Source organism: Cynocephalus volans, chromosome 4 (assembly GCF_027409185.1).
Source record: "Cynocephalus volans isolate mCynVol1 chromosome 4, mCynVol1.pri, whole genome shotgun sequence".
In the NCBI taxonomy this organism is placed as follows: domain Eukaryota; kingdom Metazoa; phylum Chordata; class Mammalia; order Dermoptera; family Cynocephalidae; genus Cynocephalus; species Cynocephalus volans.
The window spans coordinates 104,137,772-104,209,860 of NC_084463.1; the positions used below are offsets into that span (position 1 = coordinate 104,137,772).

At 35.0% G+C, this 72,089-nt stretch overlaps 4 protein-coding genes and 1 pseudogene across 4 annotated transcripts; 2 read left to right on the forward strand and 3 right to left on the reverse strand.

The window, feature by feature from the left end:
- Positions 1 to 2,688: 2,688 nt before the first annotated feature.
- LOC134376311 (olfactory receptor 52K2-like) lies at positions 2,689 to 3,633 on the reverse strand. The gene has a single exon (XM_063094903.1). It carries the CDS (start codon positions 3,631 to 3,633, stop codon positions 2,689 to 2,691), a length of 945 nt encoding a protein of 314 aa, XP_062950973.1.
- Positions 3,634 to 16,446: 12,813 nt separating this feature from the next.
- LOC134377305 (olfactory receptor 52M1-like) lies at positions 16,447 to 17,391 on the reverse strand. The gene has a single exon (XM_063095956.1). The coding sequence runs from the start codon at positions 17,389 to 17,391 to the stop codon at positions 16,447 to 16,449; it is 945 nt and encodes a 314-aa protein (XP_062952026.1).
- A 13,137-nt stretch (positions 17,392 to 30,528) lies between these two features.
- LOC134376312 (olfactory receptor 52A1-like) lies at positions 30,529 to 31,429 on the forward strand (annotated as a pseudogene).
- Positions 31,430 to 43,210: 11,781 nt separating this feature from the next.
- On the reverse strand, positions 43,211 to 44,155 carry LOC134374778 (olfactory receptor 52K1-like). The gene has a single exon (XM_063092747.1). It carries the CDS (start codon positions 44,153 to 44,155, stop codon positions 43,211 to 43,213), a length of 945 nt encoding a protein of 314 aa, XP_062948817.1.
- A 17,662-nt stretch (positions 44,156 to 61,817) lies between these two features.
- LOC134376313 (olfactory receptor 52A1-like) lies at positions 61,818 to 62,768 on the forward strand. Its single transcript, XM_063094904.1, has one exon. The coding sequence runs from the start codon at positions 61,818 to 61,820 to the stop codon at positions 62,766 to 62,768; it is 951 nt and encodes a 316-aa protein (XP_062950974.1).
- Positions 62,769 to 72,089: the final 9,321 nt, after the last annotated feature.

Here is a 72,089-nt window from a genome sequence, read left to right on the forward strand (position 1 = left end):
AAGACAGCACCCAGGAAAATAGGGCCAAGGTACCACAAGAAACCCAATTAATTACCAGATTATGATTAATTGACTTTTTATATAAAGTCTGCTACTAAACACAAAATACACTTTAGCTTTTGCATGGAGTAAAGAATGAGAGCTTCACAGGACCTGACCAGGTCTGATACTGATGCTGATGTACTTGTATTTTTCTGTGAGGAGGTATCTAAACTATGATTATAGTATAGAAGTCAGTGTAACTGTTATAATAAAAAATAAAAATATGCTATTTGTTATATTTTAGTAGATTATAAATGTGTGAATTTTAAAGAATAAAGAAAAATTGAATATGTACAAATGCTGAAAGGCATAATAGAAATGGCAAATGATGGAGCAATCAGCTCTCATTTTTGCTTATATTGGCTTTATAAAGTAATTTGACATAACTTCCCTCATAACAGCATTCAAATTTTGAAACAAGTGTGAGATTAGCAACCCAGAGCTTACTACACTGTGTGTCCTGACAGATTTAGTCTGACCACACAGAAGAAGCAGAGACTTCCCACCATTGATGCAGGTGTTATTTTAGCCTACTACCTTCTCTTTCTCCCCTTGTGGATTAAAATTGAGATTTGCATTTGACAAAGTAAAGTGGAAAATAGAAAAATTTTGGAATTTTACTTGTGAGTTAAAGTTCTTAACTGCATCATTCCTGAGTCTAATCAAAAATCTTCGAAGAGGGCACAAAGGTCAGTACTATTGCCAGAATGACTTTTCTCAAGCCCAGAAGCTATCCCTTACAGCCTTAAAACAAACATATGTCTATAGAGAAGTCAAGTATCTACTGGTCCTGAGAACGTGGCAATTCAGCTATTTCAGTTAATTCCACAGGCTGTTTTTGGTTTGGTGTTGAATTATTCAGATTCACATTTGGGATGTAATCAGTTGAGTTTTCCATGCTGTCATAGCCAATAGTCCAAAGTCTCAGAAAGAAAAACTCTCCACATGAGCAAACGTACTATCTGGATTTTCTCTCTCTTTTTTTTAAAGCTTGATTTCAAGCCTGAAAATAAGCAAGATAGCAAAGATGTATGTCATTTTGGCCTTCTCTTACTGTATTTCACCAATTTGATTTTTTCAAACATGATAAAAATGAGAGTAGCCAGCATTTGTGGTGTGCTTATCGTAAGTTAGATAAAATGGTTAAAACTGTAATTATATAAGTGATTCATAGTAGGAGCAATGCTGATCTTCAGGAGGCACATTGGAAATTTCTTGGTGCATTTTTCTTATTGTCATTGTCTCAATATTTGGGAGGCACTACTGGATTCTGTGAACAGAAACCAGAGATAAACCTCTTACAATACATGGAATAATTCCTCCCAGTATCCCACCACCCCACCCACCCAAATGTTCAATGCCTTAGAGGACTTTCAAATTTCCAACTGGACATTGTATAGATAAAACAAACAAACAAACAAACAAACAAACAAACAAACAAACAAACAAACAAACAACTATGGTGTTCTGCATGTAGAATGTTACTTTGCTTTGCATTTACTATTCTGAATGAAGATTTTTGCTTTGCTTTAGATATAATCAAAAATTGCCTTTGCATGTTTTTAACATGAAAATGAGTGGCAGATACTCTAGAAATGTAGCTATCATGTATGTCATGGAAATACTGTGTATTGCACAAAGACCATTACCAAAAGTTAATTAGCATTATGGAAAAATTTATTACCAACAGCAATAATAACATTTCTCATGGCATTTGAATTTTTGAATTTCTTTTTTTTTTTTTGGCAGCTGGCTGGTAAGGGGATTTGGACCCTTGTCCTTGGTGTTATAAGGCTGCATCTCATGGCATTTGAGTAACCAATAAAATAAAGCAGGATTAATTGACATTTGTAACTTTCACATTGACAGTTATTCTGTGTTAATATTCAGAATACACACTATTTAAAAAAGTTATTCTGTAATAACTATACAATGGCCTGATTGTTATGTCTTCTAGTTTGTCTGTCAAGTACTGTATATATGTCACTATTTTTGCTCTCCATTCCCTCTTGGGTATTATGTTGCTTTTAAAAAACATATTTGATTCAGGAAATTAAGCTAGACAGAAAATTTTGTTACAAAAGGGGGAAAATAGATCCAATTATGTTCAGAATTGTTAACATACATCATACTTAAGACTCAAATTTACAACCATTAATTATGGATTATCACTTTAATATCATAGATGAATCACAACCAAAAGCTTACACCTTACCCAACATAAAAGTTTTAGAATAATTTACTGGAGAATATCTTCATTACCCAAATTTATTTAATAAATTTTTTAGATATGACACAAGAAACGATCTATTAAAAATGAGATAATTTGGTCTTTATCAAAATTAAAAGTATTTCAATATAAACTTAGGTATGGCCTAATAAGTTCCAAACTCTACACTAAAAACTAGGTTTAGAAAGATGAATAATCATTTAAAGTTTTGCTCTAAATATTTTGTGCTTCTTATGTATTTTCTACTCTTGTTACTGCTCACTGAAGTTAATATATTTAGTAGCTTTAATGGCCTATAGGTATCAGAACTTTAACTGAAAAGCATTTCACTTTAAGATAATGCCGATACATTTTAACTGTTCCTTATGAACACTTATCTTTGTTGAGGACCTGATGAGTTACAAATCCTTACAAAGTCAAACACATTTGATTGTTAAGAATTTAAAGAATCTCTCCCTGATCCTTTTGGTTTTAACACCATAAATAATAGGATTCATCATGGGTGGGATAAGAAGATATACATTGGCTATAAAAATGTGGATATGTGGAGCAATATGGTGGCCAAACCTATGGGTGAGAAAAGAGAAAAAGGCTGGTGTGTAGAACACCAAGATGACCCATACATGGGAGACACAGGTGCTTAAGGTCTTGCGTTGGGCAGCTTTGGATGGGAGACCGAAGACAGTTAAAAGAATAAGAATGTAGGAAGTGATGATTAATGTAAAGTCCAGCCCTCCTGTTAGGAACGCCACAATTAGGCTGTAGGCTCTACGAATCTTGGTCTTATTGCAAACCAGCTTTACCAGGGCCATAAATTCACAGTAGGTATGGGAGATGACATTAGTTCTGCAGTAGGAAAGCCACCTCAGGAGGAAGGGATGTGGACTGAGGAGTATAGCTCCTCTAAAGACAATGACCAAACCCATGCCTGCAATCACTATAGGTGTTAGGATAGCGGAATGTCTCAGTGGGTGACAGATGGCCACATAGCGGTCAAAAGCCATGGCCAGGATGAAACCAGATTCCATTGTAGACAGAGAATGGATAAAATACATTTGAGTGAGGCAGGCTTCAAAGTAGATCTCTCTGTTCTTGAACCAGAAGAGGCTGAGTATCTTAGGAAGTGTAGAAGAAGTAAGCATCAAATCAGCCACAGAGAGCATACATAGAAAGAGGTACATGGGTTCATGCAGTTTTGGGTCTGTCTTGACAATTAACAAAAGAGAAACATTTCCCATCAGTGATAATAGATAGACTAGGCAGAAAGGAATGGAGATCCATATGTGGTCAGCCTCCAGCCCTGGGATTCCAAGTAGTAGAAAGGTGGTAGGTTGAAGATTGGTCCTGTTGAAAGCTAACATTATGTGAGCAATGGATATTCCATGATCCTGTTGAAATTAAAAATCACAAAGATTATGAAAATAGTAATATCAGCATTTTTTTTCATTATGATCTGGGAAAGTTGTTGACCAATAATATACAACTGTGTATTGAATGATTTCCTCACTAGCACCATCTTTCAATGCATCAAATACATGCGACTACGCTTTTGGGGGTAAAAAAAAAAAGTTAGAAAAGTATTCCGTGTGTGTATGTTAGATAAATATTTGCTTTTTTTCCCCAGGAAGTGTTGTTGAGCTGGCTAGATCTATTTTAATAGTAGTATACGAGAGGCAGTATAGATCCTAAAACTCATAGAGGTAGTAGAGATGTAATTTTCTACGTTTTGAGACCATCAAAAAAGTAATGGCCCAGCCATCATGGATGAGATCAGCTGTTCGCATTAACTCCTCTCACTCATTCTTAATAATAGTGCTTATAGACATGACAAAAAGAAGATGGGAAATGCTAAAGATCACTTGGGGCAAGTAGCTGAGAAATCAGAATGAAGAAGTGTCTATATTGAAAGGCGAGTCATTGAGTTAATAAAGAAAATACCCTTATCTTCAGAAAATCAGGCAGACTGAATGGTCAGAAATTGCCATTTTAAAAAGGACAATCCAATAGAGAAAGTAACTAAGTCTGAAAAACAAGGACATTCAGGTTACTAGATGTTCGTGTACTTTTTAAAAATGATCAATTAGATTCTTACAGAAGGTGCGTATTATAGTCCTCAAAGTCGCACAATACACGAGTCTGATTTTTCTTTCCCAAGCATACTTTTATTTAAAAACTCTTGGCTCTCAGATACTAGATTATCAGAAAGAATGCCTTGGAATGTCTGAACAATCAAATCAATACTAAATTTTAAACAAGTAAATCTTTATTTTTAGTTAATAATATTGTATTGCATACTGGTACAATAGATTTTAGGTATTCTTCAAAACAAAAACAAAAAAATGTTAACCATATGAGATAACTCGTAAGTTAATTTTCCTGACCATGTTAATCACTTCACTGTGTGTGTTTGTGCATATATATATATATATATACACACACACACACATCTCAAGTTAAGTGTATCAAAACATCATGTTGCACATCATAAATATATACAATAAAAATAAATCATTATTTTGGTTCAAATATCAATACATGATAAGCCTATATAGTATGACGCATCCTTTTAGTCTGCATAAAATTATGTATAATAACAAAAATAAGGTTTGACCAATTTTTTAACCAATGCAGTTCAGGACTAAATTCTAGGGCTAGGTTAACAAGAGTTATGAACAGCAAGTAAATCTCACCTTGAATATTGAGTTAATCTCCTTCTTTTAAACTACTTTTTGGAAAGTCAAGAGTTTGGACCACCTTTCAGAAAACTACCAGGACTGAGTATTACTAAGGAGTGAACCTACAGTCTCCATTCTAGGCTCCAACATTCCCTTCCCATCGAGGTGCTCAATTCACCCTCTCTAACTTAACCATCTCTATACTGCATATAACCTGGTTGACTTACCTCTGTAACTAGATGGTCTGACTTCCCAGACAGACTCAGCTCAATACTGGCTATAACTATAATATGTGGCCTAATACTTCTTATCCTTGGGGACCAGCAGCCTTCAAGGAACAGTCATAACTTCTAATGAGGGTGCTCTCAGGTGGGAAGCAGTTTCACTAGCCCCTCCCAGTCCCTCCAGCACATTTGGTCTCTTGAAGAGATTCAGTCTTTGGTGTCTTTACCACCTGTGCTCTGAGCTTAGAAATCAATAGGAGATGATCACTGGACTCCAGGCCTCTTGAGACACTTGATTTGTTTTACTTCTTGGGCTTAAGCACATGAAGCTGTTGTAAACTAAATGCTCTTTTAAAACATAAAGAGGTAAGAGATAGAAGGAGTAGAGAACACTGTGGGGCAACGAGTCTATTAATTAATCAGGGTGATCACATTGACATCCTCAAATACCTCCAGGTATTCTTGAGTAACTTACTTGCTCTAGACTTAATTCTGAAAAACAGTTTAAGTCCAAGGAAGTTTCTTAGTCAGTTTCCTATTGCTAAATACCCCTGGACTTTACTTATTTTATCAAATACAGGCTACACATTATTCACATGTATAGGAATATCACTATCTGTTATTTGGTTGGGAATTTAAGCAATGATTAGATTTGTTTTCCTACAGACATGTTCCTTCTCATCCTCCTTTTCTGCACTGCATTTCAGGAGGGATAGCTTTGCAGGCTGTGTTTACCAGGACAAGAGATCATCTGCTTTTCTGCTGGGTTTATTGCATGGAGACACTGGCAGGAAAATATCTGGAAAGAGGAATAGAAAACAAGAGTATTTCTCCCTATTTCTCACTTTCTTCAGCTGCATCTATTTCACGGCTCCAGATCCCTTGGAAGGGGACAGCCTTGTTCTCAGTTTCCACTGCGAGACTCATGCCTCTGAAATGTGATTGTGTTACTAGTGTTTCTATTTCACTGGCTTAGAGGTGGTGTGGCTTACTATAGTTTCTAATTTCTGGTAGTCTTCACTGTCAAATGTTTAGCTTCTCAGTAGTTCTATAATTTGTATAAGTAATTACCTGTATTAAGAATGCTCTGTACCAAATATTCAAGTGCTTTCTGTTACTTGCTTATACTCTGACTAATATGGATGCTTTTCATAATAACAAAGGTCTAGAGATTATAGTAATTGATTGATTAGAAAGAACAGCACAGTATTGTCCTCATAGTTATCTAATTTTATTTTACTTTATTTAAAAATTATTATTATTGATTATACATATTGAGGGGGCAAGAGCTGACCATCAGAACTTGTGCCCAAGATGTGGTGAGCAAATCAATGTCATTAGCATGCCCACTACTTCAAACTGCAGTTATTCCCAGTGTTCCCACTTAATCTCTTCCTTATAGCCCTCTCCTTCCTCCACCTCACCCCAGCAACCCTAGGTCTGTAGTCTCCTTCTGCAACTTCAACTCACCACTGTGGTCTTTCCTTCCTTCTTTCTCTCTTAGCTCCCACTTATGAGTGAGGGCATGCAGTAATTTTCCCTCTGTGCTAGGCTTATCTCACTTAATATAATTTTCTCCTAATTCATCCATATTGCTGCAAATGGCAGAATTTCCTTCTTTTTAATGGCTTAGTAGTATTCCATTGTGTATATATACCACATTTTTCTTATCTGGTCATCAATGGATGTTTAGGTTGGTTCCATATGCCAATATCATACTGTTGTATCATATGGAACAACAAAGGTCCCTGAAGGGCCAGAGCAATCCTGAGAAAAAAAAAAAGTAAACCTGGAGGCATAACACAACCTGACTGCAAATTATATGACAAAGCTTTAGTAACTAGAACGGCATGATACTGGCATAAAAATAGACACTGTGATCAATGGAAGAGAAAAGAAAACCAAGAAATCAACCCATAGTCTTATAGCCAACTGATCTTTGACAAAGGCAACAAGAACATTTGTTGGGGAAAAGACTTCCTCTTCAACGAATGGTGCTAGGAAAATTGAACATACATATGCAGAAGAATGAAACTAGACCTGAACTTCTCACCATATACAAAAATCAACTCAAAATGGATTAAAGACTTAAACATAAGACCTGAGACTCTAAAACTATAAAAGGAAAACAGAGAAGAAACACTTCATGAAATAGGACTGGGCAAACTTTATGAATAAGACTCTAAAAGTGCAAACAACAACAATAGCAAAATATAAGTAGGATTATATCAAACTAAAAAGCTTCTGCACAGCAAAGGAAACAATCAACAGAGTAAAAAGAAAACCCACAGAATGGGAGAAAATATTTGCAAACAATAAATTTGATAAGGGATTAATTTCCAGAATATACAAGGAACTCAAACAGCTACGTGGTAAAAAAAAAAAAAAATAAGCCAATTAAAAAATGAGCAAAGGAGTTGAACAGACATTTTTCGAAGGAAGTTTTATGAATGGCTGGCAGGTACTTGAAAAAATGCTCAACATGACTAATCATCAGGGCAATGTAAAGAAAAATCACTTTGAGATATGATCTGACCCCAGTCAGACTGGCTATTTCCAAGGTAATGGAGAATAACAAATGCTTGTGAGGATGTGGGGAAAGAGGAACTCTTCTACACTGTTGGTGGGAATGTAAATTCAGCCACTATGGAAAACAGTATGGAGGTTTCTCAAACAAGCACAGATAGAGCTACCATATGATCCAGTAGTCTTATTTCTGGGTATGTACCCAAAGTAATGGAAATTATCATTTCAAAGGGATACCTGCACTCCCATGTTCATTGCAGCTCTATTTACAATAGCCAAGCTATGGAACCAAACTAAACTTCCATTGACAGATGACTGTATATGAAAAATGTGGTATACACTGTGGTATACAGTGGAAAACTACTCAGCCATAAAAGAGAATGAAATTCTGCTGTTCACAAGATTTGTGGATGAGTTTGGAGAAAATTATATTAAGTGAAATAAGCCAGGCATAGTAAGAAAAATACCACAAGTCCTCACTCATAAGTGGGTGCTAAGAAAGAAGGAAAGGAAGGAAGGAAGGAAAGAAGGAAGAAAGGAAGGAAGGAAGGAAGGAAGGAAGGAGAAAGAAAGAAAACATAACAATAATACGTTGAACTTTCAGAAGGAGATAACAAATATTTGTTTACTAGAGATGGGAGGGAGAAAGGGAGAGAAGGGTTGGGAAGATGTTGGGTAAAAGGCACAAAGAATAATTAGGATTTGTAATAATGAATATGCTAATAATATTGATTTGATCATCACATGTTGTACACAGATGGTGGTAGTCAATACTGTACTCCAAAAATATGTATACTCAATTATGCCTCAATAAGAAACAATAAAACTCTGAAAGACCTCCCCCCTTTAAAAAAATCTAATTTTAAAGATTACAAAAGGAACAGTCCAAAACAGCACTCTCAGGAGTATAAAGGCCATATATAAAAGATGTTATCAACAGCTAACATCATATTCAATGGTGAAATATTGAAAGCTTTCTCTCTAAGGTCAGGAACAACACAAATATGCCTGCTTTTGCCATTTCTATTAAACACAGTACTGGAAGACCTAGCCAGAGCAATTAGGCAAGAAAATACATGAAAGGCATACAAATTGGAAAGAAAGAAATAAAATTATCTGTGTCACAAACACACACAAAAACAAACAAAAAACCCAACCAAACAAAAATGACCGGACAGAATTAATAAACAAAATTAAAATGCAAAAATCAATTGCATTTCTGTATAATAACCATAAACAATCTGAAAGGAAATGTAAGAAAATAATTCAATTTACAATATTATGAATAAAGAATAGATAGGAATAAACTTAAGCAAGGAGGCAAAATGCTTGTACATTGAAAATGACAAAATTTTGCCCAAAGAAATTAAAGAAGGCACAAATAAATGAAAAGATTCCTATGTTCATGGATTGAAAGGCTAAAGATGTCAATACTATCCAAAGTGGTCTACAGATTCAATGCAATCCCTATCAAAGTCCCAGCAACATTTTTTGCTGAAATGATAAAAAAATTCAATCTAAAATTCCTATAAAAGGAATCTCGAGGGACCCCAAATAGCCAAAATAATTTTAAAAAGAAGAACAAAGTTGGAGCTTTCATACTTCCTGATTTCAAAACTAACTTCAAAACTATAGTTATTAAACCTGTGTGGTACTGGCATCAAAACAGACATATAGTGTTGGAGTTGTGCATGAAAACCTCAGAACTCAAATAATTTAACATTTAAAAAATTAGTAATCTGATTAAAAAATGGTCAAAGGAACTGAATAGGCATCTCTCAAAGGAAGGTATACAAATGGCCAACAGATACATAAAAACATGCTCAACATCACTAATCATCAGGGAAATCCAAATCAAAAACACTTGGAGATATTATCTCACCCCAGTTATACTGGATATTATCAAAAAGACAGAGAATAACAAATGCTGGCAAGGATGTGGAGAGAGGGAAACCCTCCTACATTGTTGGTGGGACTGTAAATTAGTGCAGCCATTATGGAGAACAGTATGGAGGTTTCTCAAACTACAGATAGGACTGTCATATGATCCAGCAATCCCACTGTTGGGTATGTACCCAAAGGAATGGAAATCACTATGTTGAAGTGATACCTGTACTTCCATGTTTATTAAAGCTCTATTTACAATAGCTGAGATATGAAATCAACATAGATGTCCACTATGGATGACTGTATAAGGAAATGTGGTATATACACACAATGGAATACTACTCACCCATAAAAAAGAATGAAATTCTGCCATTTGCAGCAACATGGATGAGTTTGGGTAAAATTATGTCAGTGAAATAAGTCAGGCAAGAAAGAGAAGTACCACATGTCTACACTCATAAGTGGGAGCTAAAAAAAACCCCAAATAAATAAAAAAAAAAAAAAAAAAGAAAGAAGAAAGATACAACAATCACAATAATTCACTGGATTTTCAACAGGAGAGAACAGAACTGAGTCCACTAGTGGTAGGAAAGGGGAAAGGGAAGGAGGGTTAGTGAGAAATTGGTAAATGGCCAGAAAAAATGATTACATTGTATAATGTTGAATATACTAATTATCTTGATTTGAGCATCACATATTGCACACAGGTGTTGATATTTAACATTGTACCCCACAGATTTATATAATCAATTATGTTTCAATCAATAATAATAAAAAAGACAGACATATAAGTCAATGGAATAGAATCGAGAGGCTAGAAATAAACCCTCTCATATATATACTTAAAGGATTTCTATAATAGTGCCAAGACCATTAAACAAAGAAAGAACAGTCTTTTCAACTTAATATAGTATGGGGACAACTTAATATCCACATGCAAAAGAATGAATTTGGACTTATATTTTACAGCATATAAAAATTACTCAAAATGAATCAAAGATCTAAATATAAAATGTAAAGCTATAAAATTCTTAGGAAAAAATTTAACAGAAGACAAAAGCTTTGTTACATTGGGTTTGGTAATAATATCTTGGATAAGATACTAAAAGCATAGACAACAAAAGTAGAAACAGATAAATTAAACTTGATAAAAATTAAAAACTTTTGAGTATCTGTCAAAGCTAACATGACTGACTCCATCTTTGTCTCAGTTTTAAAAACAGCTAAATGCATTTCTGCACTCTAGCTCCGTGGTCACAAGCCTGTTCCTGTGTTAGCAAAAAAACCACAGACTGCCAGCTCTTTCCTATGTAAATAACAAACAGAGTTGCTCTCTAAAGCAGACCTCTACTCAAGTAACCACACTTCCTGCCCTTGCATCCAGGTGTGATAAAGACCCTTACCCAAAATGCTGTTTTACCTAGATTTAATTCAGAACCACAGTCACCTATTTAACCATCTGTTAAAAAAAAACCAATTTATGAAACTGCCTGAAGACAGGCTGAGGAGCCAATAAAAATAGCTTAAGTGGCTTATTTTGGCTTCTGTAAACCAGCTTGCTTGCTCTTGCAGAACATCCTGTATGCCAAACAGGATGTGGTTTTTGCTTTTATAAACTTTTCCCTAATGAGGCTCGGGGCTGTTCTCTGACCAGGCTTTCTGAGGAGACAGCCAGCTGGCCGAGAAGTAAAATCCCTAATTCCTGACTTTAACAGTGAGTGTCTATCGTTATTTACTCAGGGCTTGTGCCATAAAACAGATCAAGGTACACTGTCAACAGAGTGAAGAAGCAATCCACAGACTGGCAGAAACTATTTGCAAATTATATACATGATAATAATTTAATTTCAATAATATATAAAGAACTCCTAAAAATCAACAATAACAAAACCAAAACTGGATTAAAAAATGCACAAAGGGCTTGAATAGACATTTCCAAAGAATATATGCAGATGGCCAATAAGCACATGGAAAGATGTTCAACACCGCTACCTGTTAGGGAAATGCAAATCAAAACCACAATGAGATACCTCATTATATCCACTAGGATGACTGTTATATATATATGTAAAACAAAGTTTATAGATGTGGAAAAATTGGAATCCTAGTGCATTGCTGTTGAAAATGTAAACTGATGCAGCTTCTGTGGAAGAAGATATGGCAGTTCTTAGAAAAATTAACCACAGAATTACCATTTGATCCAATAATTCCACTTCTAGGTATGTATCCAAATTAAGTGAAAACAGGCACTCAAACAATATCTGTATATCCATGTTCACATCAGCATTATTCACAATAGCCAAAAGGTGGAAATATCCCATGTCCATTGACAGATGAATAAGCAAAATGTGGTATAGACATACAATGGAAATATTATCCAACCCCCAAAATAAGGAAATTCTGATACATGCTACAATATGAATAACCCTTGAGGAAATTATGCTAAGTGATATAAGCCAGTCAAAACCCCCCAGATATTACGTAATTCCACTTGAATGAGGTACCTAGAGCAGTCAAATACATAGAGACAGAAAGTAGAGTGGTGGTTTCCTGGCAATAAGGGGAGCATGGGGAGTTAGTGTTGAATAGATACAGAGTTTTAGTTGGGGAAGATGAAAAACTTCTGGAGATGGATGGTGGTGTTGGTTGAACAACCATGTGAATCTTTTTAATGCCACTGAACTGTATGCATAAACTGGTTAAAATGATAAATTTTATGTTATGTATTATTTTGCCACAATTAAAAAAAAGTTAGTGAAATGTCCTTTGATTACGTTTGATATTAAGGCTAAAAACATGAGTGGTGATTTTATATAATTTCTTTGTTATTAATATATCAATGTTCAGAAATTAACAAAGTGAAACACCAGGGGAGACTTCCTTAGGTTGACACTGAGCTGTGTCATAAAAGATAAACAGGAGCTGAAAGGGTATGATGTTGATATATACATAGCACTAAAAGGGATTTTAGGAAGAGAGAAAAGCATATGTGCCAGTATCAAAATGGCATCAAACATAGTATAACCTGTTGTTACAGTTTAGTCCATACCATTCTAATATTACTTCATCTGTGTAGTTTGCATGATGAAGCAAGGGAGCTGGAGGCCCTGAACTATCAGAGAAACCTGCAGGATCCTTGCACTCTCAGGTGAGTGATTTTGTTTCAATATTTACTAGATATATCAGGTATCAAAGGATTCTAAACAACTTCATTAGGGTCTCTTCAAACAAATTTCTTTTAAGGAACAAAGAAGAGAAAAAAATTACTTAATAATGCTGAGAGAATAAATTTGAGAGTCATGAAAACTAGTTCAAATCAATCTAATCCAATTTGAAAGACATTTATTGGAAACATATTACAAATGAATAAATAAGTGAATTTATTCACTTATTGTGTAAACAGAGTCAACAGAAGATTTATTGTTTGATTGTGTTGTGTCAACAGAAGAGATAAAAAGTGATTACCTCTTATCATTATTCTATTGCTCTTTTAGAATGTTATCTCATTCTCCAGAATGTTTTAATAATGTCATTGTTATATGGCATACTATTAAACAAAATACTCAACAGAAAAATAAAAAGTAAAATTGAGACGTTGCTAGATTTAGCAAATACATGGCTAACAGAGAATGGAATCAAATATTTTCATTATATAAACATAAAAAAATTCAAATATTACAGAGTTGCAAAGATGTTAAATAGGACATAACAGTCATTTCCTAAAATACTTTAAATAAGTGAAGAGTGGAGAAAATATGGTCATTGGGGAAGAATAAAAGAATTAATATTTATTGAGTGTTTTCTTTGAGCCACTGCACTGATTTTTACCTATCTCATTTAATCCTCACTCAACCATATCAGTTCTGTAATCAGTCATTTCTCTATAGCAAGAAACTGAGGCACAGAAGAATTAAACAGCAAGAAAGCTAGCCAGGGAAAGAGTACTGGACTTGAACCCAGACAGTCTAACACAAAGCCTGGATCTTTAACCAATAAGCTATTAAACCACCTACGAGAATATCACGGAGTCTAAATTCTACAAAATGTAAGAATATGTGTTCAGTCTGGGTATCTATCAGGAAAAGACATGTTTAATTAAAGGAAGTAAAATGCAATCCTTCCAATTAAATAATGCTGTTTATCAGCTGCACTAGAAAGGTGAGGGTGGGAATGAGAATATGAAAACAAGGAGGGTAAGAAGTAAAAGGAGATGAAAAGTGCAGTAGAGGGAGAGGATGAAGAAAGATTAATTAATTCAGGGTTAGTTTAACAGGCATCTAACATTTTTCAGAGAGTACTACATCAAGGAGATCAAATAGGTATAAATAAAATAATATATTATTTTTAATTAAAACTGTGTGTAAATGCGTAGGCAAAAATTGTGAATGAGTTGATGAATCAAAACAACAACTCCCATTTCATAAAATACACATCGACCCATCAGTGAACTTTCAATAGAGAAAACAGAGTGAACTTTCTGGGGGCTGTAGAAAATGTCCTGTATGATTCGGTTGTGTAAATAGCCTACACATTTGTCTAAATTTACCAACTGTACATTTAAGATCTGTTTATTTTACTGTATTTAATTACATTTCAAAAATATATACATACATACAAAATTACAAACATGTCTACATAAATAAAATCTTCAAAAACTTAAAAATGTAGCTTTAGTCATCCATGTCCTACTGACAGAGGTAACACACTTCAATTTTGTGGAAAAAGAAATTGAAAGGGGTACTATTAGTAGGAATAACAGAACAGGAGAAAACAGAGACTATCTCAGACTCATGCAGATACATAGGGAATTTTAACAGAGGCAGAGCTTTCTGTGGTTTCAGAGAAGCTGCAAAATAAATCTATGTAACTGTGCTTTGGAATTGCAGCTGATTAACTATTACTATAAACACTTATTTAGGTTTCAATCAACTTTTAAATAAAATAGGCATTAAAAAGTGAAATGCCATCTTCATTGTGGCCCAGTTTTTTTGATAAAACAAACCCAAACCAAAAAACAAACAAACAAAACAAAACAAAATTATCTTTTCAAACTGCTGGAGCATTCTGCCCACATTCTTTGTTCAGAAGGAAAGAGAGGTTTTGTTTGTTTGTTTGTTTGTTTGTTTTTGTTTTTTTTGGTAATGAAAATTCCTATATTTATAAGACCACAATCCATATCCACAATCAAATAGGCAAACACAATAGGAAAGGAAACCTAAGTCAAAACTTAGAAGGCTGTTTAGGCAACAAGATTGACCAGGGACACGATATTCTGAACTTCCAAACAATGCCTTAGAGTCACCATAAAAAATGATTACATTGTATAATGTATACTGATTTGAGCATCACATATTGACTCCAGGTATTGATATTCAACTTTGCACCCCACAGATATGTACAATCAATTATGTTTCAATAAAAAAATGAAAACTGAGACACTTAAATAAGATGGATGGAGCACGGTAGTCCAAATTTCATCATTTTTCAGATTATCTGTACTTTTTATTATACAATTCCTCTCTGAGCGATTTCACTCATAATAGATACCATCCTTACTTATACGTGGAAGATATTTGAATATTTTCCCTTAGTTGAGACTTTTCTACTACAGGATGTGCACTATTTAATATTCTACATGAATTTTAAATCGACTACTTCCAAATAAAACTCATTAATATACACTCAAATTGCTTCTGATCCTGATTTCTTAGTTAAGGAAAGTATAACAAATATGTCAAGTTCTCCAAAATAGAAAACTTTACATTGTCACCAAATTTGAATTATGAACTGAGTATTGGTGAACTTAGAGATGTTAGTTTTTGGTTAGTTATGCATGTGAGTTTCTAAAGCTAATAAGCAAGGAGTGGTGGTGAAAATTTTAACAGCACAAGTATCCAAACAACAATTTTTACAAATCAAAAACATGAAACAAAACCCACAGGAATTAGAAAAATGAGACATGGATAACCGGCCTGGGAAAATAGTGACAATGAGCTAAAGAAGGAACTAAATCTTTGGTACAGGGGTATTAAACAGAAGTATTTCAACATTGTTGTTAATACCATGTTTCAGGTCATGTGTATTCATAGTGGATTGCGGATCACCTAATCAAATGAAACCCAATGCATATGATAGCCTGATAATATGTCAGTTTTGACCACTAAATATGAAACTTGGAATTCATGACCTCAATTTTTAGCAGTCAATAGACTCCAGAATATTGACTTATTTTATAAAATATACTTCTATCAGCTTTTCTCTAGAAAACACAGCAACCATAACACCAAAACGGGAGACTTCGTGTTTGTTTCATTATTTTTTAGGATGCACTTCTTCTACCAATTTTTAATATTTATGTATTATTACTCCTATTCCTTATCTGGATCAATAAAAAACCTTCAGTTTGATTCCATTAGAGAACAGGCACAATATTCATAACCTGTCCTATAAAATCACAGCCACACACATAAATGAAATTGTTTCAAACTGCCAGGTGTATAATATCCAACACTTAGTGCTCTAGATAATTTTTTAATTAATTTTTTTTTCTTCTATAGTGTTTACATATTATTTTTTGCCTTCCTGCACTGTTCACTCTCTATTCATAATTATCCTTCAAAAGATGTATAGTCAGAGGAAGATTAACAATCTCTTTTCCAATATTTACTGAATGAAAAAGCTGAAACAACTTGTTGAGTTAAACTTTTTTTTTTGAAATTTACAAACATCCAGTAAATAACAGAACTTCAAGATTATGAATGCATTCAGGTTATGGGAATGCGAGCTGTTTGTCATCTTCCCTACTTCATCTCTTGTATTTATGATTAGTCTTAAGTCATCTCTTTTATTGATCCAACTAATATCAAGCAACATTGATCCTTAGCGTTCTGAAAACATTATCACGTATTTTCTTGGTCCTTACTCCATACACGATGGGGTTGAGAAAAGGGGGCACCAAAAGGTACATATTTGCAATAAAAATATGAACATGTGCAGGCACATTTTTCCCAAAACGGTGAGTGAAAATAGAAAATCCTGCTGTGGAATAGAAAACAAGAATGACACAGACATGGGAGCCACACGTGCCCAGAGCCTTAAAGCTAGCTTCTCGGGATGGCAGGTGGAACACAGAGCGGAGGATGAAGGCATAGGATACAGCAATGAGGACAGCATCACAGGAACCGATGATGGAAGCCATACTGAGGCTGTAACGCTTGGTGGACCCTGTGTCTACACATGCCAGCTTCACCACAGCCATGAACTCACAGTAGGTGTGGGCAATGATTCGTGTTCTGCAGTAGGGCAGCTGCTTGAGCAGGATGGGGTGTGGAGAAAAGAAGGCTATGCCCCGAACCACCACGATGATACCTATTATGGTGATTCGAGTGTGAGTGAGAAAGGTGGCATGGTGCAGTGGGTCACAGATGGCCACATAGCGGTCAATGGCCATCGCCAGGAAGAAGCCTGACTCCATGGTAGTAAAGCTGTGGATGAAGAACATTTGGGCCAGGCATGCATCAATAGCAATGTCATGGGCTCCGAGCCAGAAGAGGCAGAGCATGCGGGGCATTGTGGATGTGGAGAGGACCAGGTCAGTGAGTGAGAGCATGCACAGAAAGAGGAACATGGGCTCGTGGAGGCTGCGTTCTGCCCTCACCACGGCCAGGATGGTGACATTCCCCACGACAGCCACCATATACATAGAGCAGAATGGAATCCCAATCCAGATGTGCAGATGTTCCAGTCCTGGGATGCCCATCAGCAAAAAGGTGACAGGAGATGGACGAGAAGTGTTGAGAGGAGGCATGATGTCTTTTCTCCCCCTTGCTTTCTCTTTGTTCTTGTGAAGATAAAGCTGCTATGCCAAGATGATCACAACAAGATGCTGAAAAATATGGAGATTTGTTCAGCAGGAACTTTATCTGCTGTTAAAAACAATTCAAATTTATCATCTGAGGTATTTAAATTCACTAGCAGCAGAATAATAAAATTAGTAACCACAGGCCAAATTACTGTATTTAGTAGTAGGAAAGACTATACTGTTATCATTTCATATGATCACAGGTACCTATAAATCACTTTGTCCATTCATTTCAGTAAAAGATTCTACCTAAAGTCATACTACTGCTTAATTCAACAATTATTTACTGAGTATAGTTACTGTATAAAAAACATGTTCTAGGCACTGGAAATAAAGAAATGGACATATCTTGGAGGTAACAAGAAAAACTCAAGCACCATAAAATGAGGAATAGTGACTAGTGTGCGTGGGTGTTAAATTGGATAGTGAGAATGTCACATTTAAGTTAGTGCTTGAATGATGGAGTTTAAACTGTTCAGAGTCTGGGATATTACGCATTCTGGTAGTGAAAATATCAAGAAAAATTGCTACTAAGTAGGAACCAACAGGAAGAGACAAAAAAGCTGGTGCTTATGGAACTTAATGAAAGGAAGAATGTTGTAGGAGGTAAGGCCTATTTATACCCATTATAAACTTCCTGTCTTCCCTTTTTCCTCTGCCCCTTGTACAGAAATATCAAGCACATCAACAATTATCTGCAGAATGTTGTAAACTTCTCTGCTTCATTTTCTTTTATGAGGACTTTCTGAAATATACCTATTTTTGCATCAATTTAATCAGAGCCAAATCTGTTACAGATAACAATCCAGTGACTTGCCATGTTTTTCGTCTATATCTTATTGTAATTTCTCCATAACATCATTTCTACATAGTATTTTCTTTGTTTTTCCTTTCTGCTCCACTAATTGTAGCCACCAGAGAGCTGTATGCCTAACATATTCACTGCTTTACTGAAAGTGCTGAATCTGGTGTCAGTTATTAGTTGCCAGTAAGTATATTTTGGCTATATAAATGCAATACAGAGTATTGGAAAGTGCACACACTGGTTTATGAAACACCTTTTTCCCCCCTGCAAATATTTATGATATAATCTTTGTGATGTCATCTCCCCGAAAATACCAACCTGTAGTTGAGTCCAGAGGTCACAAGGTATTCCTATTCTTGTTACTTCAATAGATTCATACAGTATGAAATACAGTTAGAATGAAAGATGACTCTCACTCCTATGATATCCTTTAAAAAAGATCTGTGTTTCCTAGAATCTACTTGTTTCTTTATTTCATCCATGGGTGATGCGAAATGTGTATTCCCTTTTTTCAAAGATTTTTATCTCTTCCCTTGAATGTAGATCACTAGAAAAAGAAAACAAAATATTTTGGGGGAGGGAACCTCATGTCTTTTAAAGTTTTTCTTAGGTCATTCAGGCTAGTTTCTTTCCAACCCTCTCTCATTTCATAAAAACTTTAATTAGCTCTTAAAAAACTGATTCAGAGGCATGAAACAACCTAAACACATAGCTCTATATGTAGTGATTTTAACAAGGTAGTCTCAGAGGATAAGTGAGAATATCGTTTCACACAAACAGGTCCCTATGGAATCAATGGGAGAAAGAAGATTTTTCTTTTACCTGAACATGGTTATTGAAAATAAACAAAATTTCGGGGAAAATAACTTACGTGTGCATTTCCTTGGGTTTATTCCTGAACATTTAGGTATTCCTCAGTAGTTTTATAAAATATAATTTGTCAACCACTTAACAGGACTGGCCCTGAAGGATACTGAAAATACACGAAACACTTTATTACTTTAATTAACCCTACATAATTCCAACATCGACTTAGGCCAGAAATCGAAAACACCAGAAGATACATAGAGGGATGATGAATTTAAAGTGTTAAAATAAAAACCTATATGACAAAAATGTCTTTCAAAATAAGGGATAAATTAAGATATTCATGGATAAACAAAAGCTGAAGGAGTTTTTTACTGCTATGCCTGTCCTACGAGAAATATTAAAGGGACTACTTCATGTTGAAGTAAAGAAAAGCTAGAGAGTAACCCAAAGCTATACAAAGATATAGAATTTCCCAGTAAAGATAAACACATGGATGAATATATAAAAACAATATTATCATGACTATGCTACTATCAAGGGGATCAAAATCAACTAAACACAAAGGAAGGCAGTGTGTAAGAAAATGAGCGGCAAAAAAAGCTATAAGACATAAAACAAACAAACAAACAAACAAATAACAAAATGGCAACAGTATGTCTTCCCCAAAGTGTATGTACCTTGAATGTAAATGTTTTAATCTTTCCAGTGAAAACAAATGAATTTGAAAAAATGATACAAACAACAGAATCCAATTATGCTATTTAAGAGACATATCCTTAAAATCTACTAACATATTTAGGTTGAAAATGAAAGGATAGTACTAGATATGACATGCATGTAGTAACCAAAAGAGAAGAGTAATAGCTAAGCTAATATCCAAAATATCAGAAAAAACAGAGTTAAAGTCAAAAAATTTTCCAAGAGACAAGGACATTATATAATGATAAAAGCCCAATTAACCAAGAAGAACAACAATTATAAACATATATTCACCAAAGCTCAGAGCTTCTAAATATATGATGTTGACAGAATTGAGGAGAAAAATAGCAAGTTCTACAATAATCATAGGAGGTTTCATTACCCCACTTTTAATAATGAATAGAACAAACAGAAGATTAATAAGAAAACAGAGGACTTGTACAACATTGTATACTAATCACCTAGTAGTCACATGCAGAACATTTCACCCAACAATAGCAGGATGCGTATTTTTCTTAATGCACATGGAATCTTGTCCAGGATAGACCAAATGTTTGGGCACAAAATAAATCTTAATATATTTAAAAAGGTCAAAGTCATTCAAAGTATATTTTCCTTTTTTAAAATTTTTTTTCTTTTGTCTTTGTTTGTGACCGGTAAGGGGATCGCAACCCTTGGCTTGGTGTCATCCACACCACGCTCAGCCAGCAAGCACACCGGCCATCCCTATATGGGATCTGAACCTGCAGCAGGAGCGCCACTGCACTCCCAGCACCGCACTCTCCCAAGTGCACCACAGGGTTGGCCCTCAAAGTATATTTTCTAATCACAATGAAATGAAATTAGAAATCAATAGAAAAGAGAAGCTAAAAAATCCACAAATGCATGAAAACTAAATGACATATTCTTAAACAACCAATGAATCAAAGAATAAATCACAAGGGAAATTAGTAAATACCTTGAGGAAAATTAAAAAGAAAACACAGCATAAAAGTATGGGATGCAGTGAAATAGTATTAAGAGGAAAATATATAGCTGTGAAATGCTTATGCTAAAAGAAAAGAAAGAACTCAAATCTACAACCTAAATTTACACCTGAAGGAATCAGAAAAAGGAGGACAGATTAAAAATAAAGCTAACAGAAGGAAGGAAATAATAAATATTACAGCACAGATGTACAAAATAGAGAACAGAAAAAAAAAAAAAAAAACCACTAGAGAAAATCAATGAAACCAAGCACTGGTTCTTTGAAAATATAAAAAAGATTGATAAATATTTAGCTGAACTGATGAAGAGAAAAAGAAAGAAGACTCAGATAACTAAAATGAGAAATAAAAAGCAAGCACCACAACCTATTATACAGAAATAAAAATGATTTTAAAAATTGAATAATTTAAATGAATTAGAGTCATTTCTAGAAACCCCAAATACCAAGACTGAATCATAAAAAAAGACAATATAGATAAAACTATGACTAGTAAGGAGATTGAATCAATAATTTAAAAAAAACAAAATACAAAATGAACATCTCAACAAGGAAAAGCATAGGACAAGATTATTTCACTGGTAAATTCCACCAATTTTAAAGGATAATTAACACCTCCTCAAACTTTTCCAAAAATTTGAACAGGAGGGAGCACTTCCAAATTCACACTGTGAAGTCAGGATTATTCTGATATGAAAACCAGGCAGAGACACTACAGGAAAATAAAACTACAGACCAATAGGCCTGATGAGCATTGATGCAAAAATCCTCAGCAAAACACTAGCAAATCAAAATCAATGCCATAGTAAAATGATTATATCTTGTAATGCAAGGGTGTATCAACATATAAAAATTAGTCAGTGGGATTGTCCTGGGTTGAATGTCCCCCCTAAACTTAATTCTCACTGTAACTGTTGAGGGTGGGAAATCCTATTGTGGTGGTTGAAGGGTGAGGCCTTGAAGAGGTGATTGGATTGTAGGACTGTGCAGTAAAGAATGGATTAATAATGGTGGTCAGGGGTGTGGTACTGAGGGCTTTAATAAAAGGAAAGTGAATGAGGAAGTTGCTATTTGCTATCTCTCTCTGCTCTGCCATTTAACAATGTGATACCTGCATCATTGTTTCCACCACTGAGATCCTCATCAGATATGTTCACTGGACTTTGGACTTCCAACCCTCCAGGACTGTAAGAAATAAATTTAGTTTTCTAATAAATCAATCAGGTCTGAGTATTTTGTTATAATCAACAGAAATGGACAATTATAGAAAATAGACCACATGAACATAATAATGGATTACAAACTCATAATTATTTCAATTAATTATTAATTCAGAAAAAGCACTTGAAAATTTTGACATTTTGACATCATTTCATGAAAAAGAAAAGAAAAAAAAAAAACCTCAGCAAAATAGAAGTTGAAGGAAACCACCTCAATATAATAAAAGCGATGTCTGGGGAAAACCCACAGCAAATGTCGAACTTAATGATGAGAGAATGAAAGCTTTTTCTGTAAGATCAGGAAGAATCCAAAGATGTCCATTTTTACTTCTTCTATTTAACTAAATAATGCTAGAAGACCTAGACAGAGCAGTTAGGCAAGAAAAGTAAATAAAAGGCATACAAATGGAAGGGGAAGAAGTAAAATTATCTCTGTTCTCAGATGACACAATCTTATATATGGAAAACTTGGAAATTATACACATACATTCACACACACACAATAGTTAGAACAAATAAATGAGTTCATTGAAGTTGCAGAGTACAAAATCAACAGGTAAAAATCAGTTGCATTTCTATACACTAACAATAAACATTCCAAAAGGGAAACTACAACAAACAAACAAACAAACAAAAAAACCATTTCATTTATAGTAGCATCAAGAAGAATAAAATACTTAGAAGTAAACTAACCAAGGATGTAAAACACTTGCATACTGAGAAATACAAAAATTTGCTGAAAAAAATAACTAAAGAAGATGCCAATAAATAAAAAGACATCCCATGTTGAGAGACTAAAAGACCTAATATTACTAAGATGATGATACTACCCAAAGCAATATACAGACTCAATTCAATCTCTGTTAATTTGCATTGATGATTTTTGCAGGAATGAAAAAAAATCCTAAAATTTATATGGAATCCAGAGGGACACCAAATAGAAAAACAATGTTGAAAATAAAAGTTGGAGGACTCACACTTCCTTACTTCCAAAAGTTACTACAAGCTACACTAATCAAAATAGTGTAGGACTGGTTTAAAGATAGACATACAGACAGTAAAATAGAACAGAGAGCCCAGAACTAAACCCTAAACCCTCACAACTACGGGTATACGGTCAAATAATTTTGACAAGGTAGCCAATACAATTCAGTGGGAAATGGGAGGACAGTCCTTTCAAAAAATGGTTTTGGGAAAACTGTATATCCATATGAAATAAAATCAAAAAGCAAAACTGAAGTTGAATTTTTATCTTACATCACATACAACAGTAAAGTCAAGATTGATTAAAAAATCTACATGAACAACTAAAACTATAAAAGTTTTAGAAGAAAACCTTGGTGGAAAGCTTCATTACACTGGATTTGGCCAAGAATTTTTGGCTGTAACACCAAAGGAATAAGAAACAAAAGTAAAATTACATAAATTGGACCCCATTAAAATCACAAAATTTTGTGCATCAAAGAACACAGTAAACAGAGCAAAAAGGCAACCCCTTGCCTGAAATAAAATTTTTGAAGTCTTGGATCTAATGAGGGATTAATATTCTAATACATAATGAACTCAGAAGACAATGACAAAAACAATCACAAAATAACCTGATTAAAAAAAAAAAAAACCTGATTACAAAATGGGCAAAGGACTTAGACATTTCCCTGAGAAAGCTATACAAATGCCCAACAAACACATATAAAGGTACTCAACATACTTAATCACTTGGGAAACAAATCAAAACTACAATGAGGCAACATTTGGGATGGCTATTATTTAAAAAATAAGAAAAAAAACAAGTTTTGATGAGGATATGGAAAAATTGGAATGTTTGTGAACTGCTGGTGAAATGTAAAATAGTGCAATTGTTATTTAAACAGTATATACACACACAAACATGCTCTGATGCCAACCTGCTTCCCTGAATGTATCTCCCACAATATTCCATATTACATTCAACTGTCATCACATTTTAATTGGTATAGATCTCTACAATTTGTTTTGTGATCCCCTTCATCTGCTAATGGAATCCTTCTGCTTGAAATTCCTCATTGAATTTTTCACTCAATTTTCTCCAGGTTAAAGTTTAAGACACTACTCTAATGAAATCTAAGAATAAGTAAAACTAATATTTGATAAAAATCAATAAAAAATCTACTTGCCTGTAGCAAAGAGAAAAGTTGGAATAGGGCATAAAGGAACATTCTGGGGTATTGGAAGTATTCATATCTTATTTTTGGTGATGGTTACTCAGTAGTATACACTTGTCAGATCTTATCAGACTGAATGTTTAAAACCGATTATTCTTTTGATGGATATTTGAATTTTCATTTTAGCATTAGTATGCAAATACAGCTACAAAAAATCACAAAATAAATCTTACCATGGACTTAGTGCTTGTTTATCTTGAGTAAATACCAAATAGTAGAATTGTTGGTGCATAAAGTAGATTTGTATATCTTACAAAGGAAACTTTCAGTAGAGAAAAAAGATGAAACCATATTAACATGGCATGTGACAAAGAAAAAAATGAATATAAACTATTATCTCAAGAACATAGCTATAAAGCAGAACAGGCAAAGTCTCTGAAATATTTCTGGGAAATAGATTATATGATTTTAATTATAATTTAACATTGTATATGAATATAGAAAGAATAAGAGGAGATGAGTTAAATGTACCAGAGAGTATAAACGATTGATGAGGCTTGGCCCTGAGGAACTGAGTGAGATACAACAACAACAACAACGAAAAAGCATGCATTGGGGAAAGGAGGACAGCCTCTTTGGTAAGTGGTGCTGGGATAACTGGACATCCCTATGTAGAAGAATGAAACTTGACCCGTGCCTCTCGCCGTATACCAAAATCAATTCAAAACAGATTAAAACAAATCAAAATGGATTAAAGACTTATATATAAGACCTGAAATGATAAAACTACTAAAAGAAAACATAGGAACAACACTTCTAGAAGTAAGACTGGGCAAAACTTTATGAATAAGAACTCGAAAGCACATGCAACAAAAGAAAAAAATAAACAAATGGAATTATATCACACTAAAAAGTTTATGCACAGCAAAAGAAACAGTTAATAGAGCATAGAGAATGGTAGAAAATATTCACAAATTATGCATCTAACAAGGGATTAATATCCAGAATATGCAAGTAACTCAAACAACTTAACAGTAACAAAAATGAATGAATGAATGAATGAATGAATGAATAAATAAATAAATAAAGTAACCTAATTTAAAAAATGGGCAAAGGGACTGAATAGACATTTCACGAAGGACAATATACCAATGGCCAATAGACACATGAAAAAATGCTACATCATTCAGCATAAGGTAAATGTAAATCAAAATCACATTGAGATATCATCTCAAATCAGTTACACTGCCATTATAAAAATGACAGAGAAAAACAAAAGCTGGTGAGGAAGTGGAGACAGGGGAACACTTCTACACTGTTGGTGGGACTGTAAATTAGTTCAGCCATTAGGGAAAACAGTATGGAGGTTCCTCAATAACTACAGACAGAACTGCCATTAGATCCAGCAATCCCCTGCTGGGAGTATAACCAACGGAAAAGAAATCGTAATGTCGAAGAAAATACCTGTACTCCCATGTTTATTGCAGCTCTATTTACAACAGCTGAATTATAACCAAACTAAATGTCCATTGAAGGACAACTGGATAAGGAAAATATGGTATAAAAATACTCAGTGGAATAGTACTCTGCCATAAAAAAGAATGAAGTTCTGCCATTCACAATAATATGGTTGAACTTAGAGAAAATTACATTAAATGAAATAAGAGGCATAAAAAGAGAAATACCACATGTCCACACTCATACGTGGGAGCTAAAACAAAATAAACAAATAAACAAAAAAAGAAAGAAAAGTTCAACAATTACAATAATAAAACAGGGAAAAAAATCCCGAGAAAACTGAGAAAAAATAATAGAAGAAAAATGAATATGACAACCGATAGTACCTGAAAATATTTTGTTCTCTTCTTTCAAATCAAATTAATGTTTTACATATAATGAGGCTTGACAAACAATTCTAAAACTGGACAGCTATTGACAACATAAGAATAGCAAAAAACTAAACATAAACCAATCAGTGTATTTTCACATGAGGCTTGAGAGTGTCAGATATTTGAGCCACATTCTTAGAAAAAAAACTCTATGTGCAAACCATGCCTACATTTTGGTCGTTATCACCTAAAACGCTGCTACCTGGGAGCCTGCCTGAGGAAGGCAGTTTTTCAGCTTCTTATTGCAGTCAGTGAATTTCTAGCCTTCAATGGCAAATGAGTGAACTACTACAGCTCTGAAGGTAGAAGAACGGCCTACATTTAAAATCCGCAGGGTGGTGGCAGAGAAAACACATTATGGATACTGTTCTATAAAACTTGTTATCTGGGGATTTTGAGCAAACTACTAATAATACTGGACATGCATTATTAAGGAAGTTAGTCTCAACCTCTATCAATTGATAGAGGAGATAATTATGGGTTATCTGAAGTCTCAATCAACAGAGGAAACTTGGAAAATCTTATCTCTGAAAAAAAAATGTGTTTAAATTTCATTCAAACCTGAAAGATATTATAAAATCACGGGCAACAGGGGTAACATTCATTAAACTAGTGATAGTAATAATAGCAGCACAATTGTGTTTCTATACAGAATAGCTCCTGATGACAGAGGATAGAAAAGATAGTCTTCAGTTCCACATCTTAAGAAATCTCCATCTCTCATATTCATTTGATCTCACTCCTAACGAGCTCTGAATCAACTTGCCCTGAATGTGACCCCAGACCAGATATTTCCTAGCTCTCATTCCTGGGAGACCCCTCTCTTCTAAAAGTCAGAAAACTTTCTAACTCTGTTTTCCAGGTCTGAGACCAACTTGCTCCTGGTAAGAAGTCTGGGGTAATGATACTCTAGAGACATCTGAAGGATAGAGATGCTGTCAGATCAGGCTAGGCTTTAATGAAAGCACAGTGACTCTTCCATTAATGTCAACATTTGCTGAAAATTTTGGTGAAAACGCATTAATGCAATTAGCCTATTCACGTGCCAGACCAGTCCTAGGCTCAAACTAGGCAAGTTTCTTCCTCTACAAATTAGGCATTGCGAGAGAATAAGGGGCTGTGATAGCAGTTTATTTTAGAAAAAAATTGATGGAATAGGGGTTTTAATCCCTTGTGTTTTCTCTGTTTTTATAATTCTTCATTACGGAAAAGGTTAAGGAGCTAGATTAATGTAACTTAGATTTAAAATAATTTCATAGGTAATTAGTAATATCTTCTTGCATTTCCGGCCTCCAAATACATAATTACATAAGCAAGTTTGTACCCAAACTTTCTGGAATCTAATCAAATGGATCCCGATTAACTCTAGTGTTCTCTGATTTACTGAAAATGAAAAAGGATAATTTAGAGGCAACCTGCTGTGGAACGGTGGCAAGTGGTCGAGTAATGTAGAAAGTGGGAGAAAGGCAGGAAAAATCACATGTCTTGAAAATATTTCGTGTCAGATCTTTTGCCCAGCAGTTCAGTCTTCTTCCTGTCAAGGCAAAGAATACCCCAACCTCCATTTTGCCCTCTTACCTCTGTTGAAGATCACATGCTATTACATCTATTCTTTGTCTTCCACTTAGTAAGAATGAGACAACCCTTTATGTGAAACAGACTATTTTAAAAAGATGAGGGTCATAAAGTCCATACCCTGTTACCTCCTAGAAACTGGGTTTAAGGAAATTTAAATGCATGCATTTCCACATTAAATGTTTATGTACTCACAGAGCCTGCAAAGGAGGGGTAACTATTACAAAGTTTTTTCCCTTAAATAATCTTTTTAAGTTCAGAAACATTTGAAAAGTAGTTAGGATGTTAACTTTTTATTTTGACTCTGATTAGATGATTACTTGGACGAATCACCAATCTTATATATGACATGCTGTAGAAAAGATTTTTGGCTGTAGAATTTTCCTCTTCTCATAGAGCTTACTTCATCTCTCATAAAAAAGTTTTCACTACTCAATGTTTTTCTTTCTTCTCTCCCCAATATTCCACCACGCGTTTCTAACTTGACAAAATAACAGGCTTTACATAAACTACCATATATTGAGTATTTGAATTGTTTCAGACATTGATATGTTGTATTAATCCCACATTTAACACTGGAGTAAGTGAGGTTAGTAGTGTCCTTAATTTACAGATGAACAAACTGTGGGTAAGGTACTTAGGCAAGATTCCATATATGATAAGTGGGGGATCTAATATTCACAGCTGGGTAATCTTTCTGATTTCCAAGCCCTTAATTTTAAGCACTTGCTGAATACTAGGCAAGTAATCTGATAAGTGCAGTATCATCTACTGGTGGGGGTAAATATAAAATTTATTTTAGCCTTCAGACTGTTAAGAAATTATTGAGTGTTTAAGGAAATACTGACAGCTTTAGCTTATGAAACTCTTTCTGTTTCAGCTTCTATAATTTCTGACAACTCACATTTATGAGTATTAGAAACATTGTCCATATATTTCACCATTTCTCCCACCACATAGCTTCAAATGCCAGAAGTAGACATCTAAGAAAATTCTTTTTCTCAACCATGTTTATTGCTTTAACCCATTTTTATGGCTATTCTGACCACAGTTAACTCATTAATGTTCTTGCAGGATCACAAGCAAAGATATCGCCGTGTCCCTCCATCATTTTTTCTTTTCATATTAGAATTACTGTACAAAAAAATTCTTTTATATTCCTACACACCACATGTACTTCATGTGAAAATGAAATAGCTGACTTGCTGACATCATTCAAGAAATTAGGGTAATGGTACTTTAGGGGCAGAGATTTTCACTGCTACTCAGAAAGGGTTTCCTTTTCTAAGGCGTGTGGGTATAACCAGATCAGAGGAAATCTCTTTACTGGAGGTGATGGCATCAGTGTTTAGGTATGAACAGATTGAAGCAAAATTTGGATTGGTTCAAAAATTAGAGTGATTAATGAAAATCAGACTAACGGGATAAGAAGGCTTTGTTAATTTGAATCAGCTCCAAAAAGAAAATGAGTAAAAATCTGTAACGATCGTAGAACTAGGGAGGTACTATGGGGTGTGCATTGTATTTAAAGAATCTTCAAAACTCAAATCACAGCTAATTATTCTTAGTATATTGTAAAGCTATTAAAAAGAGAAATAAGAGTCCTTAATGCAAAGCAGAATATGCAACCTACCCAGAGTTCAAGCAGTCTAGTGATCTGCTGACCCATACACACACACACACACACACACACACACACACACACACACACACACACACACACACACACACACACACACACACACACACACACACACTCTCTTATGCTAATCCAGTTTCAGGGTCTGTCTATAATACTAAGGTTCTGCTTTCAACCGCACATGACTCGATTTTAAGATGTCCATTTTTCTTGAATTTGGTACCTCTACAATCTTTTTTTTTCTTTTGTTTTAAATCTTCTAAACTCAGTATGTGATGATCAAATCGATATTATTAGCATGTTCATCGTGACAAATTTCAATTACTCTTTGTGTCCCTTACTCAATTACCATACTCAGTACCCCATAAATATGTATAAGCAATTGTTTCAACTGATAAAATAAATTAAAAATAAATTAAAATAAAATTTTCAAAAGAAAATCTCCTAAGCCCCGATTAAAAACAAAAAACAATACAAGTCTTTCTATTTCACATTTATTGTTGCACTCAATGAATCTGCCCTAAACATAAACAGACATTAACTCATTAACAGAACCAACTTCTGCTTGCTGTCTCTAAATGAATATTATTGTCTTAAAATCTCCTCTAGGGGCCACACACAGTGCCAAGAAAAATAGTGGATTATTCAATATTTTGATGAAGGAATAAGCTAATATAAGACAACTAAAACTTTCCTCTAACAAACCTCTTAAGAGAAAGATTGCCAGTGACTCAAGAACAAATAGCTCAGGTCCCACGGCCAGGAGCACCATGGCTAATGGTGAAGGCTCTCATAGGATTATGTACTAATGCACACAAGGCAACACAAACGGGATTTCTTCTGGACACCAAGGCTTCCAGGAAAATTCCTAACTGCAGTAAAATTGGGCTGGTTTCTAGAAGAAGACACAGAAGGAACAGCTAATGGTGGATTTTCAGCCAAATAAGTCTAGAGATTGTGCGACATGCTAAAGATCAGTGTTCTCCATGTCAAGTTTCCATTTCCACAAGAGTTAAGTAAGAAATCCTGAAACACTCATATGTTTTGCCTCCTATGTGGCTGGAGTGAAGGTTTTACATGATTGTTTGCTTCCACTGTCTTAACATGTATTGTAGAACCTCAGAATAATCTGGCCAAACTGCCATCCAAAGCAGTGAACTTATTTGCTCAATGCCCCATATGGTTTAATGATAGTGGTTGCCTGATAGTGGCTGAATGATGAGAACTGAGAACTTTTCACTTTCTGTCGAAATTCTCTTCTGCATGTATCGGAATCAGTGGTGAGAAGACCGAATACCAACTTCTTATGCAGTTGTCAACATGTCACATTTGAACCCCAGAACTGTGACCTTAATTAGCATTCCTGGACTAGAGCACATGCAGTTTTGGATTGGGTTTCCTTTTTTTGCCATATGCCTACTGACTCTTTTGGGAAATATCACCCTACTTATCATCGTTCCTACAGAATGTAGCTTGCACCGGCCCATATACATCTTCCTGGCTGTGCTGGCAGCCACTGACACAGGATTCTGTGCAGCCATTGCTCCCCAGATGTTGCCCATCTTTTGGTTCAGCTCTTGCTCCATGGCCTTTGATGCCTGGCTAGCCCAGATGTTCTTCATCCATGCCTTGCAGTGCATGGAGTCTGGTATTCTGTTGGCATGGCCTTTGACCACTACATTGCCATCTGTGATCCTTTGAGGCACACATCCACCCTCATGCTTTCCATCTGGGGTTGCATGATGGTTGTGGTGGCAATCCGAGCTACAGCGCTTGTTGGTCTGTTACTCATTTTAATTCAAAGTCTGCATGTTTTCCATTCCATTCTTATTGCTCACTTTTACTGTGAGCACATGGCCGTGGTCATGCTGGCTGCAGAAGACATCCAAGTCAATAAAACGTGTGGTCTTTTTGTGGGTTTTAATATTCTGGGATTTGACCTGATTTTTATATTCACATTCTATGTTCTGATTTTCCAGGCTGTTTTTTGTCTACACTATCAGGAGGCACGACTCAAAGCATTTAATACATGCACAGCTCATATTATTATTTTTCCTGAGTTTTATATCCTTGCCTTTTTCTCCTCTTCAGCCACTGTGTTGGACTTGTTGCCCCCTCTAACCACATTCTTCTGTCTACCATCTACCTCCTTGTGCCACCTGCACTTAACCCTATTATCTGTGCTGTAAAAAAAAAAAAAAAAAAAAAAGGTAATTCATAAGCATGCGGGTAAAGATTTTTCTGCTGAATCAAGGATCTCAGCAGTGATCTTTCAAATGTTTCTGGGCATGTAGAGAGTGGTGTTATTTCCTATGGATGGAGACAATTTGGACTCTGTGTGCTCATTGTTGAGGTTTCACATCATCACACTAAATCTTTATTAAAAATTGTGTTTAAATGTATATATAACATAAGATATTTCATTTTAACCATTTTTATACATACAATTCTGTGGAATTAATTACATTCACAATGATGTGTGACCATCACCTCTATTTCCAAAACTGTTCTGTCATTCTAAACGTGTACTCTATACTCATTATGCACTGAGTTCTCATTATTCCTTCCATGCAGTTTCATGCTGTATCTTAAATATGTTTGTTTTGCAAACTACAGCTACACTGATATAAAACATATTAAGGTAAAGACTGATATTAGCATCTATCTCTAATGTATTTGGCTTCTAATATAATCTTTATTATTTCTTTCCTTTTACTTTTCTGCATTTAATTCTCAGTTCTCTTTTTTTCTTGATAAGAAAGCTTTGGTTATTAATATTCAAAGCTCTCTTTTGGAATATGTGCATTTTCATGTATAAATTTATTCTAACCATTGATTTTGCTGCATGCTGTAGATTTTGACATTCTGCATTTTCATTCTTATTCAGTTAACAGTAAGAAAAATAGTCACTGTGATTTCTGTGTTAACTCATGATATTTTGAGGTATGTGCTGCTTGATTTGCAAATATTTAAAGACTTTTTTTATAACCTTTTGTTATTAAATTCTAAATTAATTTCATTGTGATCAGGGAATCCTTTTTACAATTTTAAATACTTTAAATACATTAAGATTTTCCTTTTGGACCAGTGTAAGGTCTATTTTGTATGCCCTAAAAATGAATGTATATTTTTTAGGAGTTTGTTCTGTTACTTTATATATATATATATATATATATATAAACAAGTCAATGTTCTGTTTATACCTCAAGAAATAAAGTAGAAAGAACAAATTATACTTAAATAAATTGGAAAATAGAAATAATAATGATAGAACAAAAAACAATTAAGTATAAAACAAAAGACAAGAACAAATCACTGACATAAGGAAAGAAGAAGAAGGTACATCAGTACATGCTATACACATTAATATATCAATAATAGGATATTGTAAATAAATCTGCGCCTATTAATTCAACAATGTAAATTAATAGCACAACTCTTGAAAGATTGGAAAATCTGAATACCCAATGAAAATACAAATGAAACTTTTATATTAAAACTTTCACATTAATCTGAAATACTTTCACTTGACAATTATATCAAACAAGTAAAAAATTATATAAACCTTGAAATAAACTTTTTTTAGAAAATGCAGGAGGAATAATAGCTCCAAGTTTATTTTATGAGGCCAGCATAGCTCTGATTTCAAAGATATTCATATTACAAAACCCATATTCATCATGAAAATAGACACAAAAATGTCTAACAAAATGTTGACAAATGAAATCCAGAAAAAACAATAAGAAAATAAATCACCATCAAGTGCACTCTATGTAGGAATAAAAGATTGCATTAGCAATCTGCAATTAACAATGTGAACTATATTCAAAAAAATCTTAGAAAAACCATATAACTATCCCACTTATATTTTAAAATATTTACAAAGTCAAGGGGAGTCAGACAGAATTCAGGAAAGATTACACACACACTCACACACACAAATCTATTGCTGACTTCAACATTAATGGTGAAATATTGAACACCTTTCTCTAAGTTCCAAAACAATTTAAGGGTGTCTGCTTCTAATACTTCCATCACATATTATGTGCGAGATCTTACCTAATATAATAAGGCAAAACAATATGGCAAATATTTAAATACATAAAATGAAAAACTGTACCTGTTTGCAGATGCTACTGTTCCCAAATTAGTAATTGCTAAGTAATTTACAAAAATTTATTAGCATTGAAAATGAATTAGGGATATACAAGATTATAGAAGTATACTTACATACATTTATATATATATATATTTAGACATACATATTGTGTGTAGTTTTATTATATACTTATTAATTTATTAATAAGAAATTAAAAATGCTCTGGATGAAATTATACTTCTCTTAAGATGGTTAAATTTTCTTTGGTAGGAAGATAGAAAATCAGTAGACTGACAGCTGCAGCAGGTGCCGACATGAGCTAAGACCCGTGAATCACCAGGGCTCAGTCTTAGGCCCTGGAAGGAAGTGCCCACATGCTGAGTAGGTGCCAAGGTGAGCTGAGACCCGAGTGGCAATGGGGGCTCAGTCTACAGCCATGGATTCTGGAACAGGAGCCAAGGTGGTGTAATATAGCCAGTGCCACACCTACTGTCACTGACAGCACAGTTCACCACCCCAGTAGCAGCCAGGGCCACTCTACAGGCAACCTTCCACTCACTCAACTACATCCATATAAGCAGAGTCAACAGTACAGCCTGCAAATAGAGAAGGAAATCTTTATCCTCACAGCCAACCCCAGAGTAATAGAAGAAGCAAGTCCTCTACCAGATGACCAAACACCAATGAAAAAATACTAGAACTACAAGCAAGAAGATATGACAACATCAAAGGAATACAGTAATGCTCAAATTCCAGAACCTATAGAACAGGGAATCCTTGAAATGTCTGAAATGGAATTCCAAGCAATAATCTTAAGAAAACTCAGACACAAAACAGTAGTCATTTAGAGAATACAACAAAACAAGAAAAAATATCCAGAATATGAAGGAGGAAATCTACAAAGAGACTAATGTCATAAAAAAGAGCATACCAGAACTCCTAGAAATGAAAGATTCACTCAATGAAATTAAAAAAAAAAAAAACACAACAGAGAGCTTGAGTAGCAGGGTAGCAGGGTAGAGCAAGCAGAAGAAAGAATTTCAGATCTCAAAGATGGTCTCTTTGAAATAACCCAGGCAGGAAAAAAAAAAAAAAAAAAAAGGAAAAAAGAATTAAAAGTAATGATGAAAATCTAAGAGAGAGAGCAGACAACCTCAAGTGCTCTAACATCTAAATTGTGGGTATTCCAGAAGGGGAGGTGAAAGGAAAAAGTATTGAAAACCTATTAAAGGGAATAATAACAGGAAACTTCCCAGGTGCAGGGAGAGATGCAGGACTTCAGATCCAGGAAGCTCAAAGGTCCCCAAACAGATTCATTCCAAAAAGATCCTCTTCGAGTCAGAATAGAGTCAAATTTGTAAAACTTAGAGACAAAGCGAGAATTCTAAAACAGCAAGAGAAAAGTGCAAGTCACCTATAAGGGAATCTCCATCAGACTAACAGCAGACTTCTCAACTGAAACCCTGCAGTCCAGAAGAAAGTGGGATGATACTTTCAAAATATGAAAAGAAAATAATTGCCAGCCAACAATTCTTTACCTAGCAAAGTTCTCCTTCAGAAATGAGGGAGCAATAACATATTTCCCAGACAAACAAAAACTCTGGGAGTTCACCATCACATCAACAGCCCTGCAAGAAATTCTCAAGGGAGTCCTTCATCTGGAATCTGAATAATGATGATCACTATCACAGATACACAAGAAAGAACAAATCCCACAGTCAAAACAAAAATGCCAGTGAGAAAGAGAAAGAAGCTAAATCATGCCACCTCAAATTTCCAACTAACATTGGAGAAGAAAAATAAAAGGTGAAGTAATGATCAAAAGATATTTAAAGCATCTGAACAAAAAGTAACTAAATGACAGGAATTAAACAATACCTGTCAATAGCTATCCTAAATGCGAATGAATTAAACTCCCCATTCAAAAGACACAGATTGATTGGATTGGATTGAAAACTAGACCCAAGTGTATGCTGTCTTCAAGAGACCTGTCTCACCTATAGAGATGCACATAGGCTAAGAGTGAAGAGATGGAAAAAGATATACCATGCAAATGAAAACCAGAAATGAGCAGGAATAGCTATTCTTACATCAGATAAAATAGAATTTAAACAAAAAAAACATAAAAAGAGACAAAGAAGGCCACAATATAATGATAAAAGGATCTATCCAACTAGACTACATAACAGTCTTAAATATGTATGCACCCAATACTGGAGCACCCAGATATATAAAGCAAACACTCTTAGACCTAAAGAAAGAAGCAGGTCCTAATACATTAATAGTGGGTGACCTGAACACCCCTTTCTCAGTATGGGACAGATTTTCCAGGCAACAAATCAATAAAGAGAAACAGAATTTAAACTACACCTTAGACCAACTGGACCTGGCAGATATATACAGAACATTTCACACAACAACTAAAGAATATATTTTCTTTTCATCAGCACATGGAACATTCTCCAGTATAGACCACATATTAGGTCACAAATCTAGTCTCAACAAATTTAGAAAAATTGAAATCATTCCAAGTATCTTTTCAGACCACAATGGACTAAAACTGGAAATTAATAATAAGCAAAAACCCTAGAAACCTTACTAATACATGGAAACTAAACAATAGGATAAAGGACCTACAGGCCCAAGAAGAAATTAAACAGGAAATCAAAAAAAAAAAATTCCTGAAACTAGTGAAAATAATGATACATCTTACGAAAACATGTGGGATACTGCAAAAGCAGTACTAAGAGGCAAATTCATTGCAATAAACACATACATCAAAAGAATGGAAAGATTTCAAATAAATGACCTAGTACTACACCTCAGAGGACTTGAAAAACAGGAATAATCCAATCCTAAAGATAGTAGATGAAAAGAAATAATTAAGATCAGAGCAGAACTAAATAAAATAGAGACCCCCAAAACAACAGAAGAGATAAAAAACCCCAAAAAGTTGTTTTTTTGAGAAGATAAATAAAATAGACAAACCATCAGCTAAGTTAACAAAACAAAAGGGAAGACCAAAATAACAAAAATCAGAAATGAGAAGGGAGATATTACCACTGATACCACAGAAATATGAAGAATCATTAGAGACTATTATAAAAATTGTATGACAACAAATATGAAAACCTGGAAGATATTGATAAGTTTCTGGACACATACAAACTACCCAGTCTGAACCAAGAAGAGATAGAAAACCTGAACAGACCAATCACAAGCAATGTGATTGAAGCGGAAATAAGCAATCTTCCAACTAAGAAAAGCCCATGTCCAGATGGCTTTACAACTGAATTCTATCAGACATTTAAATAGGAATTAATGCCAATTCTCCTCAAACTATTCCAAACCATTGCAACAGAAGCCATTCTCCCAAACGCATTCTATGAGACCAATATAACTCCAATACCAAAACTAGATAAAAGCATAACAAAGAAAGAAAATTACAGGCCAATATCCTTGATGAAAATACATGCAAAAATCATAAACAAAATATTAGCAATCAGAATACAGCAACACATTGAAAAAATTATACACCATGATCAAGTGGAATTTATCCAAGGGATGGAAGGATGGTTCAACATATGAAAGTCAATAAATATAATACATTACATCAACAAAATCAAGGACAAAAACCATATGATTATCTCAATAGATGTTGAAAAAGCATTTGACAAAATTCAATATCCCTTCATGATAAAGACTCTCAACAAATTAGGTATAGAAGGAAAGTATCTGAACACAATAAAAGCCATCTATGACAAGCCCACTTCCAGTATCATTCTGAATGTGTATGCACTCCAGTATTGGGTGCATACATATTTAAGAACAGAAACAAGACAAGGATGCCCTCTCTGATCACTTCTATTTAACGTAGTACTAGAGGTCCTAGGCAGAGCAATGAGGCAAGAGAAAGAAATAAGGAGCATTCAGATTGGAAAAGATGAAGTTAAATTGTCCCTATTTGCAGAAGACATGTTACCATATAGAGACAAACCTAAAGAATATATCAAAAAACTCCTAGAGTTAGTTAATAATTTCAGAAACATTGCAGGATACAAAATAAATGCCCCCAAATCTGTTGACCTTATATTCTTCAGTAATCAGCTAACAGGAAGAGAAATGCAGAAAGTAAGCCCATTTACTTACTATTAAGTCATGGAAAAAAAAAATACCTAGGACTAAATTTAATCAAGGAGGTAAACGATCTCTACTATGAGAACTACAAACTGCTACTGAAAGAAATTAAAGAAGACACAAAAAGATGGAAAGATATTCCATGCTGTTGGATTGGAAGAATTAACATTGTGAAAATGGGTATGCTACCCAAAGCCATCTACAGATTCAGTGAAATCCCCATCAAAATACCAATGACATTCTTTGCAGAAATGGAAAAATCAATCTTAACATTCATATGGAACAACAAAAGACCCAGAATAGCCAAAGCAGCACCTAGCAAAAAAATAAGAGTGGAGACATAGCATTACCTGATGTCAAATTATACTACAAAGTTATAGCAACCAACACAGCATGATACTGCCATAAAAATTGACACTTGGACCAATGGAGCAAATAGAGAACCCATAAGTCATCCCTCAGGCTTACAGCTATCTGAAATTTTGCAAAGGCAACAAAAACAAACATTCGGGAAATGACTGCCTCTTCAATAAGTGGTGCTGGGAAAATTGGATATCCATATGCAGAAGAATGAAATTAGACATGTATCTTTCACCATATACTAAAATCAACTCAAAATGAATTAAAGACTTAAGTATAAGACCTGCAAGTGTAAAATTACTAAGGGAAAATATAGGATAAACACTTCAGGAACTAGGTCTGGGCACAGACTTGTATGAACATGAGCCTGAAAGCACAAGCAACAAAAGAAAAAATAAACAAATGGGACTATATCAAACTAAAAAGCTTCTGCACAGCAAAAGAAACAATGAACAGAGTGAAATGTCACCCTACAGAGTGGGAGAAAGTTTTTGCTAACTATGCATCCCACAGGGGATTAATATCCATAATATACAAGGAACTCAAGCAATTACACAGTAAAAAAACCCAAATACCCCAATTAAAAAAATGGGCAAAGGAGCTGAACAGACATTTTCAAAAGAAGACATACAAATGGCCAATAGGCATATGAAAAAATTCTCACTAAAAAATGATCACTAATCATCAGGGAAATGCAAATTAAAACCACATTGATATACCACCTCACCCCAGTTAGACTGGCTATAATCAAAAAGATGGAAAATAACAAACACTGGCAAGGATGTGGATAGACGGGAATGCTCCTACACTGTTGGTGGGACTGTAAATTAGTACAACCACTACTGAAAACAGTATAGAGGTTTCTCAAACAACTACAGGTCGATCTTCCATATGATCCAGCAGTCTCACTTCTGGGTATATATCCAAAGGAATGGAAATCATCATGTCAAAGGGATACCTGCACTCCCATTTTCATTGCCGCTCTGTTCACAATAGCCAGGATATGGAACCAACCTAAATGTCCATTGACAGATGAGCGGATAAGGAAAATGTGGTATATATTCACCATGGAATACTACTCTGCCATAAAAAAGAATGAAATTCTCCCATTTGCAACAACATGGATGACCTTCGAGCAACTTATGTTGAGTGAAATAAGCAAAGCATAGAGGGATTAAAAACCTCACATACTCACTCATAAGTGAGAGATAAGAGAGAAAAAAGGAAGTAAAGAAAGACCACAGTGGTGTGTTGGACTTGCAGAGGGAGGGAACATATCTATGGGTACAAAGTGGAGTCGGGGAAAAGGGGTTGGGGAGGGAGATCGGGGATAATCGGGTGGGGGACATGGGGTATAATCACAGTTTGTAGTAATGGGCATGCTGCCAGTATGGATCTGGCCATCACTTATTGGGCACAACTGGTGACAATCAGTTTTGTACTCCATGAAAATTCATAACCAATAAAAAAATATAACCTTGAATGATAAAAAAAAATAAGTAAACAAATGAAAATAAAAAGGGGGAAAGAGAAATACTTGGGGTACCCAATCTATAGGCTTAGAAATATAAATTGAAAACTTGGACGATTTCTTTTAGAAAATGAAAGATGTCTCAGAATGCAGAACCACATCCCAGAGGGTAAAGCCAAGAAACACTAAAAAACTGAAAATTATCCTCATGTAGCAGGATAGAGCCCTAATTCAAAAGCTAGCAACATATGCCTTCCTATATTTCAGCATGCTATGGACCAGTAATTGCCATATTCCATCTTTCTTCCTATTTTGAAATGGAAGTGTTTTCACATTTATCCCATCACTGTATTAACATTGTATGTTGGCACTGTTGGAGGCAGATCACTTATCTCTTTAGTTAACAGATGTTAAGAGAAAAAGAAAGCATACTGGTGGAACTATACCCAAGGGACCACACCCATGAAACCTCACCTACATTTGGATAGGATTTAGATGATGGAATTCTGGAGAAATGCTACCATGAGCTGAGACTTAGAAGTTTGGGAGAGGTGTAAATGTATGTTGCATATGAAAGTAATATGAACAGGTGTAGCCAGAGAGAGGACCATGGCAGATTGGATGTTTCAAAGATGGCCATAACAGTATCTTCCAAACTACATGAGCTTGTACAACCATCGCGACTAAATCTTTTTCCAAAACCCTGAAATTTGAGCAGATCCTCTAACTGCCTTGAGCAATAGAATACTGTGGAAGTGATGCTGTGTAAGTTTTGGGTATAGAACATATCTGGCCTAGTAGCTTCTGATTTTCCCTCTTGAAGCTCTGAAACACCATATAAGAAAACCAGGTTAATTTAATGGAGAGACAGCCCAGGGGAAGAAGCAGGAGGCATCAGGCGTGTCAGCAAAGGCATGATACTGGATGTCTATCCTTCAGAGCCTCAGAGGATTCCAGCCCCAGTCCCTTTTTGTTATGCAATCATGTGAAGGATCTCAAGTGAGAACATTAAGCTGAGCCCAGTCAACTCCAACCTCTACATTCCAGGGTTACTTGTAATTCAGCAATCATAATCATAATAATTGAGAAGTGGAATTATTCTTTAGAGAACACATTGATACACTGAAGGTGAAAGAACATACCCTAAATAATATTCAAAAATGGAGGTGAAGAGGTTTCACCATGAAAGGATCCTAAATGGAGAGAAACAACACGTGAGAAAACAAAGTGCTTCCTTCCTCTCTCTGTCTCTCCCCTCTCTTTCTTCCTTCCTATTTCAGTCCCTCCATTTCCTTCTTCCTTTTCTTTCTCCTATTCTTTTATTTTAATGTATAAACTAAATGTGCAAGTCTATGCATTGTTTTATGATCTTGTTGTTTAATCAGAGAAGCTATTTGAAATAGAACTTACCTGTTCAACAAATATGTATTGAACTTACATTCCACAGAAATTCTAGATTCTGTGAAAACAATAGGCAAAACACTCATTCTGGTGTAGACAATGATTATGCAAAGAGACAATTATCATATTGAGTGATATGTGTCGTGATTGTGAAAGGAATGGATGACTCTGGAGACCATTAAAAAGGAAACTGATACCGAATGGAGGAAAAGAAGAGGTCAAGGAAGGCTGGCAGAGGGAAGTATTGCACGAGTCCTAGAAATTGCATAAGAGCGTGTGGTAGCAGCATTCTGAGATGGGTTGTTAATTTACTTAAGCAAATTTAGGTCTCTGAAAACTGGTACAGGCCAATTGTAAGGAAGTTAATAGTGGTTTTGCATAATTATTGATGTAATTTAATATGTACATTTAATATTTGTATATATGCACATTCCTGTGAATGCATGCATATCTCAGGTGAAGTGAATGAATGTGTATAAATGTAAATATGATAGCATGAGGGAGAGACCAAGAGAGACAGAGAAATAGAGAGACCAAGCATATAAGCTGTTTAAAAATAAATAAAATGATAGAAGTAAGTATATGAAAGGAAAAGTGTGTATATTTGTATATGTTTGTGCAGATAAATAACATCTGTGTGTATGCTTTTCCCAGGTATACTTGAAGATATCTAAAGTTTGAACATTAGAGATGAGAGAATGGGAGATTTACATATCTAGGTCCTTCAGTTTAGAAGTTGGTGTTTAGTAACTTTTCTTTATTTTAACTGTGACATGGGTTTAAAGCCTGTGCAAAATCCAACTTTTGCTTCTGGGCATAGCCCCTGCCCTTAAAAAAATGTCAGTATAAGAGCAATAACAAGGCTTGTATGCAAATAACTGAGGTATAGGACAGATCATAGACAAACAAATCTTGAAAACACCTGAAGTAGGGAAAAGGGCTGATCGATATTGTTTGAAGACAAGCATTAAGGGCAATAAATTGAAGGAAATGTCTCTTGAGGTGAGAAAGATTTCGACTAAAACGATTGAGGGAAAATGCCTCAATCTTTTTTAGTCAAAAAAGAATTAATATGAAGAAGAATGAACTAAAGTAGTAAGGAATGTGTGGTTTCTTTACAAAAGAAGCAGTCAGTTTTGGCTGGATTGATGCCTATAGTGATTTACTGAGAATAAAGCACCTGGCAAGGAAGACTGGTGTTAAGTCACACAATAACTTGAATGTCATGCTATTAAGTTAAGACTTTACCTTGAGTAACAGGCTGTTGAAAATTTTTATTGGATGAAATGAGATATTTGTTTGAGAATGACAACTTCAGTTGCAGTGTTAAGAACAACTTGGAACAGGAGAGAGATCAGAGATAGGGAAGTTAGTTAGAAGGATTTTATAATATGGAGATCCATAGATGTGAAAGAAGTCCAAGATAGAAAAAAGGTAGTGGAAATGTGCACAGAAATCTTGGTGATCAGTTATGTGGAGAGATGAAAATAAAAATAATTAAGTAATTGCAAGGTTTTAAATTAAATTTGTTAACTAAAGTCAAATGAACAAAAATGGGAAATATGGAGGGACAATATAGCTGGCAAAGAAATTGAGAGTTTATTTTGTGTACAATCTAGTACTGTATAGTCACAATGTTGCAAAGCAGATCTGTTAGGAGAGGACATCTCATATTAAGTGGTCTTTCCACAATAAAATAAAATATGAAAAAAAGAATTTGTTTGGCAAGTGTTAAGTTTAAGATGCATATGAAAAGTGGTTCACAATGCTGTTAGAATGTGCTTTCAAGAGCACAGACAAAATTCATGATTTAAGATTTAAATTTGGGTATCTTAAAGGTATAAAGATACACGAAGTCAGGTAGGTAAAAAGGAAAAGTGAAGCTAGAGAAAAAGCAGATTCATTAGAACTTTTTAAAATTTTATTTGTAAAATGCCTACATCTCAGATCCAATCTATTATATTTTACTAAAAATTAGTTTTTTCTTTTAATACCATTTAGACAGAGAAAGGGAGCTCATTACTCATTTATATCTACATGAATATTTACACATATTTATTTTCATTAGAAATCTCCTCCATAATATATTATTTGGTAGTGGTGAAATGGATAAAACATAAATATAAAAGAGAAAAAAATTAAATCAACTAAAACCTTTGGATAATTATGGTTGCCCATACATCTTGAGAATATAGGCCCAAATTGCATTTTTACCTCACTTAAAAAATGTGTTTCCAAATTATGTGATGTGGTATAATTAGATAAATAATGAATTTAACAGTAAAATGTTATCCTCATTTATTACTGGCATACGCATTTGGGGAGGGTTCTGGCTATGAGCGTTTCATAACAGCTGCATCTTGACAGGAAGAACATAACCCAGTTACGTTCCCACACTGGCTAAGTCCTTCTCTTGACTTGGTTATTCCTTTCCCCATGAGGCCCCAAAGCTGGCAGGAGTGATCTCTACCTCCCACCTAGTGTGACTTCCAGCTCCACTTTTCCAGGTCTCTTGTCCCCCAAAGGTATAAACCTCAGTCTCCGTGACAGTGGAGGATCCGCAATACCCACTCCCGCATTTGCTTGGTCCGGGCACCATAAATCAAGGGGTTGACCATGGGAGGCACCAGGAAATAGAGATTGTCAATGATAATCTGTAGATGAGGAGCCATATGGCAGCCTAAAATTTGGGCCAGGACAGAGAAGACAACAGGAGAATAGAAGAGACCAATGACAGAAAGATGAGAGCCACATGTGCTGAGAGCTTTTCCCCGTGCTTCCCAAGATGGTATCCGAAAGACAGCACGAAGGATAAGTCCATATGACAGACCGATAAAAAACAGATCAAATCCCACAGATGCTACGATAACCATGATGCCATAGGTAATGTGTTCAGAGATGTCTCCGCAGGCTATCAGCACCACAGCCATGTATGCACAGTAGGAGTAAGGAATGATGTGCGTTTGGAATCTTTCCAGTCTTTTTGCCAGGATGGGTGCTGGGGTCAGCACTGCCACTGTCCTTGCCAGAAGAGCCATTGCTATCTTTATAAGCATGCTGTTAGCCAGGATGGTGGTATATCTCAGAGGGTACCAGATAGCCACAAATCTGTCAAAAGCCATAGCCAGGAGGATCCCAGATTCCATGACGTAGAAGGAAGGGATGAAAAACATCTGTGTGAGGCAGGCATTGAAACTTATTTCCTTGTCATTCATCCAGAAAATACCCAGCATGCGGGGCACAGTTACAGTGACCAGGCACAGGTCAACAGTTGATAACATGGCCAGGAGGAGAAACATGGGCTCATGAAGACTCATCTCCACCCAGATGATGCATATAATGGCGACATTGCCAATGACCGTGATGACAAATACCAAGAAAAAAGGCACAGAGAACCAGCCATGGAAAGATTCCAGGCCAGGAATTCCAGCCAGGATAAATATCAAGGGCTGAGGAATGGAGTTATTGCAAGAAGACATCCTTAACCAGAGCTCCTCAAGGTCTGATTCCTTGGGAGAAAGAAACAAGGGACATTTTGAAACCATTGCATCATTTGCACCTACAAAATGCTAATTGTTACAGCAGTTTAAAATGATAATTATGATTATACTATGTGAACTACTGATCAAATGAATCCTTCAGCTATTTGGAGTGAAGAGGAAGATAATTCTAGACTATTTCCTCTGCAAGAGAGAGAAATAGTCTCAGAAATAAATTATCAATAAACACATATCAACTCCATAGTTTAGATTCTCCTGTGGCTCTGATCCTATTTAATATTCAAATTTGCAATCCTGTAGGATTTTTTTTCTAGAGAGCAGAACAAGGCAGGATAGTGTTTGAACATTACAGGCAGAAAGTCGGGGTATGAACAAGCCAGAAAGTATGGTTTTCACTCAAGACAAGGAAAGTGAATTCAATCATACCAGAGTCCCAAGTTTCTGGGATTAAACTTGGTGCTTTGGAATTCTTTCCTGTAATATTTAGCTGCAAATTGCTCATTTTGACAAAGGACATAGGAAATCTGCTAATCGTATTCCTGGAAAGCATGATTGTACTCTGGAGGAATAAAAGATGTTTTGGATAACAAAAGTGGAGTCCAAAAATTCCTCCATAGACAAAAATTCAGTATCAAATTTCCAGATTATCCATAGAGCCTGGTTGGAGAGTGGGTAAAGGTAAAGGTAAATTAATGATTTTCTGTATATATACGTGTTTGTGTGTTTTTATATGAAAAGCAGGGTTTGGGGGTTAATGGTAACCCATGTTTCTATAGAAAAATGGCTTTATTATATTTATTAAATACTTTAAGCCACAAATCTCTTTTGGATAGAAGTACATATTTACAAATTTACAAATTATTTGATTAAAGCCATAGAATAAAGAGTACACTTAATCATTATATTGAAAGAAGAAACCAAACAAATGTATAATAAATACAGAAATAGAGCTATGGAAATAAGACCTTTTTTAAACTAGATGATTGTAATTAAATTTCACTATTTAGGTTTATATTTCAGATTTCGTTAGAAATATTCAACTATACAGTAACTTTAAAAGAAAATCACAGAAAAAGAGAAATTTCAATAAAAGGTTAAGATAAAGAATGGAAAAGTATACCATGAAGTTTTTGTAAAAAAACAAGCATAGTGATATTGTGTCATATTATTTTGCTTTAATTGTTGATGAATTTGAATTACTAGTCTTTTTACTAATATACGTTACAATTTCACCTCATCTTTTAATTATGTTTACAATTTATTTTTAATACCAAAGCATCATTTTTAAGTTTCTTCTAAATAATTATATATTTTTATCTCAGCCATAATATGAGCCTTTAAAACAAAAATAAAAACAAAATTAGACTTAGGTTATATAAAATTGGAATGGAATTTTTGTTAATTAATCTATTCTAAATATGTAAAAGCCCCAAAATAGGGTGGCATATCTGCTGTAACAGTACTTTACCACTTATACATCATAAATTGAGTTATTCAGATATAAGTATTTTATATGTCAATTGCATTTGGAAAAAGGCACACCACAGCTAAAAGATAGGCAGGTCTTTTGGAAAGTAATTTTATAATGAAAATAGCAAAATCTTTGGGATAACCCATGTCTCAGATATAATCTCAGTCTTGCTACTTATTCTATGTGATTTGACCAAGTAGTTAAGGCTTTGAGACTCTTTCCTTATCTCAAAAAAATGAAATGAGGTATACCTTGCAAATCTTGTAATGAGGATTAAAACCACCATTAAATTCCAATGTTATATAACACATACATGTTCCTGGCATAATTCTTTGTATGTTTCGGTGCTCTAATGAAGATTTTTTTTTTTTTTGGCCTTTCTATGAAGTACAAGGTTTAAATAAGTCATGAAAGAAATAATGTTTGTTTTGATGTGTTTGTTTCTTGGAAAGAGCTGTGACTAAGATAATGAATAGTCTCTAATTGATACCATAAGAAATATTTGATTATTCTGGTAATTTTGCCCTTAAACATTTTTAGATTCATTATGTGCTAACAGGAAAAAATATTTAATGTCACTAAAAGTACATACTGGCCAACCAAAAGATGCTAAAAAATTAAAAATGCACATTTTGGTTCAGTAGGGAAAAGAGTCCTATAACAAAGAGCTGCTTCCAAACAGACAAAGCAGCCCTGTGAAACTAGAAGCTCACAATCAGTAGTGTTGCCAGGTAGAAACTGAATGATCACCTATCAGGAAAACTGTAAATAAAAATTCTCCATATAGTGGTGGCATTAGGATATTATGAAACCTTTAAGCAGCATGAGAGGGTTTTGCCTGAGCTACCAGAAACAACGGCCAACAACAACTATACCATCTTTAAGTACACTTAAAGACACCATAAATTCAGAAATAAAAAAAATTGAAAATTATTTGTTATTTTCTGAAGAATGTCATTAATAATTCTAAAACATTGTAGAACCCAACTTAGTGATTGTGGTATTTGGTTCAAAAGATTTGAGTATCTTTTTTTGTACATGACTTTTTGCATCCAGGATTTTCTGGTCTTTTCCCCCTCCTACTTTTTTCCTTTCTCCTGGAGTATTACCTGCAAATGTTTGAGTGTCACAATGGACCTGGGACTAGCAAATTCCACTTGAGGCTTGAGGAAGATGTCTTGATCTCCAGAAAAAGATGGAGTGTGTGACCCTGAGTTAGATTTATGCTGGTTTATATTGGCTCTCTTGGGTCCCCAGTGTCCTCTCTGCTAGCCAAAGTGTTTTTCTTAGCTTGGATACTCTGGGGAACAAATCCTAGCACATGTGGATAAGAACAGATGTTTAGAAGCACTATAAAATTAACTATTGGTGTGTTGTTGGAGGTGGGAGGGTATGGTTTAGGAACTCTAAAGAGAGGAGTAGGGACTGAGGGTTCATTTAGGATGAAAATTTTAAAAAGTCTGGAGCAGCAAAAGGATTATCCTAAAGGCAGAGTTGCTTGCAGTTACAATTACATAAAAATTGTTATAGCTAGCTTCAAAATCAATAGTATAAGTCATTTTCATTCCTTTTTACCTTTGGGCTTTTATAAGTAAAAATTAAACTGAAATTAAGAGTTTAGTTTCTTAGCTGGAAAAAAAATCCACTAAGCAAAATCTTAACTGACTAAATTAAGACTATTGTTTGGTAAATAAAATATACAAAAAAGAAACATAGAGGAGAGGGATGAAAACAAGAGGAAGAAAGGAGCTCTAGAAAAACATTATTGTATCATATTAGGTTTAGGAGAGACTGAGGTTTCAAAAGACTCTGGCTAAAGTCAGAAACTAAACTTGTGAGTAGACCTAAAAGAGGGGAAGAAAATATTGAGAACTATTTTGTTAGAGAAGGAGGTAGAATGTAAACATCTTGAAGATGATGATTGGGGCTCCATTTGTCCACTATTATTTTCCCAGTGCCTTGCAAATCGTAGGTCCTCAAATATTTTTGTGTGAACAAATGTGCCTACACATGCACGCACAACATTTTTTTTTTTCATCAGTCTCATCCACTCTGAACTGAAGTCCTAGAATAATACTGCCAAGGATGAGCGACAAGGATGGGCTTACTGAAGTATTCACTAAGCCATGTCCCTCAGCCTAAAGTACATTCAGGATACTTAAATCAATCTAATTCTTTCCATCGTGGTTGATGCCAAAGTGGATCAAGTTATTGTCATATTGTCCTAGCACACTTTCACAGGATCCTGAAAGGTCTACTGTATTCATTCCTTCCATTCTTTGTCTCAACCCCATTTCCCTCAGTGCTGCCATGATAATATTTTTTTTCTAATAAATGTACCAGGTATTTTTATTGTATGTAGTTAAGGTTTATGACATGATGTTTTGACAGGCACAGTGAAATGGTTCCTATGTCCAAAAAACTAACACATCCATCATGTCACATAGTTACTTTTTTGTGGTCTGACCACTTAAAATCTACTGTCTTAGCAAATTTCAAGTGTGCGATACCGTATTATTAACTATAGTCCCTATGCTGCATGTTAAATTTCTATAACTTATTTATCTTGCATAACTGTAATTTTGTACTCTTTGACATACGTCTCTCTATCCCCCCCCGCCACCCCTGGTAAACACCTTTCTACTCTGTTTCCATGCATTTGGTGCTTTTTTTTTTAGAGTTCATGTATAAGTGAGATCATGCAAGCATTTTTCTTTCTGTGTCTGGATTATTTCACTTAGCACAATATCCTTCAGGTTCATCAGTGCTGCCACAAAAGACAGAATCTCTTGTTTTAAGGCTGAATAACATCTTTTCAAAACACAAACCTGATCATGCCACTCCTGTGCATAAAATTTCCATTGTCTTCCTCTTATTTTTATGATAAAATTGAGACCTCTCGGCATGCCCTTCCCACCCCTGCATGCTACTATGCCAGTCTTACTCAAGCCACTATTTAGTTTGCTCTTAGTACGCCAGCCCACACTGCAGAGTTCCTTCAGTTCATTTGATGTGTGACACCCTGTCCCATCTTGAAATCCACATCTTGTTCTCGCTGTAACATCATCATCCCCCACTCTCATGACGTCTCTTTCTCTCCTCAGCTAGTTAATTCCCATTCACCGAACAACTATCATTTTTAAGAAAACTTTTCTTGATTTCCCTAGACTAGATCAAAACCTCATGCTATGTGCCAATATGAAAACTCACATTTCTACCTGATAGCACTTCGTATCTGGTGTGATCATAAATTTAAGTATCAGTTGATTAAATTATGTCACTTCCACCAAAATGTAAGCTCCCTGAGTCGTGGACTTCTGCTCACCTTTCATCAGAATCTAGCACATCCTGGTACATTTTAGCCACTCCATAAATAAATATTTGTATATGAATATATAAAAAAGCTGCATATATTCTCTGTCAGTTAGAATTTAGTACATTTTCTATTTTTAATTGCACATATTTATGGGGGACAAAATAGTATTTTTATACATGGATATATTGTTCAATGATCCAATGAGGGTAAATAGTACATCCATCATCTTAAGCATTTATCATTTCTTTTCTTTTTTTTTTTAAATTTTATTTTGTCGATATACATTGTGGCTGATTATTGCTCCCCATCACCAAAACCTCCCTCCCTTCTCCCTCCCCCCCTCCGCCCCAACAATGTCCTCAATGTCCTTTCTGTTTGCTTGTCGTATCAACTTCAAGTAATTGTGGTTGTTATATCTTCTCTCCCCCTCCCCGGTTTTGTGTGTGTGTGTGTGTGTGTGTGTGTGTGTGTGTGTGTGTGTGTGTGTGAATTTATATATTAATTTTTAGCTCCCACCAATAAGTGAGAACATGTGGTATTTCTCTTTCTGTGCCTGACTTGTTTCACTTAATATAATTCTCTCAAGGTCCATCCATGTTGTTGCAAATGGCAGTATTTCATTCATTTTTATAGCTGAGGAAAGGACTATTACGTAGCAAAGAAAAAGTTAAAACCCCAATAACTGCTCCATTTACAGTCAAGACATTATATCTTAAGTAACAACACATTCCAGGAGAATTTAAATATGACCACCACCACCAGAAAGGATCGATGATAAATCATAACATTTCAAATCAATATGTTAAGGAGAAGAGGAATAAGGGAATAACTTTGTAGGGGCTGAGATAGGATCTAGAATTAGTAAATATAATTTGTTTAGTAGATTAACATGGAATCATTTTTATTTTAAATGGCTATTAAACAAAAATTGAAAAAGCAATCCCCCAAAATCAAAACTGAAGCAAAAAAATATAAACTGCATCTATTTGTTGACATATCTTAATAATTATTTAATGTCTAATACATTTATTTTAATATTTTTCTTCATTCATTTTGTTATTTGTGCATTCTCAATTGTTTTTCTTAATAATATTTTTTAAGGCTTTATTCTTCCTAAAGTAATCTTTAAATATTATTTTTTAAATCTACTACTACTACTTTATTAACAAATTAATGCTGGAATGTGACTAAAATTTTTTCAATTTCATTAATATCTGTGTTTTAATTTTATTTTCTTTGAAATATTTTTTCAATTTTATAGTTTTGGGGATGAACAGCAAATTCTTTATTTGCATGCTTTCTTTTTAGAAATATTTACAGGTATATATTTTTTGAATTTACTTTTTAGTTATTTTCCTTAATTTTTATTATAATGCCTGCAAATGTTTTTGCATTACTTAGCTCCTTAAATCAATAAATTTAAAAAAAATACTGCCAAATAAATGCCTTATTATTTAACTTATATTACTCTACGGTTTAAGCTATTTATCTCAGTTCTGAATGAAAAAAAATAAATGAGTAGGTTTTAACTTCAGGAACCTGTCTGGGTTCTCTGACTGAATAGAAAAGAAAAAAATTCCTCCTTTTGGCAGGAGGAAGAAGAAAGCAGCAAGCACTTTCTCCATTGTAGGAGAGGCCAGATGCAACTACTGACCCTTCCTTCACCTTTGGAAAAGTATCTAATCATGCCCCATGCCACTGGCTCACTAGAAATTTCCCTGAGGTAAATGGCCTATAAACTTTTAATAGATTTATTTCACACCTTCTGATTTACAATTTTTTTTTAACCAATAGTAATTGCTATTTTGTGCATTAAGTGCAATCAGTATGATGCCAACAATGTAATGGACCAGTGTGGAAGAAAAAGGAGATCACAATCCTTATAAACTAAACAATGACAAAGAGCTGGAGAGTTGATATACTCCTGAGGTAGGACAGTGAAAGTGTGTTGCTGGCCTTGCCTGCTGAAAGCAAAATGCTTCTGATGGTCCTTATCAACTACTGTTGAGAAAAAACGATGTACCATATCAATAGCTCCATATCAGATACTAGGTACCTGGAATGTGTTAATTTGTTCAAACAATGAAACCACATCCTGCATAGCAGTAACAATTGGAGTCACCACTTGGTTAAGCTTACTAAACCACCTGTCTTTTTCCAAAATCCATGTTTCTTCACAGGCCAAATAAGAAAGTTGAGTGGGAACGTGGTGGGAAATACCACCCTGCCTTCTTTACATCCTTGGGGGTGGCATCAATCAATCTCTTCAGTCTCTCCAGGAATGTGGTAATGCTTTCGGTTTTCTATTTTTCCTGAGTGGAGGCAGTTCTAGTGGTTTCCACTTGGCCTTTCTCACCATAATAGTCCTCCCTTCACTGGTCAGGAAATCAATGTAAAGTTTCTAAATCTTGCTGTGCACATCTATTCTAATTACGGATTCAAACTTAAATTGGAAAAATAATCACAGGATAGGTTTAGAAACCCTCTGGAACCACACCCTTTATACTCTCTTTACTACTGAAAATAGGGTCATTAGTGTTTTCAAATCTAATCTGATTAGAGAGCCAATTCTATAAACTTTGGGACTAATTTAGAAAAATTATCCTTAAGATTCTCTTCCTTTAGACCCCACACTCATTACCAAAATCTGTAGTCAGGGTTCTATAGAGAGAACAGAACAAATATATATATATTGATGGTACTTCAGAAAGTTTATGGAAAAATGGAATTAAAAGACAAAATGAATCTTTACCATAAACTTTTTGAAGACCCTTTTTATGTATACACATCTACGTGTATGTAGGTATACATATGTGTGATGTATATATACATATAGGACATAGTTCATATGCTCTGTTTTATATGCATACATACACATATATGCACATAGATGTGTACATATATGTAAATATACACATATATAGTCATGCATCACTTAAGATAGGGATATTTCATGAGAAAAGTGTCATTAGATGATTTTATCATTATGCAAACTTCTTAAAGTGTACTTATAAAAACCTAGGTGGTATAGCCTACTAACATACCTAGGGTATATGGTATAGTCACTATATTCTTATGAGACTACTGGTGTATATGTGCTTCATCATTGACCAAAACATTATGCTGTGCATGACTATATATATATATATATATACACACACACATATATATATATATACATATACATATATACATATACATATACATATACATACATATACATATACATATACATATATATACATATATACAATATAAAGGGTTTTAAAAAAATTTGTAAAAAATAGAATTAAGAGATGATATGAATATTTCCATGAACTTTTTGAAGACCCTATGTACAGATAGTGATAGAGCTACAGATATAGACATATACAGAAAAAGAAAGAGACAGACAGAGGGAGAGAGAGACATTAGCTTATGTGATTATGGAGGCTGGAAGTCCAAAATCTGCAGGACAGGCTGGAAACCCTGGGAAAAGTTGATGTTGTAGTCTCAATTCAAAAGGCAATCTGGATGCTCCATTCCTTCTTCCTTGGGATACCTCACTTTTTTTCTCATAAGGCCTTCCATGGATTGGACAAGGCCCACCCATAATACGGAGGGTAATCTGCTTTATTCAAAGTTCTACTGATTTAAATGTTAATGACAACTAAAAAATACCTTCATAACAATATCTAGACTGGTGAGTAAACACTTGGGCTCATAGCCTATCCAAGTTAATACATAAAATTAACTATCACAAAAAGTAAATATGATGACAAACATGGCTCCCATGTTCATGCAGTATAGTAGTGGTAGAGGGAGTGACAATGAGAAGATGAAAGTCTATGCAGACACATGAGAAGTGAATAAAAGGAATACAGAGTTTTCCTCCAGACGTTAATTTAGAAAAGCCTTTAAACATGAGATGAGAAGTGTGGAGTATACTAACATTTATAAAACATGTATTTCACAGGGCCTCACCTCCAAAGCCCTGTAGTTTCAAGTTTAGCCTAACTTTTTAAAGTTACATATAGAAATGTTAACCTTGCAAAAGGTAGGAAACTTTTCCCAGGCTAAAGTCTCTGTTGTAAGATGAAGAATTGTAACACAGCAAAATTGCTGGCTCCAAGAGCAGACGTCCTTGGAGCAGGTTAACCTACTGATTGATATGTTAAGTTGCTTTATTGTTGTGTAAACATACTAAGGAAATTGCTGTAGGGAAAGAAAATGCTCGCTAAGAACAAGCTTTTGTTGGTGGATCAACTTAACCTTTTGCAAATTGCATTATGGAATGTCACTTTGTTATCTCACTGATGTTACCAGCTTCTATTGTTAAAGTATACTTAGCCATAACTCCACCTATGTTCCTTTTCTGTAACTTTCTGGCCTGGAGAATAAATACTGAGATAGAACCCCAGTTTGAGGTTAATTTCCCAAAGGAGGAATGCTTCTCTCTTGAGGGTTCCAGGAAATTAACCCCTTCGTGGTGTCTCACTGCTCAGAAGAAATGGGCTTTGAGTAATCCTTTTTGCACCTCCATCACCCCATGTGAGGCAAAACAACAAGGAAAATAGTGTAACACACTGATCCAAAGACAGAAGGTAAAAGGTGATTAAATGAAGAGCCTGATTCAGTCACTAAAAGGTATGAGAGCTAGGATATTCAACATTTTGCCAAATGCTTGAGATATATACATATGGATTTAAAATCTGAAGCATTTTGAAATTGTATTTCTTTCTAAAATATTACTTTTAAAATATTTATTGAAATATAATTTACATATCATAAAATTCATCTCTTTAGTGTTTTACTCGTTTTTTTACTCTATTTAGTTTTTCAACAATCACCAAAATTAAATTTCAGAATATTTTCATCACATTAATGAACCTTTTATTGGCTTTCTTCCATTCTGTTTCATTCCCAACTTTTTCACAATGCTGCCTGAGATTGCTTTTTACATAAACTGCTGTTATCCAAATTCTTATCTCCAAATCCAAGACTATTATTTCCAATTCAGATTTTAAGCTTTTCTAATATTTCACAATATCTGGCTAAACCAAGAAAGCCATCACATGGACGAAGATGACTCTGAATTATGATTGTTGAGTGGTGATAAAATTTCAAAAGTTTTGGAATCCTATAGTTTGGCAAAAGTTCTCGGGTGTGGAAGACATTATGTCTTCTAAAACATAGTTCTTATGTTCTTTTGTATCTATTTAGAGAATGCTTCTCAACATAAAATGAGAAACTGAATTATCCACTAACAACAAGTAACACAAGTAGCCATGGATTCTGAAACGGAGTCTGGTTAAATTATTTTCAATAGACTGTCTGTCAGAGGTACCAAATTCACTTGTTTATATTGCCATATAAGTTTTCATCCCTCATGTCTTCACAGTTTTTCTGCTGATTTTCCTCAATGCCTTATTTTTATAAGGACTCATTTTACTTACATTGATAAAAACACTGAGAAGTCACTTACATTACAACATATACTGAAGTTGGAGAGAAGTATTTAATAAGAGAGAGAGAGAAGGAGAGAGTTCTCAGCCTGAAAATAAGGTTCAGCTACTATTTTTGGAAAAGGTTCTTTTCAACTATGTGGGAAGAAGAAATGGAACTAAGAGAGTTCAAGTGCCTGACCATGACTGAGGGCCCACTGTAGTAGGAAGGCTGCTTAAATAAAAGATCCTTTTGGAGTGTAGAACTGCACCACATAAAGGAGATTTCTGTTAAGGTAACATCATCCCAGACACAGATGATGGCTGTGGTCAAAGCAATGCATAGCTTCATCTGTAGACACAGAATTTTGGAGATTATTAAGTAGACTATATGGTTGTTACATAAATAATAAGAATGGAGAATCTGCAAACAAAGGGAAATAAGACGGAAGTTCTGATACATCCTTTGATTCAAGTAAATGTGTGCAGTATTTCTTGCTGAAATGATTAGCAACCACTTTAATTCTTTATTGCTACAAAATTTGTGTCTTCAAATCCATACATCAGTTTTCAGACGTACTTTTTTAAAATGCAGATTTAAATCTCACTATATTGACTTTCTGTTAACTGTCACCGATTTTTCAAAGTTGTCTCTTGTATAAAGAATGACTTTGAAACTATATGTGGTATACATACATGTATATGTACACACACACACACACACACACACACACACACACACACTCTGATGCCTACCTGCTTCCCTGAATGTATCTCCCACAATACTCCATACTACATCCAACTGTAATAACATTTTAATTGGTATAGATCTGTACAATTTGTTTTATGATCCCCTTCTGGTAATGCACTCCTTCTGCTTGAAATTTCTCATTACATTTTTCACTCGGTTTTCTCCAGGTTACACTTTAAGACACTATTTAAATGAAATCTAATAATAAGTAAAACTACTATTTGATAAAAAATGAATAAAAAATCTACTTGCCTGTAGCAAAGAAGAGAGTTAGAGAATGACTGGACTGGGGTATAAGGGAATATTCTGGGGTATTGGAAATTTTCCTATCTTATTTTTGGTGATGGTTACATAGTAGTATACACATGTCAAATCTTATCAGACTGAATGTTTAAAACCTAGTATTCTTTTGGTGGATATTTGAGTTGTTTTCATTTTAGCATTAATATGCAAAAGCTGTTACAAAAATTACTAAATAAATCTTATCGTGGACTTATGTGCTTGTTTCTCTTGAGAAAATAACAAATAGTAGAATTGCTGGGCATAATGTAAGTGAGTATTTTTTTGCATGGAAACTTTCAGTAGAGAAAAAAGATTAAACCATATTAATATGGTCTAAAACAAAGAAAAAAATGAATATGAACTGTTATCTCAAGAGCTTAGCTATAAAGTAGAACAGGAAAAGTCTGAAATTTTTCTGGGCAATAGATTATATTCTTTTAATTATAATTTAGCATTTGTATATGAATATAGAAAGAATGAGAAGGTATGAGTTAAATGTATCAGAAAGTATAGGCTATTGATGAGACTTGACCCTCAGGAACTGAGTGAAATACACAAAAAGAAAAGAAAAAGAGCATGCACTGGGGAAAGGACAGCCCCTTCAATAAGAGGTGACAGGATAACTGGACATCCCTATGTAGAAGAATGAAACTAGACTCCTATCTCTTGCCATATATCAAAATCAACTCAAAATGGATTAAAGACATATATACAAGATCTGGAATGATAAAACTACTAAAAGAAAACATAGCAGAAACATTCCTCAAAGTAAGAGTGTGAAAAGACTTTCTGAATAAGCATCTGAAAGCACAGGCAACAAAAGAAAAAAATAAACAAATACAATTATATCAAATTAAAAAGCATATGCACAGCAAAAGAAACAGCTAAGAGAGCAAAAAGACAACCTACGGAATGGGAGAAAATATTCACAAATTATGCATTTGACAAGGGATTAATATTCAGGATATGCAAGTAACTTGAACAACTTAACATTAACAAAAATAAATAAATAAAGTGACCTGATTAAAAAAATGGGCAAGAGAACTTAATAGGCATTGCTCAAAGGGAGATATATAAATGGTCAATAGACACTTGAAAAAATGTGCAACATCATTCAGCATAAAGGAAATGCAAATCAAAACCACATTGAGATATCATCTCACATCAGTTAGACCTGCCATTATCTAAAAGACAGCAAAAAACAAAAGCTGGTAAGGATGCAGAGAAAGGGGAACCCTTCTACACTGACGGTGGGACTGTAAATTAGTGCAGCCATTAGAGAAAACAGTATGGAGGTTCCTCAAACAACTGCAGACAGAACTGCCATAAGATCCAGCAATCCCTTGCTGGGCGTATACCCAAACGAAAGGAAATCATCATTTCAGAAAGATACCTGCACTCCCACGTCTATCGCAGCTCTGTTTACAATAGCTGAGTTGGAACCAACCTAAGTGTCCATTAATGGACAACTGGATAGGGAAAATGTGTTATATATACACAACGGAGTAGTACTATACCATAAAAAAGAATGAAATTCTGCCATTCACAGTAACATGGATGAACTTAGAGAAAATTGTGTTAAATGAAATAAGACAGGCACAGAAAGAGAAATATAGCATGTCTATACTCATAAGTGGGAGCTAAGAAAAAAAAATTAACTAAAAAAGAAAGAAATGTACAATAACCACAATAATAAAACCTGGGAAAAAAAATCCTGAGAAAACTGGAAGAAAAAATAAATTAAAAATAAAAAATGAATATGACAACTGAGAATACCTGAAAATATGTTCTTCTCCATTCAAATAAAATCAATGTTTTACATATAAGGAGGCTTGACAAATGATTCTGAGGCTGGACAGCTACTGACAACTTAAGAATAGTGAAAAATTGAACGTAAACCAATCAGCATGTTCTCACATGAGGCTTGAGAGTGAGTGTCAGGTATTTGAGCCACATTCTGAGAAGAAAAAAAAGTCCATCTGCAAACCATGCCTGCATTTGGGTCATTATCACCAAAAATGGTGTCAGCTGGGAGCCTGCTTGAGGAAGGCAGTTTTTCAGCTTCTTATTGCAGTCAGTGAATTTCTAGCCTTCAATGGCAAATGAGTGAACTACTACAGCTCTCAAGGTAGAAGAACGGCCTACATTTAAAATCCCCAGAGTGGTGGGAGAGAAAACACATTATGGATACTGTTCTATAAAATTTGTTATCTGGGGATTTTGAGCAAATCACTAATGATACTGGACATACATTATTACGGAAGTTAGTCTCAACCTCTATCAATAGATAGAGGAGATAATTATGGGTTATCTGAAGTCTCAATCAATAGAGAAAACTTGGAAAATCTTATCCCTGAAAAAAAATGTGTTTAAATTTCATTCAAACCTAAAAGATACTATGAAATCTTGAGCAACAGGGGAAAAATTCATTAAACCTGTGGCAGTCGTAATAGCAGCGCTTTTGTGTTTATAAACAGAATAGCTCCTACTTTTCTACTTTAGTTACAGGCCTTGCCACATGACAGAGGACAGAAAAGGTAGTTACTTTCAGTTCCACATCTTCAGATATTCATTTATATCTCTCACATTCATTTGATTTCAGTCCTAATGAGCTCAGAAACAACGTACTCTGAATGTGACCCCAGACCAGATATTTCCTAGTTCTCATTCCTGGGAGACTCCTTTCTTCTAAAGGAGAACTTTGTGACCCTGTTTTCCAAGTTTGAGAACAACTTGTTCCTGGTAAGGAAGTCTGGGGTGATGATACTCTAGGGAAGGATAATGATACTCATCCAAAGGGTAATGATGCTCTCAGATCAGCCTAGGCTTTAATGAAATCCCAGTGAATCTTCCATTAACAACTACATGTGCTGAAAATTTTGGTGGAAAAAAGTTGATGCAGCTAGCAATTTCACGTGCCAGACCAGTCCTCAGCTCTATCCAGGCAAGTTTCTTCCTCTACAAACTGGGAATTAGGAGTGAATAAGGGGATGTGATGACAATTTATTTTAGAAATAAATTGATAGAATAGGGGTTTTAAATATTGTTTTACTCAGTGATCCCCTTGTGTTTTCTCTGTGTTTATAATTTTTCATTAAGGAAAAGGTTAAGGAGCTAGATTAATGTAACTTAGAATTAAAATAATTTTATAGGTAATTAGTAATATCTTGCATTTTCTGGCCTCTCACTACTTAATGACACAAGCAAGTTTGTACCCAGACATTATGAAATCTAATCAAAAGGATCCCAAATAATTCTAGTGTTTTCTGATTTACTGAAAATGAAAAAGGATAATTTGGAGGCAACCTGCTGTGGAAATGTGGCAAGTGTTTTAGTAATGTAGAAAGTGGGAGAAAGACAGGAGAATCATATGCCTTAAAAAGATTTAGTATCTGATCCTTTTGCCCAGCAGCTCAGTCTTTTCTCTGCCCGAGCAAAGGATGCCCCAACCTCCTTTTTGTCCTGTTGACTCCATTGAAGATCACATGCTATTACATGTAAGAACTTAGTAAGAATGACAGAACCCCTTATGTGATAATAGATTATTTTTAAAAGATGAGGGTCATAAAGTCCATACCCTGTTACCTCCTAGAAACTGGGTTTAAGGAAATTTAAATGCGTGCATTTGCCCATTAAAGGTTTATGTATTCACAAAGCTTGTAAAGGAGAAATAAGTATTACAGTGTTTTTTTGTTGTTGTTTTTGTTTTTTCCTTAAATGATCTTTTTAACTGCAAAAACATTTGAAAAGTAGTTAGGATGTTAACTTTTTATTTTGACTCATTAGATGATTACTAATCACCAATTTTACATACGAGATGCTTTAGCTACAGAATTTTCTTCGCATAGAGCTTTCTTCATTTCTCTCATAAAAAAATTTTCACTACTCAATGTTTTTCTTTTCTCTCTCCTGAATTTTCCACCACCTGTTTCTACCTTGACAAAATAACAGGCTTTTCAAAAACTACCATATATTGAGTATTTGAATTGTTCCAGACATTGATATATTGTATTATTCCCACATTTAACACTGGAGTAAGTGAGGTTAGTGTCCCTAATTCACAGATGAACAAACTGTGGGTAAGGTACTTAGGCAAGATTCCATAAATGATAAGGGTCGGGGGCAGGTATCCAGTATTTACAGTTGTGTCATCTTTCTGATTTCCAAGCCCTCAATTTTAACTACTAGCTGAATACTAGGCAAGTAATCTGATAAATGCAGTATCATCTACTGGTGGGGGTAAATGTAGCATTTATTTTAACCTTCAGACTATTAAGCAATTATTGAGTGATTAAGGAAATACTGACAGCTTCAGATTATAAAACTCTTTCTGTTTCTGCTTCTATAATTTCTGATAACTCACATTCATGGAATAAGAAACATTGTCCGTATACTTCACCATTTCTCTCACCACAACTTGAAATGCCACATGTAGATGTCAAAGAAAATTCTTTTTCACAACCATGTTTATTGCTTTAACCCATTTTTATGGCTATTCTGATCACAGTTAACTCATTAGTGTTGCGGCAGGATCACAAGAAAAAGATATCTCTGTGGCCCTCCATCATTTTTTTCTTTCACATAAGAACTACTGTATGAAAACATTCTTTTTATACTCCTACACACCACATGTACTTCATGTGAAAATGAAACAGCTGACTATCTGACCTTTCTCAAGAAATTGGGGTAATGATACTCTTGTGGCAAAGATTTCCACTGCTATCCATAAAGGGTTTCCTTTTTTAAGGCATATGGGTATAACCAGATCAGAGGAAATCTCTTTATGGGAAGGATTGAGATCAGTGTTTCTGTATGAGCAGACTGAAACAAAATTTGAAATGGTTCAAGAATTAGAGAGTGATTAATGAAACTCAGAGTAACGGAAGGTAAAGAAGGTTTTGTTAAATTAATTTGAATCCTCTCCAAAAGGAAAATGAGTAAAAATCTGACATGATTGTACAACTAGGGAAGTATTAAGAGGTGTGCATTATAGGTAAGGAATCTTAAAATTCAAATCACAGCTAATTACACCTAGTATATTGCAAAGCTATTAAAAAGAGAAATAAGAGTCCTTTATGCAAAGAAGAATATGCATCTTACCTAGAGTTCAAGGATTCTCGTTATCTGCTGACCCACAGCCTCTGGGAACACACACACACACACACACACACACACACACACACACACACACACACACACACACACTCTTAAGCTAATCCAGCTTCAGGGTCTGTCTATAATACTAAGGTTCTGCTTTCAACTGCACATGATTCAATTTTAAGATGTCCATTTTTCTTGAATTTGGTACCTCTATAATCTTTTTTTTTCTTTTGTTTTAAATCTCCTAAGCTCAGTATGTGATGACCAAATCGATATTATTAGCATGTTCATCATGACAAATTTCAATTAGTCTTTGTGTCCCTTACTCGATTACCATATTCGGTACCCCATAAATATGTATAAGCAATTGCTTCAACTGATAAAATAAATTAAAAATAAATTAAAATAAAATTGTCAAAAAAATCTTCTAAGTCCCGATTAAAAACCAAAAACAGAAAACAATACAATTCTTTCTATTTCACATTTATTGTTGCACTCAATGAATCTGCCCTAAACATAAACAGACATTAACTCATTAACAGAACCAACTTCTGCTTGCTGTCTCTAAATGAATATTATTGTCTTAAAATCTCCTCTAGGGGCCACACGCAGTGCCAAGAAAAATAGTGGATTATTCAATATTTTGATGAAGGAATAAGCTAATATAAGACAACTAAAACTTTCCTCTAACAAACCTCTTAAGAGAAAGATTGCCAGTGACTCAAGAACAAATAGCTCAGGTCCCACGGCCAGGAGCACCATGGCTAATGGTGAAGGCTCTCATAGGATTATGTACTAATGCACACAAGGCAACACAAACGGGATTTCTTCTGGACACCAAGGCTTCCAGGAAAATTCCTAACTGCAGTAAAATTGGGCTGGCCTCTAGAAGCATACATAGAAGGAACAGCTAATGGTGGCTTTTCAGCCAAATAAGTCTAGAGATTGTGGGACATGCTAAAGATCAGTGCTCTCCATGTCAAGTTTCCATTTCCACAAGAGTTAAGTAAGAAATCCTGAAACACTCATATGTTTTGCCTCCTATGTGGCTGGAGTGAAGGTTTTACATGATTGTTTGCTTCCACTGTCTTAACATGTATTGTAGAACCTCAGAATAATCTGGCCAAACTGCCATCCAAAGCAGTGAACTTATTTGCTCAATGCCCCATATGGTTTAATGATAGTGGTTGCCTGATAGTGGTTGAATGATAAGGAGAGCTGAGATCTTTTCACTTTCTATCGAAGTTCTCTTCTGCAGGTATCAGAATCAGTGGTGAGAAGACAAAATAGCAACCTTTATGGCATTCATCAACATGTCATATTTGAACCCCAGAACTGTGAAATTAATTGGCATTCCTGGACTAGAGCACATGCAGTTTTGGATTGGGTTTCCTTTTTTTGCCATATGTCTGCTGGCTCTTTTGGGAAATATCATCTTACTGATCATCATTCCTACAGAACGTAGCTTGCACCAGCCCATATACATCTTCCTGGCTGTGCTGGCAGCCACTGACATAGGACTTTGTGCAGCCATTGCTCCCAAGATGTTGGCCATCTTTTGGTTCAGCTATGGCTCGATGGCCTTTGATGCCTGCCTAGCCCAGATGTTCTTCATCCATGCCTTGCAATGCATGGAGTCTGGTATTCTCTTGGCCATGGCCTTTGACCGCTACATTGCCATTTGTGATCCTTTGAGGCACAGATCCATTCTCACGCCTTCTATTGTGGGTCACATGATAGTGGTGGTGGCAATCCGAGCTACAGTGCTTGTTGGTCTGTTGCCCATTTTAATCAAAAGACTGCATGTTTTCCATTCCATTCTTATTGCTCACTCTTACTGTGAGCACATGGCTGTGGTCAAGTTGGCTGCAGAAGACATCCAAGTCAACAAAACCTGTGGTCTTTTTGTGGGTTTTACTGTTCTGGGATTTGACCTGATTTTTATCTTCACATCATATGTTCTGATTTTCCAGGCTGTTTTTCGTCTACACCAAAAGGAGACACGGCTCAAAGCATTTAATACGTGCACTGCTCATATTTTTGTTTTCCTTGAGTTTTATATCCTTGCCTTTTTCTCCTTCTTCAGCCACCGTCTTGGACATGTTGCCCCCTCTACCCACATTCTTCTGTCTACCATCTACCTCCTTGTGCCACCTGCACTTAACCCTATTGTGTATGGTGTAAAAAACAAGGCAATTCGTAAGCATGTGGCACAGATTTTTCTTCTGAATCATGGATCCCAGTGGTGATCTATCAAATGTTTCTGGGCATGTAGAGAGTGGTTTTATTTCCTATGGATGGAGACAATTTGGACTCTGTGTGCTCATTGCTGAGGTTTCACGCCATCTTGGTAAATCTTTTTTTTTTTTTTTTTTTAGGGTGGTAATATATATATTTTTATACATATAATATTATTATAAATTATGATATTTCATTTTAACCATTCTTAAACGTACAGTTCTGTGGAATTAATTACATTCACAACGATGTGTGACCATCACCTCTATTTGCAAAACTGTTTAGTCATCCTAAACATATACTCTGTACTCATTATGCACTAACTTCCCGTTATTTCTTCCATGCCGTTTCATGTTGGATCTTAAAGACATTTGTTTTCCAAATTATAGTGAGGCTGATATAAAACATATTCAGGTTAAGGCTGATATTAGCCTCTATCTCTAATGTATTTGGCTTCTAATATAATCTTTATTTTTCCTTCCTTTTTTTTTTGCATCTAATTTGCAGTTCTTTTTACTTCTTAATAAGCACGCTTTGGATATTAATTTTCAAATGTTCTCTTTTGGAATGTGTGCATTTTCATGTATAAATTTATTTTAACCACTGATTTTGTTGCATGCTGTAAGTTTTTACATTCTGTATTTTTATTCTTATTCAATTAACAGTAAGAAAAATATTCACTGTGATTTCTGTAACTCATGACACTTCGAGATATGTGCTGCTTGATTTGCAAATATTTAGAGAGGTTTTTAATAACCTTTTGTTATTAAATTCTAAATTAATTCATTTGTGATGAGGGTATCCTTTTTATAATTTTAAATACTTGATATATGTTAAGATTTTGTTTTTGACCCAGTATAAGATCTATTTTGTGTGCCCTGAAAATGAATGTGTATTTGTGTATTTTTTAAAAATTTGTTCTGTTTTATATATATATATATATATGCCAATGTTCTTTTTATACCTCAAGAAATAAGGAAAAAAGAGCGAAATATACTTAAATAAATTGGAAGATAGAAATAATAATGATAGAACAGAAATCAATTAAATATAAAACAAATGACAGGAAAATACTACACAACCAGAGAGAGAGAGAAAACATAAATCACTGACAGAAGGAAAGAAAAAGAAGGTATATCATTACATACTATATACATTAATACATCAATAATGGAATATTATAAATAATTCAAAAATGTAAATAAATAGCACAATTCTTGAAAGACTGGAAAATCTGAATACCCAATAAATATACAACTGAATCTTTTATATTAAAACTTTCACATAAGTCTAAGATATTTTCACTTGGGAATTACATTAAATGATTAAGCAAAAAATAATATAAACCTCTAAGTGAACTTTTAAAGAAAATGCAGGAGGAATAATAGCTCCAAGTTTATTTTATGAGGTCAGCATAGTTCTGATTTCAAAGCTTTAATATTACAAAACTCATATTCATCATGAAAATAGACAGAAAAATGCTTAACAAAACATTGGCAAATCAAATCCCCCCCCCCAAAAAAACAAACAAAAAACCATGATAATAAATCATCATTAAGTGCACTCTATGTAGGAATAAAATATTGCATTAGCATTTTACAATTAACAATGTTAACCATATTCAAAAAACATCTAAGAAAAACTTTATAACCATCCCACTTAAAATATTAACAAAGTCAAGAGGGTTTAGGTAAAATTCAGGACAGATTCCACAAAAAATTAATCTATGGCTGACTTCACCATTAATGGTGAAATATTGAATACATTTCTCTTAGTTCAAAAACAATTTAAGGGTGTCGCTTCCAACACTTCCATCACACATTGTGTTTGAGATATTAGCTAATACAATAAGGCAAGACAATATGGAAAATAGGTAAATATGTAAAATGAAAAACTGTTCCTATTTGCAAATGACATTGTTCCCCAAATTAGAAATTGCTTAGTAATTTATAAAAATGTATTAGCATTCAAAATGAACTAGGAGTATACAGGATTATAGAAGTTTATATATATATATATGTGTATATATATATATGTAAAACATATATATATATAACTTATATTACAACTTATATTATATATAATATATATTTAGATGTATATGTAGTGTGTAATTTTATTATATACTGAAATGTATTAGTAAGAAATTAAAAATGCTCTGGATAAAATTATATTTCTCTTAGGATAGTTTAAATTTTCTTTGGTAGGAAAATAGAAAATCAATAGATCACATTGATAATATCAAGAGATGCTTTTAGGCTGTGTTAGATCATGTCTTTAAATGTTGTCCTTGCTCTTGTGAGGTAGCCCTTACTCCTAGAATGTCATCCTCGTTGGAACAGAAAGCATTTTTCAGGCCCTTAATTATGAGAATGGTTTTGCTGGGGTCTCCAAAAAAAAGCCCCTCTTTATTGTCAGGGTTTGAAATACACACACACTATTTTTCCAGGAAAGACTGGATGCTGAGATCTCTGCTAGTAGCCTCTCAATGCTTGTTTTCTGCTGTATTGCTTGGACTTTGCTTTACACTTGAGCAGCTTGGAAGTTAGCCAACAATGTGTGGGGAGGGGGACCATAGGGTGCTGAAGCTCACTTCTCTATGGTTTTCTTCTCTCTAGCAATTTGCCCACTAATATTCTGACTATTCTTCAACCCTTGACTTTGACCTCCTCCTGCCAGCCTGTGAAGAATACTGTTACTTTTGTGACTTTATTTCTCTGCATTCATAACTCGAATTACCCTTAGAGAAGAGCTGGAGAAATCCAAAGCTGCTCTTCTATTCCTCCCTTCTCTCAAGAATCAGAGCCTGTCAATTATTACTGCTAACACTGATTCTCTTCCAATACTTTCAAACAGCTGTGTTTTTCCGCCCTATAGATTGTCACAATTTTACAATGTCATGTTTTGTAAAGGCATGTTTTTAATACCACCACATTTTGTCTGGAATCTCAATGTCTCATCTTTAGAGTCAAGGCCAACATAAGATCAAATTGGAGAACTTATACTATTACATATAAAGACTTATTAAATAGTGTCACGAGACATTATCACGATTCCAAAGATCTCTGTGAATGGAATTTTTTTATTTGTTTGGAAGGCAAAAGATTGAAGTGAATCAGACTTCTGTGATGTAAGAGGTTCTTTTTAACAGACATTTTATGTTTTTCCCCCCAGCTTTACATTCTGCTTTCCCTGATTTCCCTGAGCACTTGAAGTAGAAGTTGCCAGGGGTAGAAAACACCTTGCATTCTCCAGCTGAATTTTGTCAACTCTGAAGTGCATGCAAACTGTTATAAATAATGTCATGTTGTTGGGATGATTTTTATCTAACCATGATTCACTCTGAGAAGGCACACTGTCTTTTTATAGTATAATATTTTTATCTTTGCTTAGCTTCACACATGTGCTGCAGAATACCTCTGTGTCTTCAGATATGATGAACCAACCCAGACTTCTTTACTCCTAGTTAACCTCATTGTATTTAACACCCTCCATCCCATAGTTCTGATCTTTATGTCATTACATTATGGATTACTCTTTTTGAATGGTTACCAAAGATTATCCAATGACATAACAAATAACAACCTGATAAATAAATACCAAAAGCTATATTCCTATAGCAATTTTAAAGGCAATCAAATTTCTCTCTGTAACTGTTTACCCCAAACCAGCTGGAGGAAGCTATCACTTGGTTTCATAAATCATTCAATGCTGCAATTCTTTGTGCTAACATACATCTAAAATTATTAGTGTGTTTCTAAGCAAAACATGCATTTCAGTTCTGAAAAATGACCTGTTTCTAAAAAGTGATCCACAGTGTTTTATAATATCTGTTGATTTTTGATTCAGCAATGAAATAGTGTATTAATCAGGTTTCATTAGAGAAAAAGAACAAGTAGGAGACACATATACCCCCCTGCCCCCCCCATTTGTATGTCCACCATGAATGCTGGTGGTATAATTCAGTCTGAGTCTGAAGGCCTGAAAATGGGGCCAGCCGATGGTGTAATTCTGGATCTGAGTTTGGAAGCCTAAGAATTAGGAGTGCCAGTGTCTGAGGGCAGAAAGAAATAGATGTCTTAGCTCAAGCAGAGAGAGAGATTTACCCTTTCCACCTTTTTGTTCTACTCAGGCCCTTCACAGATTAGATGATGCCCAACCACACTGATGAGGGTGATCTCTTTTACTCAGTCTGCTGATTTATATGCTAATCTCTTCCAGACACACCCGCACAGACACACCAAGAGATAATGTTTTGCCAGCTATCTGGACACACTTTAGCTCAGTCAAGTTGACACATAAATTTAACCATCACAAACTGCATAGGAAGTATAGGTTAAGGATGCAAACAATAAGCACAAAGCATACTGAACATTTCATTTTAAAAACTTAAACATCCCAGAAGATGAATTAATCATAATCACTCTATGAAATACAGAGTGGAGTGTTAATTCAGACAGGAGGAATTACAAGTTTGAAGGATCTCATTTATTGTAAACGCCAAGTAACAGTAGCTTCAACTAAATTTATCTGTTGATGCATTTTACCATGATTAAGTACATACTCCAAAATATTTATTAAAGATCCACACACATAATGAATACTATTTTTTCCCATAACACAATTTATCTGCATATCATTCCGAATCTTATTAAAAGAAACCACACTGTGAATTGGATAAGAAAAGCTTAATATAGAAAATTATTACTATTATCAGGGTATTGGAATAATGAGGGAGTGGCTACTAACAAGTGAAGAGAACTATAAAGGATATGGGAATATTAGATATAAGAAAGAGCTACTACCCCTAGGGTTGAGATAGTGTGCCCAAGAAGAAAGCTCCTTTCATGGTCTTAAAAACAAAACTCATTTGAGAAGACACAGAGAAGACACAGACTTGGATCACTGAAAGAAAAATGGCTGTGATTGCCAAAAATCTGCTCTCCTCTAGTGTGCCAGGAAAAGGTGCTCACTGGTTTCTGAGGAAGCTGCTGGCCACTGAGTTTTACTTGCATTGTGTGCTGCAGAAGTCGGACCCTCGAGAAGCTGCAGGAGCCTGCTGCAGACTGGAGAAGGCACCCACACTGCTAGTCTGGGGTCTGAGCACCTAGGAATCAGGAAGCAAAACCCTTCCTCCTTCAATGTCACGCTATCACCCTCTATTGAGAAAGTTTAGCATTGTAACAGCCACTGAAGAAAAAATACTTAAGAGGGCCAAGGTCCATTTTCACAGAAAAGGCAAAATGAGTAAATTTGGAGCTGAGAGACAATCAGTGGTTAACCAGCACAGTCTGCACGGTAAATATTAGAATTGTTGGTACATGTACCCAAAACAGTGCAGGCAAGCAGGACAGTGTTGGATATTTACCTTCAGTGAGTGTGGTACTTGTAGCAGTCACATGATATAAAACTATTCTATTTGACACTCTAACATCTGCTATAGAAAAAAATCATACGGGACAAGATGAACAAGAAATTGGTTTTATTCTGATACTGTTGCTAGCAATAGGGGAGAAAACACAGACCCTATCTGAATACACAGCCCCACTTAAACCAAGAATGGGACAGTTTTTAAGACCTGGGGTCGGGGGATTGTAGGCTACTTGTGTTTGCTAATTGACTTAACCCAAAGAAAAGTAAACTTTCTCCTATCTTCATGACAGGAGGTAGTTTTACAACTTAAAACAAGGTTCCCACCAAAGTTAGGCTCTTACCCATGATATAGGAGGTGCTCAGTTCCTTTGGGCTAGGGTTTCAGGACACTGCTCTGGGTTTCAAGCCACTCCCTGACGTCTCAGGTCTTTCCTCTTGGTCATTCCCAGAGGAAAGCTACTGTTGCCAGTTAGACCTATTTTCAGCACTAACATGGGGAAAATGAGACCACAAGGAGCTGGCTTATGCAAATCCAGGGGCTGGGCATGCTCAGTAGAGAAGGGTTATATAACCCTGTTAGTTGAATGACATTCCACTAGAGGTGCTAGAGAGCACAGAATATTTTTGAATATGCTTGGTGCATGTGACAGGATTTGACCGATGAACATGCTCCAAAAGGAGACCAACTGAGCATGAGCAAGACTGTGTCACATAACTGGGAACTAGCCCCTTAATTAAATATTCATTAGATGTCAAAACTATAAAGGACAAATCTCAGCAGAAGGTGGGGCTGTTCCTCACTTTCCTGGACCCAGTTAGAACTCTGCCTGTGGAGTGTGCATTTCTTCATTTTTGAATTAAACTTACTTTCAGCAAGTGGCTGCTCATTCGCTTGAGCCAGCCTGCCCTCTGTACTGAACTTTGAATATGGGTTTTTTACCTGTGTATTAAAATTCAGTGTGGGCCCTCCTCAGCCTCTAGAGCTGGGCTGCACTCTCTTTGTCAATGCTGTACCTCTTATTTGTTATATTAAACCTGTTCTCACTCTTTACTGTGACTCTGCTCTTCCTTGCGGCATAGTCAAGGACCTGGCAAGAGGAAGTGGTGGACTGAAGCCAACTTTCAAGTCCCCTGGATCCCACCTCCGACATCACCCTGGTACAGAGACTAGAGGATAGGGGCACAATCTTCTATGATGATTACATTTCAAAGAGATGGTTCTCAGTCTTTAAGAAAGAGAGTCCTGGTTTATAGAACTCTTAAGAGGCTTTCAAAAGATTTTTATCTCAAAGAGGTGGAAAGCAAATATACAATTATAAATATTGCAAGGTAAATGCTTTAAGGAAAGGGAAATTGAGGCTCAGAGTTGGAAAGAAACCTGTCTAAGTTATAATCAAGCTGAGGAGAATTTTAAGGCCTTCTTTGTCAAATATTATACTTAAAAAAGTGAGAATTACATGGTAGATGAGGATTCACCCTGGTTTTGGTACTCCATATTCCTCAAGAGACAAAATATATCTTGCCAGATCTCATGAGAATAGTGTTTGGACCCACATGAAGGAAAAAGGTTGTTACCTAGTGTAGATAATAAATGAGGGAGGCCCAGAGTCATGGCTTCACACATAGTAATCATAATTCCTTTCTAGAAGTTCTAGAACAGATGCAATTTACCAATGAGAAATCTTATTTTCTTATTTATATATTTTACAATAAACAATGATCCCTGGAAACACAGTTATGGGGGTTACGGGCTATGAATCCATCTCTATAAGTCTCTAGGGGAATAGATCTATAATGCTATTCTTTTCTATTTGCCATGAGGAAGCAAAAAAAGGTTTTGGTTATCCTTTATTTTTATTGCTTTCACCTTGTGACCCTTGATTAATACTTTTAATTGACAAAATAAAAGATAATGTCTATGATCACAAGCATTTGTATCATCTAATATGTCATAACCTGACCAAACAGATTGTTATTTGCCAATCGTGGAGTACACTATAAAGCAAATATATTTCACAAGGCTCAGTTTCTTGTATTTTCAGGGTTAGTCTAAATTCTTAAAAGTACATATAAAGGAACTCTCATACATTGTTGGTGGGACTGCAAAATGGTGCAGCCTCTATGGAAAATGGTATGGAGGTTCCTCAAACAATTGCAGATAGATCTACCATACGACCCAGCTATCCCACTGTTGGGAATATACCCAGAGGAATGGAAATCATCAAGTCGAAGGTATACCTGTTTCCCAATGTTTATCGCAGCACTCTACAATAGCCAAGAGTTGGAACCAGCCCAAATGCCCATCATCAGATGAGTGGATACGGAAAATGTGGTACATCTACACAATGGAATACTACTCAGCTATAAAAACGAATGAAATACTGCCATTTGCAACAACATGGATGGACCTTGAGAGAATTATATTAAGTGAAACAAGTCAGGCACAGAAAGAGAAATACCACATGTTCTCACTTATTGGAGGGAGCTAAAAATTAATATATAAATTCACACACACACACACACACACACACACACACACACACAAAACCGGGGGGGGGGGGAGAAGATATAACAACCACAATTATTTGAAGTTGATACGACAAGCAAACAGAAAGGACATTGTTGGGGGGGAGGGGGGGAGGGAGAAGGGAGGGAGGTTTTGGTGATGGGGAGCAATAATCAGCCACAATGTATATCGACAAAATAAAATTAAAAAAAAAAAAAAAAAAGTACATATAAACTGTTGACCTTGCAAAAAACAGGAAATTTTCCCCAGGCTATAGCCTCTGTTGTAAGATAAAGAATTGTAACACAGCAAGGTTGCTGGTTCAAAGACAGACAAGTTATTGATTGATATGTAAAGATACTGGAAGCTCTGTAGGGAGAAGGCATGTTTGCTAAGATCAAGCTTTTGTTGGTGGATCACTTAAGTCGCCTTATGGAATGTCATTTTGCTTGTTTTACTGAATGTTACCAGCCTAGATTGTTAAACTATAACCCCACCTATGTTCTCTTCCTGTAACTTCCTGGTCTGGAGAATAAATGCGGGAAGAGAACCCCAATTCACGGTTAATTTCCCAAATGAAAGGAATGCCTCTCTCTTGAGGGTTCTGGGAGAGTAATCACTTTTGGGCTTCTCACTGCTCAGAAGAGATGGGTTTTCAGTAATCTTTTGTGGCTCTGACACTCAGAGGAAAAGGGGTGATAAATCCGTGGGAGGCAAAGCCAATTAATTTGTCTGGGTCCTCAATATCATTTGATATCAGGTATCACAAACAAGTTTATAATGAATACTACTTACAAAAAGATTAATGCATGAAACCATAGAACAATATAACATATTGCTTTTTAAAAAGTGGTAAATGTACTGATGTATTAAAGTTAGGGTTTTATTAAGTCTTAGAACACTATCATATTCTAGTCACAAAATAATGAAGTCTGGTTTTTATTCTTCTGGCTTGAACTTTTAAAACACCAAGTAAGGGCCTCTCATTTTGAGAATTTTGTCCATCCGCATTTCCAATATCTCTTACTAGATGATAGCAAGATAGCAGAAAACATTGATTAGATTTTAATATAGAATATATAGTCGTTCAGGAGCCAGAGCCAATGGAGACTTTGGGCAGGCAAATGGATGATACTATATTGCTTCTGTGTATGCCAGTGGCATTACCCGGTCACCTGTAGAACATCACCTGGGTTGAACTACCATCATCACTGCAGCTATCATTGAAGTCTAGCTGCCTACAGAAACTTCAAGCACTCAGGCAGGCACACAGAAATTCTCAGGTGATCCTCAATTAGCTGGAGCTCTGGTGAGATAGTCCAGCATCTCCAGAATCCTTAAACGTTTACAAATATCTGTGATCTGAAGCACTGAGTGCTGTTTCCTCTCCTGCAGCTCTCCTAGTCGCTGACTGGTATTTAGCAGTAGATCTGATATATATATCTTGTGAAGG

Excerpts from the sequence above, each read along its gene's own strand:
- LOC134376311 (XM_063094903.1), bottom strand. The coding sequence starts at position 3,633 with ATGTTAGCTTTCAACAGGACCAATCTTCAACCTACCACCTTTCTACTA.
- LOC134377305 (XM_063095956.1), bottom strand. The coding sequence starts at position 17,391 with ATGCCTCCTCTCAACACTTCTCGTCCATCTCCTGTCACCTTTTTGCTG.
- LOC134374778 (XM_063092747.1), bottom strand. The coding sequence starts at position 44,155 with ATGTCTTCTTGCAATAACTCCATTCCTCAGCCCTTGATATTTATCCTG.
- LOC134376313 (XM_063094904.1), top strand. The coding sequence starts at position 61,818 with ATGGCATTCATCAACATGTCATATTTGAACCCCAGAACTGTGAAATTA.